At 46.3% G+C, this 72089-nt stretch overlaps 2 protein-coding genes across 3 annotated transcripts in view; both read left to right on the top strand.

Annotated features, from left to right (window-relative positions):
* Positions 1-14687: 14687 nt before the first annotated feature.
* LOC137437513 (lanC-like protein 2) lies at positions 14688-59269 on the top strand. The gene is given in 11 exon segments (XM_068131900.2): positions 14688-14995; positions 15180-15297; positions 16823-17030; positions 18782-18929; positions 34947-35093; positions 41066-41248; positions 41452-41493; positions 41495-41594; positions 41597-41628; positions 46779-46851; positions 56535-59269. Coding segments are annotated over 11 exon segments (1296 nt in total). The 5' UTR covers positions 14688-14827; the 3' UTR covers positions 56612-59269.
* Positions 59270-66574: 7305 nt separating this feature from the next.
* Positions 66575-72089, top strand: part of LOC137437514 (uncharacterized) — a 15254-nt gene continuing 9739 nt past the window's right edge. Inside the window, exons 1-3 of one of the 2 annotated variants that reach the window (XR_013620942.1) lie at positions 66575-68130; positions 70633-70720; positions 71709-71804. Coding sequence is in view for 1 of the 2 variants with exons in the window: in XM_078766006.1 (XP_078622132.1) it covers positions 68115-68130; positions 71709-71804 (112 nt within the window). In the remaining variant the exon portion in view is untranslated. The remainder of the gene's footprint in view (positions 68131-70632; positions 70721-71708; positions 71805-72089) is intronic. The other variant, XM_078766006.1, reaches the window with a different exon arrangement.

Below are 72089 nucleotides of genomic sequence, written 5' to 3'. Positions count from 1 at the left end.
CACTCCATTTATGACGACGAAACGTCTCAGGCCCGATGTAGAGATCGGTTTCTGAGGTTTGGGACATGGAATGTCGGGACAATGACAGGGAGATCAGGAGAAGTGGTGGAAGTATTGGTCAGAAGAAGAGAGGACATATGTTGTGTGCAGGAGATGAGATGGAAGTGAAGTTCTGTCTTCTACCGACTCCTCTCCGGCCTTGCTCCCTCAGCTCTCTCTCTGTGCTCTGTCCCCCCCAATATTCCTTCAGGTCGCACAAGATCTGCCTGCAACCCTCTTATGGTTAACCTGCCAAAATCTAGGATCTCTGCTCACCTTCACTCTTTCATTCCCCTTTTCTCCCGCCTCTGGAACAAACTCCCCCACTCCCTTCAATCCCACTCTTCCCTCCAGGTCTTTAAAACAGCTGTTCACCACCATCTCTTATCATCCCCCATCCAAAACCTTGATCTTTTCTACCCCTGCTAATTCACCCCAGAGTCCTTGCAGTGTTCATATGTTTTATACCTCTCCCACCTCCCCCCAAGTCCTCCCGATGTCTCTGCTCTCAAATGTTGTGTTTGTGTCCTCCCCCCTCTCTCCCCATATTGTCTGCCGCTCCCCTTGTTTTTTGTGTTTTGTGTGTCGGTTTGACTTTGTGTGTGATTAATATTAGCTCTTTCACGAGCCTCGATCTTGTATACAAAAAAAAAAAAAAGAAGTGGTGTGAGAATGGTGAAGGGGAGGCAGGGACAAAAATACAAGCTTGTGTGGCAAGGGTGCCGGGAAGGCGTGAATGGTGTTGGTGTCCTGTTTTCTGAGGAGTTTGTAGACAGTGTGGTGAGTGTGACGAGAGTGAGTGACAGGTTGATGATGGTGAAAATGATGATTGGAAAAGCTCTTGGTGAACGTCATCTCGGGATATGCTCCACAGGTTGGTCGAAGCGATGAAGAGAAGGACAAGTTCTGGTGTGCGATAGAGAAGCTGATGGAAAACGTGAAATATGAGGAAGTTGTTGTGGTAGGAGGAGACCGAAATGGACATGTGGGAAAGAGTATGGACGGTTTTGAGAGAGTTCATGGGGGTTACGGATATGGTGTGAGGCTGATTTTGGAGTTTTCTGATGTAGCTGGTTTGTTGATTTCAAATACTCAGTTCCAGAAAGAGGATAATAAGCTTGTTACAAACACGTCAGGTGGGTCGACGACAACCATTGGCTCTCTGTTGGTGCGTAGGCAAGATAGGGGGCACCTCCGGGACACAAAGGTGATCCCGGGGGAGGAGGGTGTTTCACAGCACCACTTGGTTGTCTGCGACATAAGGGTGGGAGACAAGCATGTGCGACATAAGGAGTGTGACGAGAGCTCGGTGGGTGAAGTACCAACCGAGAATGAAGGTGTGGATGTTGAAAGAGGCGACGGTGAGGGAGGCATTAAAAGAGAGGCTGAGTATGGCAGAGGATGATGTGGTTGTCAATGAAAGATAGTCTGTTGGGAACCGTTGGTGAGGAATGTGGATGAACAAAAGCACCACCGAGGCACTCGGAAACATGGTGGTGGGATGATGAAGTTGGAAAGAGGATTGACGAGAAGAGGAAGAAGTTCAAGGAGTGGCAGAAGGCGAAGGGTACGGGGGCAGAAAAGGCAGAGCATGAAAGTTATAAGGCAGCCAAGAAGGCTGCAAAGAAAGAGGTAGCAAAGGTGCAGGAGGCATGGAGGAAAATGTTCGGAGAACGCTTGGATTCGGAAGAGGGCCAGAGAGCGGTATTCAGGATTGCAAAGCAGATAGCGAAAGAGAGGTGTGATGTGATGGGGGTTTAGTTGCTTGAAGGATGAAGTGGGACAAAACATTGTGGACCCAGATGGAATTAAAGGAAGATGGAAGAGATATGTATATATGGAAATGCTATTGAATGCAGAGAATGAATGGGATGGCAACATAGAGAGTAACCCAGTTTTAGGAACGGCAGAGAAGATAACTGAGAAGGAAGTTGAGGAAGTGATAAAAGCAATGCAGAGTAGAAAAGCAGGAGGGCCGACGGGAGTTGTGGGAGATAGGTTGAAGGCAGCAGGAAGTTGGGGTGTTAAGAGAATGACAGATATCTGTAATCTGGTGGTGAAAGAAGGCCGCATTCCAGTGGATTGGGAACTGAGTACCCTCGTCCCTCTATACAAGGGGAAAGGTGACCCTCTGGAGTGTGGCTCGTATCGAGCAATAAAGTTATTGGAGCATGGAATGAAAGTATTGGAAAGGGTGTTGGAGAGGAGGATAAGGAAGAAAGTGAAGATTGACGAAATGCAGTTTGGATTTATGCAAGGAAGAGGCACGACAGACGTGCTCTTTATTGTAAGGCAGTTGCAGGAGAATTACATGGAGAAGAGCAAGAAGTTGTTTCTTGGGTTTGTTGATCTGGAGAAAGCATTCGATCGGGTTCCACGCAAAGAAGTGAAATGGGCATTGAGGAAGTTAGGAGTGGAGGAATGGATGATCAGAGTAGTGATGGCAATGTACGAGAGAGCACGCACAGTTGTAAGGACAAAGAACGGGAACAGTGGTGAGTTTGAGGTGAAGGTGGGAGTGCATCAGGGGTCGGTACTAAGTCCACTACTATTTGTAGCTGTGATGGAGGTGCTGGCTCGGAATGTAAAGGAGGGTTTACCGTGGGAGTTGTTGTATGCAGATGATCTGGTGTTGATTGCGGAAAGTATGGATGGACTGAAGGAGAAGATGAACAAGTGGAAGGAATGTATGGAGACAAACGGTTTGAAGGTGAATATCGGAAAGACGAAGGTGATGGCAAGAGTTAAAGCATGAGGTGAGTTGGAAAGAACTGGGAAGTGGCCATGTGCTGTGTGCAGGAAGGGTGTCGGAATGAAATCCATTCAATGTACAATGTGCGCTGAGTGAATTCATCAAAAATGTAGTGGTTTTAGAGGGTCATTCACCAGTGTGGTAGCTACATTCAAGTGTAAGGTGTGCACAGAGGGAGCTGCAGATGGAGGAAATGTTGAGTTGGATCTTGGAGAAGGCGTGAAGCTGGAAGGTGTGAAAACATTTTCCTACCTCGGAGACATGCTGAATGGAGAAGGTGGATCAGACTCGGCAATGGTTGCTAGAGTGAGATGTGCATGGAAGAGGTTTCAGGAACTGATTGGCGTGCTGACGAGGAGGGGAGTGTCGTTGAAGCTGAAGGGAAATGTGTATGCTGCATGTGTGAGATGTGTTATGATTTATGGGAGTGAGACATGCGTAATGAACGTAGAGCAGCAACGAAGGCTGGAAAGGGTGGAAATGCAAATGGTTCGGTGGATGTGCGGAGTATCGTTGAGAGAGAGGAAGACAAATGATGAATTGCGAAAGATGATGGGAATAGAGCCTGTGATGGATGCTGTGAAGAGAAACAGGTTGAGATGGTTTGGTCATGTGTTGAGGAAGGATGAAAGTGGATGGATGAGAAGAATGATGGAAATGAATGTAGAAGGAAGTAGAGGACGGGGAAGACCGAGAAAGACTTGGCTAAAGGTGGTGGAAGAAGAAATGCGGGCAAGGGGGTTAACAAGGGGAGATGCAGAAAATAGGACAAAATGGAGAAGATTTTCATGGGACCCGCAAGGCTAACCCCCGCTCCAGCAGGGAAAATGGCCTTAAATTGCCTGTTGTTGTTGTTGTTGTGCAGTTGACACAGCAGGGTTCCTCAGGCTCGAGTGTTTGGGGACTTTTTCGCCCCATCGTACACCTTACATTTTCCACCCATCATCATACACTTTGATAGGTTTTCTTCCTACGCTAGCTTGAGAATGGCTGAAAAGATCTAAGTCAAGCTTAGTGCAGGTATTATAATCAGGTAAAGATGAACTGATTAGATTTTTGGGGTTACAAGGTCAAAGGTCAGAGGTCATGTTAGGTAGAAATCCTGTTGCCGTGATAACTTGTGAACCAGTGATGGGATTTGACCAAAGTTGGTACAAATATGTATTTTGATGCAAAGATGAACTGATTTGATTTGGGGTGAAGAGGTCAAAGGTTAGAGTCTGTAATAGGTCTATAACTTGAAAACGGCTGTAGGGAACCAAGTCAAACTTGATATGATGATTATGTGTAAAAATAAATTGATCCGATTTTGGGGTCAAGAGTTCAAAGGTCAGAGGTCATGTTAAGTAAAAAAATTATGTAACAGACAAATTGTGATCCAGCGATTGGAATTTTAACAAACTTGGTATCTAATATATAAAGGTCTTTCTAACCACTGACTGACTTACTGACTGATTGACTGATATTAATGTTTGGTACCTTCCGGGTGTCTTAGAAAGCTGAAATTTGGCGTGCGGATGGATATAGGAGCCGGTACACTGGGAAAAATCACAGAACCGTCGGAAAGTGTCCGTAAATGAAAATTTACATTAAAAAAAACCGTAAGCGCATGTGTAAAAAAACAACAACTTCAATCAACATCTAGCAATTGAAAATTGTAATTTATATAACTGTAAACTGTAAAATATACATGATAATAATGTCCATTAAGGAAAAACAAAAGAAAAAAGCGTCTGTAAATGAAAATTTACGTATATTTACAAAAAGGTATCCACCTAAAAAAAACTCCATCGATATCTAGCATTTGAAAATTGCAATTTCTATAAATGTAAACTGTGAACTAAAAATCCCAATGAAAATGTACGTGAAAACCGTAAACGTGTCTGTAAAATAAATAAACAAACCTAAATTGATATCTAGGTCAAAGATCAGAGGTCATGTCAGGTAAAAATGCGATAATTTTAGAACAGCTGAAGGGATTTAAATCAAACTTGGTACAAGCATGCATGATGATGTAAACTTGAACGGACATTTTGGGGTCAAATCTAAGTCAAACTTGGTGCAATGATGTAATATGTAGTATGTATAATGATGTAATAATATGGGTGGAGGCATATCAGTCGACGCTGTGATATGGAAAAGTGCCATTTTAGTTTCCTTATCATCTAGAGGTGTATTATATGATGAGTAGTACACACATTCACACACCAGTCAATTCACTGCAGCAGAGGCATTCACCTCACTTTACCCCCAATCCTGACCTAATTTACACTTGGGTGAACCATTCATCCAGGTTGTAAAGTACAGAATTGGGTCACAATCCAAAAAAGCAGGTCAAGGACACAAATGAAATATCAAGTGCACAACATGAATGCAGGAACACTATTATGATGCAAGAACATCTTGGAAGGCCAAACGGTCTTTGAGAATCCGCATTGACTAGATTGAGCGATGACAAAAAAGCGTTCCCTTATTTTAGACCTCAATTTGACCATTGTGGTGCTGTGCACACACGACTCGATTGCCAGAGAGGTAGGCCACAACGCGTTGGGACAAACAAAGTCTTTATTAAGAGCTCGCACTTCAGCACTGGGCGGGCTCGAGCTTAGAGCCTGCATATATGTCCCGAGGCCACGCCTTGCCCCCGGGCGTGGCCGATCGGTCGAAAGGTGGGGCATGCGTTTTCGTTCCCCACCTGGACGCTCGCGCCACCCACTGGTGCGCGGAATTATTGTCCCTTGTGCCCGCCACACGCGCCCCCCCAGAATTCCCACGCACCTGAAGAGTGAGTTTGCAGGGAAGCCGGATGACCCGGCCGAAACGCCCCCTGGCGATGTGTGCAGGGCTGGGGAGTAGCGGGACGGTGGGGCTGGGGGGTGCCGGGGGTCCGACCGCCGGGGGGCGGCCTCGACGCGGAGGCAGAGCTGCTTGAGGGGGGTGGTCGAGATCGAGGTGGGCCGGCTTGAGGCGGTCCACGGAGATACGATCCGGGGAACCGCCGATGTCGACGGTGAAATATTTGTCCCCGGTCTCCAGCACGCGGAAGGGCTCGTCGTACGGGGGCCGCAGCAGTGCCCGGTGGGCGTCGTGCCGGACGAAGACGTACTCCGCCGTGCGAAGCTCCGGGGCGAAGTGGGAAGACGGGCAACCGTGGTGTGCCGTCGGCACCGGGGCGAACCTCCGGGCAGTCTCCTGCAGGGTGGAGCGCTGTTGCGCCGCGGACCAAGGAGCCGTGGAGTCAGGGATAAATTCGCCCGGTACCCGCAGTGGTTGCCCGAAGACCAGCTCCGCCGAGGCCGCGCGCAGGTCCTCCTTGGGCGCCGTCCTGAGGCCCAGCAGGACCCAGGGGAGCCTGTCGGCCCAGCTGCCGTCGCGGAGGCTGGCCCGGAGCGCAGCCTTCATCGAGCGATGAAAGCGCTCGCACAGGCCATTGGCCTGGGGGTTGTAGGCCGTGGTGCGGTGTAGTTTTACGCCGAGCCCTTGCGCCACCGCTCCCCAGAGCTCCGAGGTGAACTGGGGGCCGCGGTCGGACGAGATGTCCGAGGGGGAACCGAACCGGGCAACCTAAGTGGCGATGAAGGCCTGCACCACATCAGCCGCAGACGTCGCCGCCAATGGGACGGCCTCCGGCCACCGTGTGGTGCGGTCCACCATGGTGAGGAGGTGGGTGAACCCCCGCTAGGGGGGCAGAGGTCCCACCAAGTCGACGTGCACGTGGTCGAACCGACGCTCGAGCACCGCAAATGGGGCCAACGGGGCCTGGGTGTGGCGGTGGACCTTTGCACGCTGGCACGCGAGGCACGTCCTGGCCCAGTCACGGACGTCCTTCCTGAGGCCATGCCAGACGAACGTCGCCGCGACGAGCTTCTGGGAGGCCTTCGTGCCCGGGTGGGACAGGCCGTGGATGGCGTCGAACACTGGGCGCTGCCAGCCAGCGGGCACGATGGGGCGAGACCGGCCGAGGGAGACGTCGCACAGGAGGGCCGCGCCCGCGGCGTCGAACGGCACCTCGGTGACGCGGAGGCTCGTGACGGCGGTCCGCAAGGCCTGGACGCCGGGGTCGGCAGTCTGGTCCTCCACCATCCGGGCATAGTCGATCCCGAGGTGGACCGCGTGCGCGACGGACCGGGAAAGGCAATCCGCCACCGGATGTCTTTACCCGCCACATGGCGGATGTCCGTCATATACTCGGACACGGCAGAGAGGTGACGCTGCTGCCGTGCCGACCATGGCTCGGCGACCTTGGCCATCGCGAACAGAAGGGGCTTGTGGTCGACGAAAGCCATGAACGGGCGGCCCTCCAGCAGATGGCGGAAGTGTCGGACCGCCAGGTGGAGCCCGAGCAGCTCGCGGTCGAAGGTGCTGTAGCGGCGTTCGTGCGGGCGAAGCTGCCGGCTAAAAAAACTCCAGTGGCTGCCAAGCACCCCGCACCCACTGCTCATGCACCGCGCCCACCACGTAGTCCGACGTGTCGGTGGTGAGGGCGATCGGTGCATCGGGCACCGGGTGCGCCAGCATGGTGGCGTTGGCCAGGGCCAGCTTTGCGCCTGCAAACGCCGCGGCCATCGGCTCCGACCAGGCGATGTCACCTTTGCCCGGCTTGCCCCGGAGGGCCTCGTGCAGGGGGCGGAGGAGCTGGGCGACGTGGGGCACGAAGCGGTGGTAAAAATTTACCATGCCCAGGAACTCCTGGAGCCCCTTGATCGTGCGGTGTCGTGGGAAATCCTTGACCGCCTCTACCTTGGCCGGTAAAGGGACAGCCCCGTGCCTGGTGATGCCGTGCCCCAAGAAGGCGATGGTGGCGACGTCGAAATGGCACTTTGCGGGGTTGTTGATTAGGCCATGCTGGCCCAGGCGTTCGAAAAGCATGCGGAGGTGGAGCAGGTGCTCCTCCCGGGATGCGCTCGCGACTAGGATGTCTTCCAGGTAGACATAGAGGAAAGGTAAGTCGCGCAAGACGCTGCCCATAAGCCGTTGGAACGCCTGGGCCGCATTATTCAACCCGAAAGGCATTCGCAGGAACTCGAAGAGGCCGAAAGGGGTGATGACGGCCGTCTTCAGGACATCGCCCGGTTGTACGGGGACCTGGTGGTAGCCTCGGATGAGGTCCACCTTGGAAAACACAGTCGTGTTTGCCAACCGGGCGGAAAAGTCCTGGATATGCGGGACCGGGTAGCGGTCGGGGGTGGTGGCATCATTGAGCCGGCGGTAGTCACCGCACGGCCGCCATCCTCCGCCGGGCTTCAGCACAATGTGCAGCGGAGAGGCCCAAGTGCTGTTTGAGCGCCGCACGATACCCAGCCGTTCCAGCGTGGCGAACCCCGCCTTCGCCACGGCGAGCTTCGTCGGTTTGAGTCGGCATGCCCGGGCGTAGACCGGCGGCCCGACCGTGGCTATATGGTGCTCCACCCTGTGTTTAACGGCCACCGCTGAGAAGGTGGGCTGCGTGAGGGCCGGGAAACTGGCTAGGAGGCAGGTAAAGTCGTCCGCTGCCGGAAGCGTGCAAACTAAACTCGCCGGGACGGAACCTTTCAGCAAGCCGCTTGGCAAGCCGCTTGGTGAGCCGCTCAATGAGCCGCTCAGCGAACAAGCGAGCGAGCTGAAGGTTTCGGCCTGGACGAGACGTCTGCGCTTAACGTCGACCAACAAACCATGCGCACATAGGAAATCCGCACCGAGCAGGGCCATTGGCACGCTGGCGGTGACTAACGACCATTGAAACCGCTGCCCTCCGAACCGTAGTGAGAGGCAACGCTTCCCGAATGTGTGGATGGGTGTACCGTTGGCGGCAAGCAAAGCGGGGCCCCGGCCCGCGGCTTGCTTGTCGGACGCGGAGGCAGGGAGGACGCTTACCTGCGCTCCTGTGTCGCAAAAGAAACGGCGCCCGGTCAAGGTGTCCGTGATGAACAGGAGGCTGTCGGAATGGCCGACGCTCAGGGCCGCTAATGAGCGCCGGCCCAGTCGTTTCCCGACCCGTCAAAAGAGCACGGCGGGCGACACGTTTTAGCCTTGCGGCTGAACCTGGCGTGGTAGTAGCACCAGGCTTGCGGTGGTGACGGCCGCGGCGGCCATGGTGGTGGCGGCAGCGGTAGTGGGCGGGGCGCAGCAGCGGCCATGGGGGAAGCCGGGAGCGCTGTAGCCTCTGCCCCGGGATCCACTACGGCAGCACCGTAAACCGACCGCGTGTCGCAGGCCGCTTAAAACTTGTCGGCCTCTCCGGCCAGGGCGCGGGGTTCCGTGATTTTGGAACCGGCCAGCGCGAGGCGCACCTGTATCGGTAGCTGGTGGAGGAAAAGTGCGCGGAACAAGAAATCCGGGCGCTGGTCTCCAAGCAGCGGCAGCATGAAATCCATCCGGACGGATGGTCGTGTGTCGCCGAGGGCGGGAAGGTCCAGGAGGCGGTCGGCCCGTTCGATCTCTGTGAGCCCGAATGTGGCGAGGAGGAGATGTTTGAGCGCCTTGTACTTGTTGTCGCCCGGCGGGCGCCGAAGGATGGACACGACTCGGGCGGCAGTGCCGGGCCCGAGGGCGGCAACCACGTGGTAGTACCGGGTCTCGTCTGCCGTGATGCCTCGGAGCTGAAATTGAGCTTCGGCCTGCACAAACCAAACGTCGGCTTGTGCTTCCCAAAACCCCGGGAGTTTGACGGCGACGGCGTTGGTAGCCATGGCGCGTTCGGGGGTCAGCAACGGCTGAACCAATCGGGGTCACCAGTGTGGTGCTGTGCACACACGACTCGATTGCCAGAGAGGTAAGCCACAACGCGTTGGTACAAACAAAGAGTCTTTATTAAGAGCTCGCACTTCAGCACTGGGCAGGCTCGAGCTTAGAGCCTGCATATATGTCCCCAGGCCACGCCTTGCCCCCGGGCGTGGCCGATCGGTCGAAAGGCGGGGCATGCGTTTTCGTTCCCCGCCTGGACGCTCGCGCCACCCACTGGTGCGCGGAATTATTGTCCCTTGTGCCCGCCACACCATGACTTTTAACTCGGAGGGGTATGATCTAAATTAAGCGTAAATGCACAGTGCTCTAGGCTATCTAATGAGGCCAATTTATTTCTGATCAGATAAACATTAGTAGAGTTTTGGTGAAAAATGTTAGAATGTCTACAATTGGGTCATGGCCTTAAAATTAGGTCAAGGTCGAAAATTAGGTTGACGCCACATGCAGTTCTTTCTATTCACATTATTGATACAAAATTCCTTTCTGAAAGTCCCAGCCAGCTCCGACATACAGCCCAGAAATTGGTACAGTTTGGAAATGTTGTGTTGAGAGTGCAGGAAGAAATAAATAAATTATAAATGGTAGTTTAGTACTCGTAGTCGTCGGGGTCTAATAAGCTGTGGTGCAGTAGCATTAAAAATTGGGGGCACCAAATGTAAAAACAAACCCTACAATAGCTATACTTCCTTTATCCTATATTCCTATAATAGTATTCACATAACATGATGGTTTCATCATCACGCTTTGTGCAGAATGTTTATCGGAAAATCTGCCGTATTATTCCTTCTCAGCCATGGCGAAGTAGTTGGTATCAGAGACTGGCATTCCTTAAGTACTTCAAAATGTTTTCAGCGGTTATCTCATATTATCGCAGTGCATTGATTTATCATTTTGTATCTGCAAACCAATTTCCATTCGAAAATATCTTAGCCTAGTCAAAAAATCTGAAAATGTGCCTTTATAGAATGATTGAGGCATTTTTGAGTAAAAGCAAGCAAACCACTTTTTCTGGGGTAGTTTTTCATGCTGAATATGAATCTGTTGTTTGCCAAGCCCAAAAATGCGTAATTAGGTCACTAATCAAGGTCAAAGGTCAATGAGTGCAAAATTCAAAATTTTTGAAAAAATGCTTTATTTTACATCCCCTATCTGTACATTTCAATTATTTTACAATATTTTGTCTAGTAAGGTTGCTAAAGCTTTTCAAAATCTTATTTTTAAAGGAAAACGTGAGGACACATCTATGCTCATTTGCCTTTATCTCTGTAAGGGGCGACAATTAGTTTTTGCGTAATTTGCTTGCAGTTTAACCTCTAAATGCACAATGGGGCAGAGTTTTTATGCTCCTATTGATGGTTCTTAGCATCTCGCCAAGGAGAAAGCGAAAGATATTCCTGGACCACGTTCAACCAGTTGCACAGCACTAAGGAGGAACCACCCAAAACTACCATTGGCTATATGCCAATCATACTAGCCCCAGCTCATGAACATTCCACTTTGAACACCATGGTGCGCAGGGCACTACATGTCGCAAGGGCCCTGAATAACCGCTACGCTGTGATAACAGTTGATCAGGGGTTGTATCCCCAACTGATGGAGCTGAAATGGTCAGTGCCCGACTTCAGAGATACCCTAATTCCAAGACTAGGTGGGTTACATATCACTATGAATTTTTTGAAAGTGCTAGGGCAACATACAGAAGATTCTGGTATACATGAGCTGTGGGTTGAAAGTGGTTTACTTGGGCCAAATTCGGCTGACAAGGTTAAAGACGGAAAATCTTACGCAAAAGCAATGAGGGCACACAAATTAACTTGGCAAGCGCTATGGCTAATCTTGATTCCGCAATTCAAAAACAATCTGCAGAGTCAAGATCCCAAAACATGCCAAACACTGGAGAATTCACTAGCTAACAAAGAGTTTGACACTTTACTGGACATAGTGGGTTCTGAGACCTTTCGGCAATATCTCGCAGTCTTCGTTGAAAATCGACAGACAGAACCAAACTTCAAGTTCTGGTGGGAATACCTAAGGATGGTGACTATACTGCTTGCATTCGTTCGGGCACAGAGAGAAGGGTTGTGGACGCTACACTTGGAATCGTTCCGAGAAATGTTGCCATTCTTCTTCCGATACGATCACGTGAATTACGCAAGATGGGGCTGTGTTTACCTGTCACAGATGCATCAGCTCCCACCAGAAGTGGAGGAGGAGTTCCTTCTTGGCAACTTTGTTGTGAAAGGGTCGGACCAAAGATTCAACCAAGTAGATCCAGATCATAGCCTGGAATGGCTTAATGGTGTAGGGAAAAAGAGGGGTGGAATCATCGGAATAACCAAAACAAATTCAGCCCTGGCAAGATGGACTCTCTCGTACAACCACAGGACATGCATTTCAATGCAGACGTATGAAATGATGAATGTTGGAGTGGACACTGGTTACGTCCATAATGAAGCCAACTCATCCCGCACTAAACGTGACAACTGCGACGAAGAACTCATACTTCAAACTCTCCTGCGATTCAAAGTATTTGCTGAGGAATCTTCTAGTCGACCAAACCTCCTTAACTGCGCAACAAAAGATGTTGCAACTTCTGAAATAGAAGAGTCACTGCTGAACGCAAAAACATTAGGGCAGCAGCAGGTGGAAAACTTTGTCAAAGTGAGACTTGTTGAAAAATCAACTGATTTCCGAGATCGACTTCTGAAGGTGAAGGCTCCCACGTTTTCCTCACTCTATGAAATAGGAACCAAGAAAGCCAATGGAAAGATCGAAACCACAAAAGCAGACAGAAACTTTTTGCAGAGACTAATTGCAGCGTACAGAGCTGGAAGACCAGTTGAACTGGCTAGAATACTTAACCATGAACTGATGAAGGTGCCAATCAGCATTGTTGATACATCTGGCGAACTTAGAACGGGTGTTAAGGCTATTTTATTTGACATTCTTATCAGGAGTGTATCATGCCCCTCAGAAATCGCCTTTTATGGGCCTTCCTGTTTGATCATTGATGGGCAAGCTGCAGTTATGTCACTTGGAAAACCTAACACGGCGAACACCTTTGGTGATTATGCAGACGAATTTGCAAAGTTCATTTTCTGGCAAGGCCGGGCTTACAGCCGAATTGATGTTACCTTCGATCGATATAGAGACATTTCAATCAAAGTTGGAACTAGGGTCAAACGTACGAAGAAGTCAAGGCCAGTTCGTCGCCTGATTGAAGATAGAGATGTGCCACTCCCCAACAAATGGCCTGACTTTCTCGCATCAACTGAAAACAAGACAGAGCTTGCTCAGTTCCTGTCGAATGCACTCCTGGCAGCGGCACCCCCTGAAAAAGTGGTTGTTGTTGGTGGAGGTTTCGCTTCTGAAACAGAAGTCCAGAGTTCAGATCCTGCAATGAACACTACTTTGCTACAAAGCAATCACGAGGAAGCAGATACCAGAATGATTGTACACTGCCTTCATGCCGATGCACCAAACATTGTGGTCGCAGCGCGTGACACAGATGTGTTGGTGCTGTTGCTTGCCAACTTCAGTAAAATGTCTTGCGTAAAACTTTGGATGAGAGCAGGAACAATTAAGAAACGGAAGTATGTTCCTGTGCATGACATAAAGTCGGAACTTGGACTTGCTGATCATGTCTATGAGACTTTACCAGCATTTCATGCGTTGACAGGATGCGATACGGTTTCATTTTTCTCAGGACACTCAAAGAAAACAGAATGGGATATCTTCCTTGAACACAACAGTCTGCTTCAAGATCTTGGCAAGTTTCCGACACCATCAAAGAAGGTCACAGAAGATGCTGAAAAGTTCATTTGCCATATCTACAAGGAACCATCTGAGAACTGTAATCAAGCCCGCATTAAACTGTTCAACAAATGCCATGCAACGGAGACCCTACCTCCATCTAGTGATGCAGCAAAGTTCCACATAGAGCGTGCAAACTACCAAAGTTTCATTTGGAGAGAGGCCAGTAATCCAATGACAGATCTGCCACCGCCGACTGATTGTGGATGGAAACTCGTTGATGACAAGTTGTCACCGGTTCTTACAACTTTACCGTCAATTCCAAAGGGATGCCGAGAACTTACTCAGTGTGGTTGCAAGAAAGGTTGCAGTTCTGATAGTTGCTCTTGTCGGAAGTGGGGGAAACAGTTCTGCACTGAGGCCTGCAAGTGCAATGCCAGTGAAACACCATGTCGAAACAGGCCAAAGTAGGGGGGGGGGGGGGGGGGGGGTCAGAGCTTACACAGTTAAGCTAATTGGCATTCCCCTGGATGGCTCCTCCTTCCAGCCAATCAGTCTGACAGACTGCAATTGATTCAGGATTAATTAAGAATACATGTGATAATGATCAACTGCCTGCACTCCAAACATGTTTGCCATGAAGTGCATTTTGCGCCTTGTGCCATGTAAGTGCACTTTGCGCCTTGTGACCGTTAGCCTTAATTAAGTGGCTAATTAGTCAAATATTGACATTTAGTGTAGAAAACAATCTTGCTATTATATAGGACTCAGGTAAACCACTTCACTGATGGTATTTAAGGCAACAATTCAAGTGAATTAAAACAGTATGTCAAAAAACGAAAAGTTGCTTCATTACGGATATATTCACAAAAATCTGATTTTTTCCCTTCACAATTCCCTTTACTTTCATAATTGTGAAAAGCTGTAGTAACCTTACCAGACAAAATACTGTAAAATAATTGAAATGTACAGATAGGTGATGTAAAATAAAACATTTTTTCAAAAATTTTGAATTTTGCACTCATTGACCTTTGACCTTGATTAGTGACCTAATTACGCATTTTTGGGCTTGGCAAACAACAGATTCGTATTCAGCACGAAAAACTACCCCAGAAAAAGTGGTTTGCTTGCTTTTACTCAAAAATGCCTCATGAATTCACGTTTCCCAGAAATTTGACTAGTCTATCTCGTATTTGGTTAAAATAAGTCTTTTCCGAGCGTCTAACGGAAGTGGTTGAAGGCGTTCCCTCAGACGGTGGGTCGTAAATGAATAGACAAGGCCCAGCCGAATAACAACAACAACAAAAATATATCAATACCAGCAAAAATGGTTTGCAGTGGGGTTGGTGAGAACGTAGCTGTAGGAAATATCGCGAGATTTGGAAATAATCGCGAGATTTGGAAATAATCGCGAGATTTGGAAATATCGCGAGCATGAGATATCGCGAGATTTGGCTGCCTCGGTACATATACATACATTGATTGGTGGCTTCCTGTGGTGGCTGCAGCTTCACACTTGTAGTCATACCATTGAGAGTGGTATGGAGGCTTAGTGGGTGCATGGCGAGTTCGAAGCGTGGCGTGGATTGCCGGGAGCCCGCCATGGGTGAGGCAGTATCCCGGCGACTGCGGACGGAAGCACAGAACGAGGAGCGGTGTTTCGTGAACCGGTACTCTGACTACGAACCTTCGACGTCGTACAGTGACCTGTTCGACTCTTCCGGAACGGTGTGTCCTTAAGATGTTGGTTCCTGCAATCTGAGACATGTTCTATTGCAATATTGTCCTCGTCATGATATATTAACCGTGTAAGCATCGCCATTGTCATTGTGATCAACTGGAGTTTAAAGGGTCTTGTGGACTCGGTCGATATAAACTGTGTCACGTGATAATGATCAATTGTTCTGTCCAGATCGACGAGAGCTTCGCAAAAAGGCTGAAAATCAAGATCAAGGATCTACAGCAACAGATGGAGGAGGGTTTGACCACAGCAGACCCGCACGACTCCTCCGTTTACACGGGCTGGGCAGGTAGGTCTCTGAAAGCCGGTTGTGCTCATGACCCGCCATGTGCTTGTTACCTGCGCCACTGAAGGTGGACGTAGGTTGTTTTCACTCTTGTCTACATGATTGTCTGTCTGTTTGGCTGTGAGCAGGATATCAAAAAGTTATGGGTTGATTCGGCCTAAACGTGGTGGGTAGGTTGAGTGGTGGTGGTGGTGGTGCTTCGTGTGCAGCCTGTGGCTGCTTGGCTGCATCATTTTCTGGAGACATGGCTATGTCGCTGATGCAGTTCCCTCCATTACTAGTACGTTGGTATAGTCATTTTGCCAACCTCGGAAGGATGACGGGCTGAGTCAACCCACCTGGTGTTAATTCAAAACCATGACAGGGGCTTGAACTCAGGACCCTAAGAATAAGATCTCAAGACGGCCACCTTAACCGTTAATCCAACACCAGGCCTAGGTTGGGTATGTGACCAGGACGAATCTATTCAAATTTGGTGAAGATCTGGATATGAGAATTTATTTTTAATTTACAAGTGATTCGTCACCATTGAGTGACAGGGCCGAAACTGATATATGCCACGATATCTCAAAAAGTTGTGGCCGCGTTATTACAAAACCAGGCGGATGGGTTGGTTAAGCGACAAGAACAAGCAGATTGGATTTTGGTTCAGGTCCGAATCCAGATCCGGCCTATCAGTGGGATACAAAAAGTAAACTGTTCAGCCTTGGCGGAGGTATGCTCTCTGCCGAGTGCCATTCTAGTTTTTCTTCTGAAAGTCTATTCTGCTTCATCTCATTAATCTATCTATTATCATCAAGCGATGAGGCTGACAGGATGGCCGAGAGGTCTGTGCAGCAAAGTGAATGTGGGTCTGCATGGAGATTTACTTTAACATTGATTGTTCGTTCTCAGATCTAATGAAATTTTTGAACGCAATAAATCTTACATGAGAAGTCGATCAAATGGAAATGCTTTACATGTCTATTGTTCTGTTTTGTCAGTTTTTATTTATGATTTTCTTCATCCTCTTGTTTGGCATGTCTTGCTCGGCTTCGTGCCATATCTTTTATCTTTCTCTTTTATTATGATTTCTATCTTTCCTCAAAACAGTGCAAAAGTATTTCTTTTCTGCATTCCAAGAGCATCTCGTGCCCTCATGACACAGCAAGCATATATCGAGAGACTTCAAATGAGTATTTGTCCAAACATGTTAAAAAAAATAAAAATAAATAAATATAGGATTGAGGCTCATGCAAGAGTTAGGTGACAAATTATAAAAGGCAACCAGGAGGTGGTTACCGGAAGAGCGTGTTCATCCGAGAGAGCAGGGGAAGCGAGACCGAAGGAGAGGCAAAACCGAAGTCATTGACCTGCCATACCATGGCGAAGAATTTGTCTGCCTATGTAAAGCCAGTGCTAGCGATTCATTCTCAGGTTATTTGAAAGAGGCCTGCATTGCACATGGCATCTGTCTTTCTTTCTTCAATCAAAAGCAACTTGTTTTCCCTATTTTTTTTCCCCACCCACTTGAACTAACATACAATAGGTATAGGGCTGCTGTACCTCCGTCTGCACACTATGCACAAAGATGCTGCAGACTTGCGCCATGCCGTGGAGATATCGCAGCGCTCTTTGCGCTCACTCCGTGCGCGCCGCTTCTCATTCCTTTGTGGAGATGCTGGCCCTCTGGCACTGGGGGCCGTCACATTTCTTGCTGTTGGCGAGTTGGAGGAGAGCCAGAGCTGCGTGAATAAGTGAGTTAACATGTTTACCTTCGCCACAAAAGGTGGATGGAGGTTATGTTTTCACCCCTGTCTGTTTGTCCGTTTGTTTGTTTGTGAACAAAATATCTCAAAAAGTTGTAGACGGATTCAGACGAAATTTGGCAGAGATCAAGCGTATGTGACGAGGACGAAATGATTAGATTTTGGTGAAGATCCGGATTCGGATCCAGCTAGTGAGTTGTGATTCTTCACCATTGAGTGTTAGGGCCAAAAACTATACATAGCAGGATATCTCAAAAAGTTGTGGATGGATTTGGACGAAACTTGGTGGACCGTTTGGGTGTCTGACAAGGACAATTCGGTTCGATTTTGGTGAAGATATGAATGTGTTTCTGAATATGAATGAATGAATGAATGATCGTTTTGAGGCCATTTTCCCCGCGAGAGCGGGGGTTAGCCTTGCGGGCTCCATGACAATCATGGTTCCCTGTTTTGAGGCAATGTTTTTATGGCCGGATGCCCTTCCTGACGCCAACCCTTGGTCACGCTCTTCGATGCGCAGGGATACGGTGTACCTATTCTAAATTGGGGTAAACACCGTGATCATTCATCCCAGCAAGCTGGTACTCAATTTGCCGACCTCGGAAGGATGACAGGCTGAGTCAACCCCCCTGGCGTTAATTCAGCGATCGATCGGGATTCGAACCCAGGATCCTAGGATCCCAAGCCGGCACCCTAACCGCTAAGCCAACACCATTTCTGAATATGAATCCGTGTGTATCTGCATGTGTATATGTATGAGTATGTGTGTATGAATATGATCTGAATATGTGTGTATGAATATGATCTGAATATGTGTGTATGAATATGATCTGAATATGTGTGTATGAATATGATTTGAATATGTGTTTGTGAATATGTGTAAATTATGTTTATGTATGTGCTTGAAGATATTTTATGTGTTGTCTGTGTTTTTTACCTCTCCCACCCCCTTTCCCCCCCTTCGCCCCCCCCCCCACCCATTCCTTCCCATGCCTCCTCCCCTCAAGCCCTCTACCTCCCACAGATCTCCCGATGCCCCTGCTCTCAAATGTTGTACTTGTGTGCTTCTCTCTCTCTCCCCATCTTGTCTCCCGCTCCCTTTATTATGTTTTATGTGTCCGTTTTTTTTTGTGATTAATGTTAGCTCTTACACGAGCCTTGATGTTGTGTACAAAAAAAAGAAGAAAAAAAAAAGGATTCGGATATGAGTTATTTAATTTTTAAAGTGCTTTTTCACCACTGGGAGATCTGGCCAAAAACGATACATAGCAGGATATCTAAAAAAGTTATGGATTGATTTGGACGAAACTTGTTGGACAGGTTGTGTGTGTGACAAGGAAGAATCGATTCAATTTTGGTGAAGATCCAGATCTGGATCCAGCTAGAAGAAGTTTTTAAGTAATTCTTCCCCATTGAGTGATATGGCCAAAAACGAGGGGTAGATCAGGGTATGAAAGACGACCTATGGTGATTCGTGTGATTGATTTTGATTCAATGTGATTCTGTATTGTGATTTTCTGGTCTACTCTGTGATACAAAACGTAAACTGTTCACCAGGCGGAGGTATGCTCTCTATTGAGTGCCGTTCTAGTTATCCTCATGTGGTTTTCCACCTTCTAACTGTTGTATTTTGGAATATTGTGCTTGCTTGATCCACCCGTTTTTTGGGGGTTAATTTTTTTTCTTTTTCAGGGATTGTTTTTAGATCCATCTGTGTTGATTCTGTGCTTGGTTGCTAGACTGCTGCAGCTTCAGCCTGCCGTGATGCGTCTCGATTCCGATCTACCGGACGAGCTTCTCTATGGCCGTGCCGGGTACCTTTATGCCCTGCTATTTGTTCAAGCAAAGCTTGGACCAGATGCCGTACCAAAGGACAAGATCATTGAGGTGATCCGTTTGTCGGGTTCTTTACCGAGTAAGAGATACCTACCATTATGTTCAATTCATTGTAGCTCCTAAAATGGACCGCATGGAGCAACTGATATGAAGATTATCCTATGGATTTTGTAATGTACACGTATCCCCCACTTAACGAAGGGGTTACGCATCTTTATACCCTTTCATTATGCAGGAGCTCGATTTCCGTTGTTTTTATGGGAAAGTTACACTTTGTTTCCTAAACCTAGTTTTTTGGGGTTTAGTGAAGCCATATGCTTGGTATAATGATGGTTTTATTTGCAAGTAACATTGTAATATTATTATTTACCTAATGCAGTAATAAAGACTTAGCTCTTACACGAGCCTCGATCTTGTATACAAAAAAAACAAACAAACAAAAAAAAAACACAGTAAAACCATAACAAAGTTAATTTAGTTGTAACACTTGCCAAAACAATCTAGAGTCCAAGTTTCAATATGAGAAGGAGCCGAAAGAACCCTCCAATTTTTAACCTTTTCCTTCTGAAAAGTAGATTATTCGCAAGCCTTCTGAAAAGTCAATCCCCACCAACCTCCCCACCATCCAGGTCTGACCCCCCCCCCCCCAAATAGGAATTTGATTTTTCCCCTGAAACTACACACTCTATTTGGTGAAACTTGACCACAACCTTCACCACCCATGCTTTACCAAAGTTTGTTTACGGCATTAAATTTTTTTTCCCTTTGGGGATTTACGGGGGGTTGCCCCCCAAAATAGGTATTTGCTTTCTTCTCAGAAACTACACACTATTTCGATGAAACTTGACCACAACCTTCACCACCCGTGATGTACCAAAGTATGCTCGTGGCATTAAAAAAAATTAGGGTCTTAGGAGGTATATTGGTTTGGGGGAGGGAAGGTTGCCCCCCAAAATGGATATTTTTTTTGTTTGTTTAAAGTCTTATGATTATGTTTATATGATTGAACATACTGCCCTGTCTTCTAGCAACCATTGAAATTGGTTTAAAATACCCTTGGTCGGTGCAGTATACTGTTTATTCTACCAGGTGAGCACCAGGGGTATTGCCCCTATGTTTAAGAAGTCCCGTTAAGGGTTGATTGGTTGATGCAACTCCTCTTTGATACAACCCCGCTTTGATACAACCCCGCTTTGATACAACCCCGCTTTGATACAACCCCGCTTTGATACAACTCCGCTTTGATACAACTCCGCTTTGATACAACTCCGCTTTGATACAACTCCGCTTTGATACAACTCCGCTTTGATACAACTCCGCTTTGATACAACTCCGCTTTGATACAACTCCGCTTTGATACAACTCCGCTTTGATACAACTCCGCTTTGATACAACTCCGCTTTGATACAACTCCGCTTTGATACAACTCCGCTTTGATACAACTCCGCTTTGATACAACTCCGCTTTGATACAACTCCGCTTTGATACAACTCCGCTTTGATACAACTCCGCTTTGATACAACTCCGCTTTGATACAACTCCGCTTTGATACAACTCCGCTTTGATACAACTCCGCTTTGATACAACTCCGCTTTGATACAACTCCGCTTTGATACAACTCCGCTTTGATACAACTCCGCTTTGATACAACTCCGCTTTGATACAACTCCGCTTTGATACAACTCCGCTTTGATACAACTCCGCTTTGATACAACTCCGCTTTGATACAACTCCGCTTTGATACAACTCCGCTTTGATACAACTCCGCTTTGATACAACTCCGCTTTGATACAACTCCGCTTTGATACAACTCCGCTTTGATACAACTCCGCTTTGATACAACTCCGCTTTGATACAACTCCGCTTTGATACAACTCCGCTTTGATACAACTCCGCTTTGATACAACTCCGCTTTGATACAACTCCGCTTTGATACAACTCCGCTTTGATACAACTCCGCTTTGATACAACTCCGCTTTGATACAACTCCGCTTTGATACAACTCCGCTTTGATACAACTCCGCTTTGATACAACTCCGCTTTGATACAACTCCGCTTTGATACAACTCCGCTTTGATACAACTCCGCTTTGATACAACCCCGCTTTGATACAACCCCGCTTTGATACAACCCCGCTTTCACCAAATGCCCCAGGCGCTATCCTACCCACAAACGCAAAATCAGCTGGTTCTATTTAAAGTTAACTGATTTTACCAGATTTTCACTGTCGAGTCTAAAGCTGATAAGTGGCTGCACAAAATACCCATGGAAATGAGATTGAAGCTGAGGTGAGGGTGTGAGGACATTTGGTACACAGCTTACCTTAGCCGACCTGTTGTAGTAATCAGCACACATGTCAGCAGGCCTGCCACAACTTCATTCCAACAACCAACTATAGCATGCAGCGATATCTATAGCATTGGTGGACAATTCCTGCACACATCGTTATTCACAGCACATAGAATGCATGGTTCGAGTACTATCGGGGTATTTAAGTGGCTGTTTGACCAATTAAAATATATCAGCAGCTGCACAACCCCCAACATTCCATGAAAAGTGAAAATAGAATTCAAATCTGAGTTAAGACAAGCCCGTACGGCCAGCCTGCATGAATCGCGCCAAGTGAAAATTAAAACAAAGACCCACTTGCGCCTGCGGTAACTCGGTCAAAATTTATCCAATTTGCACCGGGTTTGTGGTAGCCGGGTGTTAACACACTCTCGTGACTACAAAATCTGAAAACCGAATTCAAATCCGAGCTGAAACACCCGTACGGCCAGCCTGTATGAATCGCACCAAGGGAAACTTAAGGCACGGCCCTTGGCAAAGGTGCGATTTATTTATTCGACGATAGCTTAGAAACTACAAATCCCACAAACTTCCAACTTATCTCGTGTTCTATTATTCTTCTCCTTGTGTTCTTATCTCTCAATCACCAAGGGTATGCGAATAGGGCTGCAGATTATTGTCAAAATGTGCCTTAAAAATGGTGGAACTGGCAACTGGCTTCCTATCAGCTACTTTTGGTATTTTTTATAAAGTAGGGGCCTTGACAAGTTCACAAACCAAAAATACCTAGAATACCTCTGGGGGAACATGCTTAAATGACGTCATCAAAATGGCTGCCAAAATTGTAAAGTTTGGCATTGTGTTCAGGTGCTGACGTGATACCTAACCGTTTATATAGTAGTTTTACTTGAGCAAAGGTATTGTACACAAAAGTAGAAGATCACTGAAACAAATGGTAACCACCAATGTGAAATGAACACCAGGGGCGCTAACAACATGGCCGCCAGTGTATTGAAATGGCGTTTTTCTTTTCTCCATATTTGATGAATACAGTGGAAGAAATATGATGTTTGCTTTTATGATATAGTTCCAATAATATTATACATGTATAAAGAGGGACTTGGCGTATTACCAAAAGAATGAGACCTGGTTGGTTACACGATATTGATTGCAACACTAAATGTAATAGTTCCTTTGGGTTTTTTTCCAGACATACTGAGATTGACATCCACAGATTAGTGATCGACTGCTAATTAAAACATTAGGAGCAGGGGCGGATCCGGGGGGGGCGCAGGGGGTGCGCACCCCCCCTCCCTCTTCAACGGCATGGATGTGCTGGAGGCATACTCTATGACTGACGACAAGAAGGACGCGCTCAATCAACTACGGTCAGATGCTGAAACTGAATTCTCTCTGTGGTTCGATCACGCTAAGGCCATGATAGAATCTGTAGGAGGTGATGTCATAATGCCGAGAGTTGTAAAACGACAAATCCATCGTCCAAACACTGCCGCCAATACTCCCTTGCTCTTCTACCTCAGAAACCTGTGCATTCCATTTCTCGACCACCCCAGCCACGAAATGTACACCCGATTCTGTGCTGAAAATCGGGAAGGTAGTGATCTGTTTCTGCTGATGCCATCTGCAATAATCGCCGATACCTGCGACATTCCAGCCCTACATCAGAAGCTATTGCGTTGGCAAAACGACATGGAACATCCCGCAGGACTGATAAATGAGCTTGGAGACTGGCAGATGTTTTGGAGAAGGAAGCCCAACAACACGCTTCCAGGCACATTCATGGATTGTTTCTATGCAGTAGATGGAGACGAATTTCCATCCATCAAAGTCCTACTCAATATTGGATGCCATCTGCAATAATCCATCGGGAAGGCACCCTCCCTGTAGGCTCCTGTGAGGCCGAACGCTCATTTTCTTGCCTGTCGTCTGAAGACCTACCTAAGAAATTCCATGGGAGAAAGTCAGATGGCATCTCTGGCCCTCATGAACATACACCATGACTTCACCATATCCCCACATGATGTGTGTGACATTTTCATTCAGAAACACAAGCGCCGTCTATTCCAAAATAGCATAATTTACGATGAATAAAATAATTCACAATCCGCTGTCCTATCTGATCTCTTTTGTGGGGAGAACCGCCTGCCTTGAGCTTTGCAACCAGGGCGCATGGCTGTGCCGGGCTTTGACCAGCACACAGTCTGTCATCGCCATCATTTTACACTGTGGGAGTGCACAGGTCTTTATAACTACTAGTGAGCCCGTTGGTCCAAATGGACCAAATTTTTATCGACTTCCATGGCCTTGCAGCATACCTGCCTGCTGTGGTGCTTGAGTTGGAATAAATGCTTTGTAAAATATTATCATTGTTTTTGTTATTTATTAGTAATGAGAATGGCATGCCATGGAAGGACCTATTAAGCTGCTCAAAACACCTTAACATGGCGTGCGTTTAGAAACATGGGAATTCTTCTGGATTCTTTGTAGTTAATGAGCCTAATTAACTCAGGAGATCATAACAATCATTTCGCTAGAACTACATAAATCAGAAATTGCATATCAGAAAGCTCCAGGAGAACTACACAAAAAACATTCCGCATGCACACACACACACACACACACACACACACACACACACACACACACACACACACACACACACACACACACACACACACACACACACACACACACACACACACACACACACACACACACACACACACACACACACACACACACAACACACACACACAATTCATCAATGTGTAGCAGAAGGATCAGCTGGGCAAGTCGTTTCACCAGTTCCTCTATCTGACCATTAGTCATCGCGAATCTGTTGAACTGTTGGACCAGGGAAGAACACAAGGAACTGCAGAAACTTCCAAGAACGTACGAAATGCCGTTTCTGACGATCCATTTTTTTAAATTTCCTGGTGGAGGACCCCCACACACCCAACCCCTTACCCCCTCCACCCCCCAGCGCTATAGTTTCATGCACTCCCCCCACCCCCCGTCTTGAAATTCCTGGATCCTCCCCTGAGGAGGTAGGCCCAGAGTTGATAGTTAGCTTTAAAATTATTCAGTTTTGTTTCATTCTTGTTTTTCATTCTTGTTTTATTCCAGTGCTTTTATTATGAGTTGATGATATTCATTTCAATGTTATTAATTTCTATTTCATTGTTGATTATAATGTTGATTATAAGATAATTATCCCAGAGTTTAAAGTGACTAGCAGTTAACCGATAGATTTAATGATTATCATTTTTGTTTCATTCTTGGTTCAGTTCTTCTTCATTCTCGATTCATCAGAGTTTTACCATTACATTTAATTTGTCTTTGTTTATTTATTCTTGGCAAGTTTACCATAACACTTCAGGTTCACTCTTTTCTTGGATTTCTTCGTTCAACATAATATGACCGTGGATACCTTATCCTTATTTGCTGTATTTTTGTTAGTTTATATACCTTGTGTTAATTTCTGCATCTGTTACTGTGCTTTTTCTAAGAATAGATTCATTACTTTTGTTCTAGGTCCACATCTTTAGATGAGATCAATGGACGAGCAAGAGCCATCTGCAAGTAGGGACTCTGATAATGTCTTGCGGACTGATATTTGTATAATTTGCAAAGGAGAGCAAGGACCTTTATCTGAGAAAGACAAGGCATGGACAATTACATCCAAGGGATTATCCACTTTTATAAAATCATGTGAGGAGCGACAAGATGAGGCTGCTGATGAAATACTGCCATTTCGTGAGACACCTCAGGTATCCCAGATCCGATTTCATTTTGCCTGCAAATCTACCTATACAGATTCACGAAAACGTCAAGCATCACAAAAACGCAGACAAGGGAGTAATTCCAATGACCACCAGCCGAAAGTAGCCAGGCTGTCAAGAGAAAAAACATCAGCCTTTTCCTGGGATGAACACTGTTTCATTTGTGGAGAACCAGAGAATAAAAAGAAAGGAATAAAACTTACAGCAGCGAATATGAAGCCAGCAGAAGTTCGTGCGAATGTTCTTCAGGGGGCTATTGCTGCAGGAAATCAGGTTGTTGTCCAACGTCTTTCTTTTGAGAAGGATATATTTGCAAAGAATGCGAAATACCACAAGATATGCTATCAAAACATTACCTCTTCAAATACCAAAGAGGCTAATAAGCGTAAAACAGAGAAAGAAAGTGTTGACTCTACTTTCAATCAAGCAGCTAGAAATGTCTACCTGGAATTTAAGGAAAGGTTGGACAATGGAACATCAGTGCTTCTATCAGACTTGTGCAAACATTACAGAGAATGTTTGGTCAAACTGGATATGGATCCTGACACTGCCAAACAGACACTGTCATTTTACATTAAGAAAAAAATGATCGAAAATTTTGGAGACGAGATAGCATTTTACAGTCAGATAGGATTGCCAGATGTTGTATGCTCCAGCAGCATAACAGTGGGCCATTTAGTTAGAGAGATGGCTAAAGTGTCAGAATCCGATATCGAGCAAGACCTGGTTGAGAATGATGATGGTTCTGATTGCAACAATGATTCCCAAATACTTCACCGTGCAGTTAGTATTATTCGCAGAGACATAGAAAAATTACAACCAACAACTGAATACCCTAATACCCAAGAAATTGATCTTAATGCATCAGCTGCGTTTGTTCCTGACTCACTCAAAAGCACACTTCAGTGGCTTATTGACAAGCAAGCGTTTGATTCAGCAGACTAAGATTACAAGTCACCAGAGACTACCAGACGTATACATTTCTTGAGCCGAGTGTCTTATTTACTGCAGTCGCCGTGGTAAAAGTCAAGTTATACCACCATTCCATGTTGGCCTCATGACCCAATTACATCATGAATAAGGTAGCAGAAATCTGATTGACACCCTAAATTCCTATGGGATGTGTGCGAGTTATGATGAGCTTAGGATATTCTTAGGATATTGAATTTGATTCTGACCAATGGAAGTATGTACACATCTATGACATTAACATCAAGTATGAAAGAGTGTGAAAGAATATAACATAAATAGTATAGGCAAATAGCGTTAGGAATTTATCGTTATGAAGACACTGGACATTTGTGGGATACATATGTTTTATACTACAACATTTAGGCTACGCAAACCAAAGTCTTTACCCGTGAAGTGTTGGAAGTTAAACCAAAGTCTTTACCCATGAAGTGTTGGAAGTTAATCGATCAGCATTCAAAAGTCACTAGTCAAAACTTGTACCACTGGAACAGCAATTAACATGCACATCTTATTATCATGCAAGTGAATGAATGAATGATCGTTTTAAGGCCATTTTCCCCTGCTAGAGCGGGGGTTAGCCTTGCGGGCCCCATGACAATCATGGTTCCCTGTTTGAGGCAATGTTTTTATGGCCGGATGCCCTTCCTGACGCCACTTACTATCATGCAAGTAATGGTGTTAATTTCGTTTTAATAAGACAAAGAGTTTCTTGCCGATCTAAATTATTGGTGAACAAGTGATAAACGAAAAGGTATTGGAATCACGATAACGATACATGATTAATGAAATATAATTCAAAAGCCTATAAAATGGCAGCCATTTTGTTAGTGTAATTTAAGCAATGCTCCTCCGTAAGGATTGTGGAATCTTTGTGTTACAAATCAGATATAAGGCCTTCCAAAATTATTTAAATCAGACGCTAGTATAATTTTATTACAGATCAGGACACAGGGACCCTCAATGTAAAAATAAAATACAAAAACTTAATAAAAATGGAGGCCATCTTGGTGATGTCACTTGAACATGTTCCCCCCAAGGGGATTTTGGGTATTTTTGGTGTGTGAAGTAGTCAGGGCCCATACTTTATAAAAAATATCAAAATTAGCTGGTAGGAAGCTAGTTGCCACTTCACCCTCATTTTCACGCTCAATCTGCAGCCCAAGAAGCTGCGACACAGGAAACCAATCAGTTACATGGCCTGAGAAGAAAAGGTGTTGTTTCTTCTTCTTTCAACAATAACGACTTCTATCTTCCAGACCATTCATGTTGAAATTTGAAACACTTATTCCCCGTGATGAGAGCTACATTACATTAAAATTTCAAGTCGATCAATGCAACAGTTCAAGAGATAAACTTTTAAATAGATTTAGAGGGGCAAGGTTGAAGGTGTTTTCCAAGATGGCGCCCATACCACGTGACCTATGACGTCATAATTAGCAGTACAAAATGATACTGCCTAGCCGATCACATGGTGAAAATTTTGTCAATCGGACCAACAGTTGCTGAGAACGTTATTTTTAAAGTTTTTGGAGATGAAAAATAGGGTGGACTAATAATAATAACTAGAACTGCCACTTTATAACTGCGGGCAGTGATAAACGGTTTACTCCGTGCCACTTTCATGCAACCCCACTTTCATCGGACATGCTTTGATACAACCCCGACACACACACACACACACACACACACACACACACACACACACACACACACACACACACACACACACACACACACACACACACACACACACACACGCCTGCACGCATGGATATTTTACATCAGTAAGAATTCACTTTGAAAATGCGATCAATTTAAAATGTTAGATTTCGAATAACTTCGTCATTTTTCATCAGATTTCCACCAAATAAAGGTTACCATTGCTTGCAGATACCTCTCTTTCTCTCTAAAAGTGAAGACAGGATGAACTTCAGAGCTAGAATAAAGCCGAGGCGGCGGAGAGTTTTACAATGTTATTTTCCAATGTAAATGACAATGTAGCGTAGTTTTACGAAAATTCATCAGAATTTGCCCAAATTTGTTGCATTCGAATGTTAACACCCTCTAGCGACTGCCAAATCCGAAGAGGTGGTTATGTCACATGGCCTGGTGAGGAAAAGTGTTGCGGTTCTTCTTCTTCAAGCAATAACGACTTCTAGCTTCCAGACCGTACATCCAATCATCTTAAAATTTTGCACACTTATTTGGCTTGATGAGGTCTAGAACGCATTAAAAATTCAAGTCGATCAATGCAGTGGTTCAAGAGTTAGAAGCTTTTTAGGATTTCCCTTCCATTATTTATTGCGGCCAAACCATGTGACTTATCAAAACGTCTCAAGTAACAATGAAACATCCCCCCATGAGGAACATTTGTGATAAGTTTCCACTCGATATCTCTACAAATTATGGAGGAGATACCATTTCTAGTTTATACTTAAAAACGGCATAACTCTGAAACCATGTGACGGATGATGTCGTGCTCCGTGACTTTTTTGTTTGTCATGTGTATGCGATTATGCATGCCAATTTTGGGCTTGATCTGTTCAGGCGTTTTGGAGAAAATGGGGTTTTAGTGTTTTTTTCAGACTTTTCACTCAAACCAATATGGCAGCCGAACCATGTGACGTATGACTTTGAAATTTTTTGCATTCTGAGTTTTTTTAATTTAAATAACCATCTGTGAAAAAAATATCATTTTCGGGGGAGAAAAAATTGTGTTTGACGAATTCTAACCTCTTAACGTTAGCATTTTTAATATACTCAATAAACATGTTTTTTGTTCCCATTGCAGAGTTCTTTAGAATGAGCCATTACTCAAATGTTTCCATTCAGCCGTTCCGGAGATATAGAGGTGTAAAGTTGAAGGTGTTTTACAAGATGGCGCCCATACCACGTGACATATGACGTCATAATTAGCACTAAAAAATTATACGAGCCTAACGGATCATTTGATGAAAATTTCCTGTCAATCCGACCAACCGTTGCTGAGAACATTAATTTTAAAGTTTTCGGAGGTGCAAAATAGGGCGGAAGAATAATAATAAGAAAAACTTTTGGAATAATAATAGGTTACTCTCCATTTCATGGAGAGTAAACCTAATAATAAGAAAAACAAAAGGTATTCCTCTGCATGAAATGCAGAGGAAACATAATAATAGGAATAGAATAGGGAATTCATATCTTCACCAAAATCGTATCGATTCGTCTTTGTCAGACACCCAAGCAGTCCAACAAGTTTCGTCCAAATCCGTCCATAACTGTTTTAGATATCGTGCTATGTATCGGTTTTAGCCGCATCACTCAATGGTGAAGAATCACTTTAAAAAAAATAAAAATCTCGTATCCGAATCCATATTCAGATCTTCACCAAAATTGAATCGATTCTTCCTCGTCACACATACAACCTCTCCACCAAGTTTCGTCCAAATCCGTCCATAACTTTTTGAGATATCCTGCTATGTATCGTTTTTGGCCCGATCTCTCAATATTGAAGAATCGCTTAAAAAGTTCTATAAGCCGGATCCGAATTCAGATCTTCACCAAAATCGAATAATTTAGTCTTTGTCACATACCCTATATCTCTGCCAAATTTCGTCCTAATCCGTCCTTAACTTTTTGAGATATCCTGTTCACAAACAAAGAAGTACAGATACATTCAAAGCACACCGCCCCATGCCAAATATATAAATAACATCCTCCAGGAGTCTAGCGCCTTTGGCGCCCGACAATACTGCCATGCAGCACGTGGAGACTGTATTAGGAGGGAGAGGTGTCCATTTTGCATAATTAAAATCAATAAAAGATTATCATAAAATATTTTCTTAATCAATTGGCTAATAGCATAACTAAACCACAAGTGCTTCGTCCGAAGATGTAACTTTTTTTAAATTGATGAAATAAGTCATTAATCGGAATTTTTTTTATTTTTTTATTTTTTTTGTATACAAGTTCGAGGCTCGTGAAAGAGCTAACATTAATCACACGAAAAGTCAAACCGACACATAAAACACAAAATAAGGGGAGCGGTAGACAAGATGGGTAGAGAGGGGGAAGCACACAAAATAACATTTGAGAGCAGGGACATCGGGAGATCTGTGGGACGGGGAGGGTTTGGGGGGGGAGGAGGCGTGGGACGTGGGGGCGGGGGGGGGGGTGAGAGAAGTATAAAATACAAGGGCACTGCAAGGACTTCCAGGAAAGAAGTTGGAATTTCAAAAGCAGTGGATCTGGGGTGAATTAGCGAGTAGAAAAGATCAAGGATTTGGATGGAGGAAGATACGAGATGGTGGTGAACAGCTGTTTTAAAGACCTGGAGGGAGGAGTGGGATTGAAGGGAGTGGGGGAGTTTGTTCCAGAGGTGGGAGAAAAGGGGAATGAAAGAGTGAAGGTGAGCAGAGAGCCGAGATTTTGGCAGTTTAACCATAAGAGGGTTGCTGGAAGATCTTGTGCGACCTGTAGGAATATTTGGGGGACAGAGCACAGCGAGAGCTGGGGGAGGAAGGCCAGAGAGGAGTCAGTAGAAGACAGAAAGACCACCAACCTGCCTGCGGTGAGTGAGTGAAAGGCCCTCAGAGTTAGCTTCATCGCAGGAGAAGTGCCTGAAATAATGCCCAGAAGAGAAAGGAAATATATAAGTACTTAATTAATCGATAATAATTAAGTAACATCAATTAATTGATTTATCAAAAAACTTAAAATACCGTTTTTGATGAAGTACTTACTCACTATTATGCCAAAATTTCAGCTTCCTAGATCAAAGGATGGCTGATTTATTGCCCGGGCAAACAAACAACCAGAGTGAAAACTGAGTACTCCCTTTCAGCATGCTTTATTGCCGAGCCCCCTTCGGTGCCCGCCAATGACGTTGTGCAGTGCCTGGAGATTGCATAGGAAAGGAGCGGTGTACAACAAGAAACCGGAGTGAAAACCGATTACTCCCTTTCAGCGCGCGTCATTGCTGGGCCCCCTTCGGTGCCCGGCAATGACGTGATGCAGCGCCTGGAGATGGCACAGGAAAGGAGCGGTGTACAACAGACAACAAACAGACATTCGGGTGAAAACATAACCTCCATCCACCTTCGGTGGCGGAGGTAATGGACCTCTATTGGTTCGAAAAGCGAAGCGATAAGCCCACCATCCCCAAATGACTGCCTGACCTCTGCAATGTTTGTTGGTTGTTTGGCTGTGCCAATTTCAACGATTGCGAAGCGACTGTTAGGGTCCTTTCTCCTGACTGGAATCCTCCAGATGTTGAAGTGCCGTCATTCCACAAAGTATGCACTTTCTGTTCTGGACCGGACATTCGTTTGATATGCTGTTGCTCGTTGATTGATTCAGTGAAAGAATGGTGCAGATTCAGTTATTTGACAAGTGCTTTGGATCATCTGTGTAGCATAATATCAGGTCAAAGACTAGAGTCGATCATTGGAGCTCAATTTGCTCTTTTTCATTGCGTAAGCTCGGTTTAAAAAAATTGAGGAGATGACATCAACACGCTTCCTTATTCCGAGAGGGTGGCAAAGGTTTTTGCATATTTATAGTTCACCGTCAACTTTGTTTCACAACCCCACTTCACATTTGAGTGCACAAGTCTATATGTGAATGGTTTCCAATCAGTAGAATCTCAATATATTGTACTGTGGTTCCCTCAATTAACACTGAAAGAACCACGGAAGGCAAACGAGCGTTAATGGAGGCGTTTTGAATCCAACTCTATGGCGGATTATACGCGAGGAGGAAGAAGAGTACCGACTTACCTGGACGGGTCTTGCCGACGTCTTCACCGTACTAAAATAACTCGAACCAACCGGATTTTATGTACAAAAATAAATGCCGGCTTTATTGAAATGAAAGGCCGGTAACAAACAAGGCAAACGTGGTGAACTAATCCCTCTAAATCTGGGGTTCTTAACCTGGGATATCCATACCCCTTGGGGGTTTGGGACTTGTAATAAATTATAATAATAGATTGTAATAAATTCAATGAAATATCAATGAAATATGATGGAGAAGATGAAAAGGCATTGCCTGGGGAAATACTTCAAGAAGTCAAGGACCATTTCAAAGTCCTAAGTACCAATTTTGAGGGTTACTTCTCAGATATTGATGATCTTAGCACGGAATCCGTTTGGATCCAGAACCCTTTCTCGTTTGATATTTCTACGATGAGTGACAATGATTTAGTGAAGGATGATTTGATCGAGTTCCAAGAAGATCAAAGAAAGAAAGCTGATTTTGTAAAGGCTGGGTTGGATTTTAAGCATTTTTGGTGTGAGCAGATAGCAGCTTACCCTAGCTTGGCGAAGAGGGCAATGAATGTGTTGGTTCCCTTCACAACTACGTATCTCTGTGAAACAGGTTTCTCTGCATTATTGAACCTGAAATCAAAGTGGAGAAATCGACTTGATGTGTCCGATGATATGCGAGTGGCGTTGTCACAAACTGTGCCCCGATTCCATATTTTGATTGCACGAAAACAGCAGCAACAATCTCACTAGATTAGTAAAACGGCTTCCATAAAACTTGCATGTTTTAGTTTAGTTTAGTTTGTTTTGTTTCTTTGTTGACAAGCAAAGAAATAAATAGGGATAAAATCCTAATGATTTTCTTTCCTGTTCTGTTCCTAATTATCCATATGTAAAACTAAGCTATTGAGATATTTTGAAGTCACTGGAACCGAATGGGACTGGTAATCAGGTGCGAATCCCCCGAACTTGGCCCATTTTCTGGGTAATAAGTTACCGATTTTCATCCCAAAAAAATAGGTAATTAAAGTAAAAACACCCCTCAGAATGCACCACAGAGCACCGAGAAAAAAATATATATATAGGGTGTCATGCCCCCAGTACCCCCTAGCTATGTGCACCTTGGGTGTGCCTTGGTCAATCAACAGTCTGGTGAAGGGGGTATGGGGACATCATGGGCAACCCGTTGGGGGTCTTGACAGGGAAAAAGGTGAAGAACCCCTGCTCCAAATGGTGCGCTCCTATTACACACATGCTCAGGGGACAAACTAACGAAATAAATAAGGGTTAGGATTTTATGTGTGACTTAGCTGATCGGTTGGGGTCTTTCGCTTGCACTCGTCGGCCCCGAGCGCGCTGTCTGGACTCACCTCCGTTCTTGGCGGGAAAGCACGCCGACTGGCTCCGACCCGCGCCTTCAAACCCCCCGACCGCTCGCCGTGAAGTCTACTTGACCACAGAGGCACCTTGAAACCTCCCCGACCGCTCGCCGTGAAGTCTCGCTGCTTTTCGGTGTGTTCGGCACGGCTTCAGCCGTGCGAGCTTCCGCCTCTCCCACCGAATCCACAAACCGCGACCTCTTCGCTGGCGTGTCCAGAATCGATACACCCGCCCCAGAAGCAGAAGAAGTAAGGACGAAGGACAAAAGCCTGAGGATGAAGGAAGGAAACAGGGGACCAAGGACGGCAAGAGAAGAAGAAGCACCCGAGAATGTCGCCGATCGACCTTTAATCATCCCTCCTCTGACGTCATCTCTCTACCCTGCCCAACAGTCCGTCACCTCTCGACCTCCAGAATGTTATTCTCGCGTCAGTCCTTCACCATTGGCCGAGTGCTTCGCGCTCTCCTTCTCAACCAATCATTGTCTAATCGCGCTTCCCCGCGCTAACCAATCACTGTCCGCCCATCAAACCCCCCCAACCAGTCGTGGCTCTCTGTGGTGTGGCTTGACGGAGTCGCCTGTCCTGTTCGATGTTTCCTCACCAGGTTGGTACAATGGGTGACAAAGCTTCCTTTTAGGCTTCCGGTGGTTTTTATTGTTGGTAATAATTAATTAGTGTACTAATGGCGATGGATTCCTAGTGTCGGTGGTGTGGTGCCAAAAGAGATAAAGGATAAATTACTGAGGTTTGACGAACAGGGAAATTAACATAATCCCGATACTAGTTAACATGCCCCATTCCTCGTAATGGAGACTAAGATACAAGCTTAATCCGAACACACGGCTAAACAGAGCTTGTTGCAGGTGATGGTTCTTACCCGACATCCAGAGCATGATACCTCCACAAAGCTACCTGACTCTACATATTACTACCCCCACAAACATAACAATATTTAAATACCTGGTACCTGCAAACCTAAATATGACAAAGGATACACAGATTTGCAGGACAAGAGCATCGTTGTTCGTCTTTTAGAGACAATGTTGTTGTACATGTGTTGGTGTATAATACATGCATTGGTCTGTCTATGGTACTCGGACATTCAGAAACCGAATGAACTCGTACCTGTCAGATTTGGTATTCGGTCATGAATCCAACCCGCTGCTTGTATCGTTATTAGTCCCCTACCGGTGTACACCGGAGGGGACTATAGGTTTGCACTCCGTCCCTCCGTCTGTCCGTCTGTCAGTCCGTCATGCAAATAACAGCTTTCCGGACTTTTTTTCTAAACTCTTAATGCTCATGATTTCAAACTTGGTACATGGTTTCCTCACGATAAGTTACAGATAAAGTTCGAACTTCACGACGTTTTGATCATTTTTGACAAAGTTATGGCACTTTGAACTTTGGGAATTTCCCCAACAGTTTACCGGACTATAATTTTGAGTGCGGTAAGTCAAAGCTGTTAATATTCCTTGTTGTTTAACGTATTGAACTGAAACTTGGCAGGGGACATGTATTGCAAAGCAATTCTCCCTCTTGTTGATAGGGGGTTGTGCTGCTGAACTGGTGCCCCCATATAATCCTTTGATAAGTTTCACTGGCTTTAAACTTTCTTGTGCTATTTGTTCGTTGTTATCTCCCTGTGATTTTGCCCCAGCTTACTGTGCACATGCCTAAATCACTGAGGGTGATGTCTGAATAGTTAAAAAGAAAATTGGGTGTTCCTTAGTTAACGTGTGTTTTGTTCCTTTGCTCTTAAGCATTATATATATAAGCAGTTTGTGATCTCAAGCCTTGTCAAATTGATGCCTTTGTTGTTCCATCTCTATTTTGAGCGTTTATTTGGATTCATTTGCTGACCGAGATGTCCCACAGGTGAGCAACGCGATGCTCGATTCGGGCCAAGCGCTGGCACGGGCTGAGCGGCGCAGCGACCGTTCACCATTGATGTATGCGTGGCATGGAAAGCAGTACTTGGGTGCAGCACATGGCCTGGCGGGAATATACTACATGCTCATGCAGGTTTGGTTTGCATTCCACTCTGTTCATGTGAACACATGACGTACTTTGTGGACGTAGTGGCTGGAGCTGGTCCTTTTATTTGTTTTATGCTCCTTAATCCCTCTCTCTCTCTCTCTCTCTCTCCCCCCTCTCTCTCTCCCCCCTCTCTCTCCCCCCCTCTCTCTCCCCCCCTCTCTCTCCCCCCCTCTCTCTCCCCCCCTCTCCCTCCCCCCCTCTCTCTCCCCCCCTCTCTCTCCCCCCCTCTTTCTCGCCCCCTCTCTCTCCCCACCTCTCTCTCCCCACCTCTCTCTCCCCACCTCTCTCTCCCCACCTCTCTCTCCCCACCTCTCTCTCCCCACCTCTCTCTCCCCACCTCTCTCTCCCCACCTCTCTCTCCCCACCTCTCTCTCCCCACCTCTCTCTCCCCACCTCTCTCTCCCCACCTCTCTCTCCCCACCTCTCTCTCCCCACCTCTCTCTCCCCACCTCTCTCTCCCCACCTCTCTCTCCCCACCTCTCTCTCCCCACCTCTCTCTCCCCACCTCTCTCTCCCCACCTCTCTCTCCCCACCTCTCTCTCCCCACCTCTCTCTCTCCCCACCTCTCTCTCCCCACCTCTCTCCCCCTCCACCTCTCTCTCCCCCTCCACCTCTCTCTCCCCCTCTCTCTCTCCCCCTCTCTCTCCCCCTCTCTCTCCCCCTCTCTCTCCTCCCCTCTCTCTCCTCCCCTCTCTCTCCTCCCCTCTCTCTCCTCCCCTCTCTCTCCCCCCCTCTCTCTTCCTCCTCTCTCTCTCCCCCTCTCTCTCTCCCCCTCTCTCTCTCCCCCTCTCTCTCTCGCCCTCTCTCTCTCGCCCTCTATCTTGAAAAATAAATAAACTACTAACTTCTAATATGGTGTGGGTGTATCTACGCATAAGGGAGAATGCTATTGAAAATTGGGTCGCCACGTCAAAATCCAAGATGGTCGCGTTGCGTCTTCCACTTTGTCAACTTGCATCACTTCACCGACGGGGGACCTAGGCGTAACGCTTGTCACTCTGGTTTTCTTGTTTGTTTTCTTGTTTGTCCAGGCGATATCTCGGCCATCATTTGAGCTGGGGAGATGAAATTTGGGCACGATCGTGAGTAAGTACTTTGTCAAAAACGTTATTTTTGGTTTTTTGATTAATCAATTAATTGATGAGTTACTTAATTATTATCGATTAATTAAGTACTTTTATATTTCCTTTCTCTTCTGGGCATTATCTCAGGCAACTTTTGAGCTAGGAAGCTGATATTTGGGCATGAAAATTACCCGAGTGATTTAGTTGTAAAGGGTATTTTTGATTTATTGATTAATCAATTAATCGATTAATTATTTAATTATTCGATTAATGACGCCGCTAATTCTTTTACCCCCGCGAATTCACCCAAGATCCACTTCTTTTTTTTTGAAACACCAACTTCTTTCCCGGAAGTCCTTGCAGTGTCCATGTGTTTTGTACTTCTCCCACCCCCCCCCCCCCACCCACCTTCACATGCCTCCACCCCCCCAGGCCCTCCCACAGATCTCCCGATGTCCCTGCTCTCACATGCTGTGTTTGTGTGATTCCCCCTCTCTCCCCATCTTGTGTACCGCTCCTGTTGTTGTACGTTTTATGTCTGTTTGATTTTTTTTTTTTTTTTTTGTGCGATTAATGTTAGCTCTTTGTGAAAGACCAAGTGATGTGGCTCTAGTTCTAGAGGATATTTTTGATTGATTGATTAATTAAGTACCTAATTTTTTTATTAATGCCTTATTAAATTTCTAAAAGTTACATCTTCGGATGAAGCACTCGTGGTTTAGTTATGCTATTAGCCAATTGATTAAGAAATTTTTTTATGATTTTATTGATTTTAATTATGCAATTAATCAATCAATTATTGTACACCTCTCCCTCCCAATACAGTCTCTTTGTGCTGCATGTGCCCCGGCAATGCCGCGTGAGAGGATGTTATTTATTTATTTGGCATGTGAGCGGTGTACGTTGAATGTATCTGTACTTGTTTTATTTTATTACTGTATTTTAGAGTCGAGGCTCATGTAAGAGTTAACACGTAAAACACATTAAAAAAAGTTTGTTACAGAGGTGGGGAAGAAAGAAATGAAAGAGTGAAGGTGAGCAGAGTTGATTTTGGCAGTTTCACTAGAAGAGGGTTGCTCGCAGATTTTCTGCATCCTACAGGAATATTTGGGGGACATTTAGAGCTCACCTGGACAGAGCAGGGGAACCTAGGCCAGAGAGGAGTCAGTAGAAGACAGAAAAACCACCAACCTGCCTGCGGTGAGAGTGAAATGCCCTCAGAATGAGCTTCATCATGGGAGATACCAATGATTCTGAAAGCTTTGGTTTCTACAGCGTAAAGCCAAGCTAGGTGTGAGGCAGGTGCACCAGCCCCGAGGGGAGACCAGTACTCCATTGAGCTGTGGATGAAAGTTTTGTATGTGGTGAGGAGCTCAGTCGTGCCAAATTGATTTAAGAATGAACAATTTGTGCAAACTTTAGATTTAAAAAAAATGCGAGAAGATGAAAAGTTCAAGTTGCCAAATTGTAATTAAACATAGGCATGCTTTCCTTGAAGTAAACTGTTGAAACTGGGAGGATAAACTTAGTTTAAAGGATGAAAGGAATATAAATAAACTTTACACTTTCAAGTATCTCATGTGTCTCTTTCGAAATGACGTATTCCACCCCAAAATGTGTGGTGCACATGGCCAAAAATCCCAGGAAACTGCCTAGGTTGGGGTGAAATAATATGTGTTATGTGTCCGGGATAAGGATTGTTCCTGGGCATGACTAGCAAAGCTTCTGAAAGAAGCCGAGAATACATGGACAAGTACCTGTGAAAAAGGGCTGTACATCTGTTCAATAAAAGACTTGGACAACGTTCTCATCTTGCCAAACGGGCACCCACTTGTACTACAAACTCCCGACCAGGTGGGATAATGCAAGGCCTGAGTAGACGGGCGCGTACTCGACAAACCCCCGATGGATTGCTACCAGTTAATGGACTGTGTATCTGGATAAGGTTCTTCTAAACACTTGTATGAAGGTCATATCTGGGGCTTGTGCATGTACAGGGTAAGTTTTCTATCATGTCGTGTCCCCGAGATTATGACCCCTGGTTGATGGATGGCCAACCGAGCTTTAACTCGGAGGCGTATACTCAACTATGGCAGTAGTGACACATGAGGCGGGGGTGGGTGTAGTGGAGGGCAGCGAGGTCCTTACCTGTACGGCCAGACTCGACGATGGTTTTCCGAACCACAAACATATAAACGGACAAGACAAGGAATTTAAAATGCAACAAATAATGATTTAATGAAAGTAATGCAAGGATAACAAAGAATGTGTGGTAAAATATATCCTATATTGAGACATCTGGCCTGGCGTTGGCTGCGGCTGTTGCGGCTGCGGCTGCGGTTGGCTGCGGTTGGCGGACATATTAGCCTGGCGTTGGCTTAGCGGCTAGGGTGACAGCTTAGGATCCTAGGATCCTGGGTTCGAATCCCGGTTGATCACTGAATTAATGCCAGGGGGGTTGACTCAGCCTGTCATCCTTCCGAGGTCGGCTAATTGAGTACCAGTTCACTGGTAATTCCCTGCTTGTCGTAAAAGGCGACAAACAGGGTTGGCGGCAGGAAGGGCATCCGGCCGTAAAACATTGCTCCAAAAAGGGGACCGAAAAACAACAACAACCACGGTGCCCGAAAAAGGCCAATCCCCGCTTGCGGGGAAAAATGGCCTCTAAAGGTGGTTTTTTTATTGAGACATCTCCTCACGGACTCGAATGCAGGCACAGGGAGAAAGAAATGAAAGTAAAAATGTGTGTGATGTTAGCTGGTACTCTGCTCTGGTCTCCCCAAGCAGCCCTCGAACCCTGTCAGTTGTCAAACGGGTCCCCGAGTCTCTGCACGGGAAAGCACGCCTGGGGAACGGTCACAGGGAAGTCATGTTCCCTGTCAGCCGCCGACGCGACGCGAATAGGCCCACGCTCCTTCCTCGACCTTCCTGCTCGGCTGCACCAAGACCCGATGTTCATCTCAGGCACACACGGCACCAAGCGCAACTGCCACGAGCCAACACCGAGAGAGAGAGAGTTGCGTCCGCCTTTTCCCCAGCCCGGAACAGGGAGAGCGAAAATGCGACCAGGACAAGAGAGAGCAAACAACTGGGACCGCCCGCAAGGAAGGCAAGACCAAGAGAGGGGGAGAGAGAGAGAGTGCAAATAATAAATGCGACTGCTCGTAATCAGTCAGAACCAAAAGAGAGCGTATAACTGCGACCATGACAGGATGAAAGCCAGGACCAAGAGGGAGCAGGAAGTGCGACTGCTCGCAATGAAACACAGGGCAAGAGAGAGCGAAAATGGTGGGACGTGTCCTTTTTGTCCCTGGCGCTAGAATGTTCTCTGACGTCACCCGCGCTCCAATCAAAGAGCGCCATCGCATCAGTCTATGACTATCAATAATTCCTTTTGGGGTGAAGCCTCACGGCCCTTCTTGACGCCTCTTGAGATGGCTCGGCTGGTTAGCGTCAGTGGTAGTGTTCAGATCCGGTCGGCGATTGTGTGGTTTAATTTAGGTGCTGAATGCATGGCTGGTGTTGTAAGTGTGTGTGTCATAAGGAACGAAGGGAAAACCACAGAGGCAATTTACACACTGGGAAAGTTACCTTTATATCCTAACTAATTAGCTCCACCCCTCGCATGGAGACAAATATACACTTACACGGACATCCGGCTCTACTTGGTTACAGGAAAGTTTCTACACGGCATACGGAGCACACTAACCTATACCATCTACCTGGACTAAGGTATTTCATTGCCTACCCCCATCAAAATAACAATATTTACTATTAATCATGCGGAGGGGAAGTAGGAAGAGGATAAGAAGTGGGGTGGAGTAGAAGTTGTGAAGACTGTTATAAATATATTGTTATGTTAAAATACGAACTCAACACCTCATCCGTGGATATTTCTCGTAGTTCCGCGAGTCCAATTTTCATTCAGGAACAGAACAATTATGGTTAACCATTTTTAGCTCACCTGGAACATAGTTGAATGTTCCAGGTAACATCACGCTATATGCCGTTCAGGCAAAACATATCGTTGAACCTGTCATATATCACAATCGCCATGCTCTACCTTTACGCTTTTCATTCAGTGTGAAACACAAACAAACCGTTCCAGGGAGATTATGTGGTGGCGTGTCATCAGTCCGTTGGTCCGTAAACACTTGCAACTTCTCTGAAACCGCTGATGTGATTGTGACCAGACATGGCACAAATGGTATTTGGTATGTTACAACTCAAGTTTGTTCACGGCATTAAAAAAAAAATCAAGGTTTAAGGGGGCCTACCGGAGGTCAAAGTGGGTCCAGGTTTGACCCCCTAACATAGGTATTTGCTTTCTCCTCTGAAACTACACACATGATTTTGATGAAACTTGACCACAAAAGGCCTCATTTAGCATTCATACGTCATTTTGAAAGTTGCGTATTTTTCGCAAACATTTCCTGCGTAGGACATCGTATTGCAATGTGAGCAGTGCTGTGGCCAGCAGTCGCTGTCAATGCAGCTTAGATTGAGGCCATTTGTCCCCCATGCGATCGATTTACATCCTTTTATGCACAGCTAATGTATCAGATCTGATCTGAGACAGAGCAAATATTTTTAGAAAAAATTGGCAAAAAAGGCAAATAAAAGCTGAATCCAAACTGAGTTTTTCTTACCGAGTCACTGCCCTAAGTCATTGTCGTGTGTATATCCAGGGATGTTTCATTGAGCTGCGTATATTTAAGATTGTTTGCAATCCCGATTATCTATTGGATGCCAACTTAAAGTACACTGTTGATCACCACAGGTGTTTTGTGTGTGCCTCCTGTATTGGTACCTTTGTTGAATTTTTGTTGAATCGTTGTTGATATTTTTTTCCGTAGTATTCAGATTGCATCGTTTTTTTTTGTTTGCTTACAGCCTGGTGCGGGAGTAAGCGAGGAGTCTCTCACAGAACTCGTGAGACCCAGCCTGGACTATCTGAGGCATCGGCGTATGCGCTCCGGAAACTTCCCTTCGTCGCTAGGAAACGACACCGACCGTTTGGTGCATTGGTGTCACGGTGCGCCCGGGGTCATCCACGCCTTGTTACTGGCATGCACTGTGAGCGGATCTCTGTGCGCACCTGCGCATTGCTACCTGTACCAACATCGGATCGTCAAAATAATTGCAGATTCTGCAAAGTCTGAGCTTTATGAAAGCTTTTCCTGGCCTTTTGATGATTGTTTCTGGTTGTCTGGCTTGGTGTATTCTTTCCCGTCACGATCCAAGCCTCGAAACCGTCCCATTACGTCTGTTTCATGCAGGTATTTAAGGAGGAGAAATACCTTCGTGAGGCAGTGGAATGTGGGAGACCTGATATGGCAGCGAGGTTTGCTGCATAAGGGCTATGGCCTGTGCCATGGTACTGCTGGCAATGGTTACGTCTTCTTGGCACTGTACCGTGCCACGGTGATCATCGCCATCTATACCGTGCCTGCAAGGTGCATACTCTTATATACTCTGCAGGAGTTTTTACGGCGCAGCCCATCGGGGAAAGCCATCTAGAACTGTGTTTGTCCGTCCGTCCATATATATGTATGTATGTCCCCTCAAACATATACCAATCAGAGCTGAGGATCTGGTCACATGACAGGGTGATGTGATTACATCTGTCATTACGGCGGGTGCGGCGGCTGACTCCCGCATACCGCCATTTTGATTTATATGCTGTTCAGGCAAAACATATCATTGAACCTGTCATATATCACAATCGCCATGCTCGACCTTTACGTTTTCATACAGTGTGAAACACAAACAAACCGATTGTGTTAAAATGACCATCAAATATCGAAAGCATAGACGTTACGGCTCTTCCATCAATACGGTACGTATCTCGGGCGTAGAACCAGGTTCCACAACTTGAGTTCAGGGAATAACAAGCATTTATTGAAAGACCAATTACACAGCGCTGTGGAGGGCGTATGGGGCATACAATTCACAATTGAACAGCATGGACCCATACACTCCTGGGTTCCTGACAGAAAGTTCTTCCTTATATACTTGCAGAGTGTGATAAGGATCTCTGCGAACTTTGGCAAGCTTCATCATGGTGGAACAAGGAGACAGAATGGGCCTCAAAGCCCCTACCTTTGTCCTATCTTATTTGGCATGAGCCAAGGGAAAGATGTGGGAGAAGGAGCATAGAGACATTCCAAAGACTTATCTTCTCATGCCGGCTTTCGGTCAAGGACAGAAAGACGTGTTTCACGAGGGAGTTTAACAGAGCAAGCAGTTTCACAATCTTGCTACATTCCTTGCCACAATTGGACAATAAAGCATATTTCGAAGTGAGAGAGATCATAGAAACTTAATCCTATTTCTTTTATAAAGCAAACACTAATTAAATGCAAACAATAATTTAGAAAAGGAACAACTAAATGCATGATCTCGTATGTTCATGTATTACGATGTGATTACGTCTGTCATTACGGCGGTGCGGCGGCTGACTCCGCATACCGCCATTTTGATTTATATGCCGTTCAGGCAAAACCCATCATTGAACCTGTCATATATCACAATCGCCATGCTCGACCTTTACGTTCTTCATACAGTGTGAAACACAAACAAACCGATTGTGTTAAAATGACCATCAAATATCGAAAGATAGACGTTACGGCTCTTCCATCAATACGGTACGTATAGGCCTTAGGCATTATGCCTCATCGTCGGACCGCTTCGGACAAATTAAGCCCTTCTTAATACAGTCGTGTATAGTTTCAGTAGTATCGTTTTCGTAATAATAATAATTTAGTAAATATAACCGTAACACTTTAATCCCAATGTCATGAATATACAGTTAATGGATATAAGCGGTGTATATATATATATATATTTTTGGATACACGAGGTTCGTGAAAGAGCTAACATTTATCACACAAACAAATCAAACAGACAAACAAAGTATATAAAAAGGGGAGCGGTAGACAAGATGGGGAGAGAAGGGGAAGCACACAAACACAACATTTGAGAGCAGGGAAATCGGGAGATGTGTGGGAGGGAGATGGGTTGGGGGGACGAGGTGTGGGAAGGAGGGGGGGGGGGGTGGGAGAAGTATAAAACACAAGGACACCAAGGACTTCCAGGAATTAGCAGGGGTAGAAAAGATCAAAGTTTTGGACCTGGAGGGAGGAGTGGGATTGAAGAGTGTCCACTTTCTAAACTCCCCCCTTGCCCCTCCCCTCCCAAACTCCCCCCCAACCCCTCCCCTTCAAATTCCTCCCCCTCCCACCTCCTCAAAGCTGCCTCCTCCCCACTTCGTCTCCCTTCTAGCTCTTACCTCCACCTTCCCCAACCTTCTACTTTCCTCTCCCCCCCCCCCCCCCCCCTCAAACAACCCCTCACTGTGCCTCATCCCATCACCATCAAACCTTTCGTCCTTCTCATCCTTCCCTTTCTTGTAACTCTTCTGTAATCACTGACACACTATCAACTGCTCTCCCTGCCTCCCCCTCTCATCCTCCATCTGACCCTACCCCTCCACTCCCCTGTCCTGCATCCGATGCTCCTCCTCTCTCCTCATTAACGGTATGGACCTCAAACACCCAGGGCCTTCGCTCAAACCTGATTGATCTCTCCATTCAGGTTGCTTCTGACAATCCAGACTTGATCTGCCTAACAGAAACTTTCCTCCTTCAAGATGTCTCTGATTCCCTAATATCTCTTCCTGGTTACTGCCTCCTCCGGTATGATAGACCTGAGCCTCGTCGTGGTGGTGGGGTGGCTATCTTTATCAAAAACTCTCTTCCTCACTCTCCTTGCACTGCCCTCTCTCCACCCCACCCCCAGGAGTACCTCTGACTACGGCTTCCTCTCCGCTCCCACCTTTTGTTCATATGTGTTCTGTACCGTCCTCCAAACAGTGATGACTCCATTTACATTTCTCTGTCGGACAACATGGACCAACTTCTATCAACTCATCCAAACTCTCTCTTCCTCATATGTGGCGACTTCAACTGTCATCATGCCAGCTGGCTGGGTGTGGGTTCCTCTCTCACCAGCCATGGCACCTCAGCAAAGGACTTCTGCGACTTTGTGACTGACACAATCTGTCTTTCCCGACGTGACAAAGCAAAATCACGTGACAAAGCCGAATGCCTCAACTCTGTGTTTGCCTCAAAATCTTGTGCCCCAAACCCAATCTCTCTCTGTTCCCACCTTTCCCAGTCGAACCCAACTGCTCCTGGACTCTGTGTCCTTCTCTCCTGACAAGGTGGAGAAGTTTTTGTCAAACCTCGACTCTGATTCTGCAACTGGACCAGACAGCATCAGCCCACGGGTCCTAAAATCCTGCTCTGCCGCTCTATCTAACCCTTTCTCTGTTCTTTTCACCCTCTCTTTTGCTCAAGATCATCTGCCAGCATCTTGGAAATCAGCAAACATTACCGCTTTACACAAAAAAGGTGCAAAAACAGATCCTTGCAACTACAGACCAATCAGCCTGCTCCCAATTATCAGCGGATATCAAATCCTTCCTCTTCTCCAATGGCTTGATCTCTGATCATCAATTTGGATCTCTGATCACCATTGAGCTAGGAGTTGGCTTCATCGCGGGAGATTCCAATGATTCTGAAAGCTTTGGTTTCAACAGCGTGAAGACGAGCTCGGTGTGAGGCAGGAGCACCAGCCCAGAGGGGAGAGCAGTATTCCATTGAGCTGCGGATGAAAGCCTTGTATGTGGTGAGGAGCTCAGGTGTGCCAAGGAAGGACTTCGCACGACGGAGGATGCCCATTCGGCGACTGGCTTTGGAGGCCAGATTTGAAATGTGGTTTTCCCAGGAAAGATCATGGCAGATAGTGAGACCCAAAAGCTTGAGTGACAGAACTTCTTGGAGAGGATTATTCAGAAAGTGGATGGGAGGGTTGTCCAGTCGGTCTTTTCGGAGAGACATCGTAAGAGTGTGAGATTTGTCAGGATTGAAAGACATGTTCCACTTGTTTGCTGAGTCTGTGATTTTGTCCAGGTCTGCAGAGAGTGAGGAGGCTGCAGACTGCCAATCTGAGGGATGAGGAATGGAGCAGCAGAGAGTGGAGTCATCAGCAAAGAGATAGAGAGGATTTTCAAGTGAGTCAGAGAGATCATTGATGAAGACCAGAAAAAGCACAGGGCCCAGAACACTTCTTTGGGGAACTCCAGCCTGAACAGGAAGGGGAGATGAGAGAAACCCATTCAGGGCCACACGTTGACGACTGGAGAGGAAGTCCACCAGCCATGCGTGGATATTTCCATGGATACCATAGGAGGAGAGTTTGGTGAGCAGAGCGGGGTGTCAGACCGTGTCGAAGGCACGTGATAATTATGTCAAGGGAGACGGCTCTAATTTCCTGTTTGGCATTGAGGACCTCCATCCATTGTTGAGACGGCAGAAGCAGCATGTCCAGAGTAGAGTGACCTGGTCTGAAACCAAATTGATGATCAGAGATCAAGCAGATGACCCTGTGGAGGGGGGGGGGGGGGGGGGGTGAGAGATAGATTTTAGCAAGCATAGTGCTCTGCATGACGCTTCTTGTTTGTTTGTCACCGACCTACAGGTCATAATTCTAAACTGATCATCATGAAATATCAACAAGTTGTCGAGGTCGTCACAATTGAGAAGCATATTGATTTTGAGGTCAAAGGTCATCTGTAGGTCAAATTTCTAAAATCGCTATTTTTAATCCAATTGACTTGAAAATTGAACAGCATTTGCACATTGATTCACTAAATGTGTGAAAGCAACCATTTTTGAGGTCAAAAGGTCAAAGGTCAACTCAAGGTCAAACTTCCAAAATCAAACTTTATTTTTTGCCATTGCGAAAAATTTAAAACTGCCCAGGTTAAGCGTTACTATGATAAAAATGGGAACTGCAGGTCTACTATTAGATTGGGTAAAAATGTCACGAACAAAAATTGGGCAGGTGGGTATGATTTTGTAAGCTGGGGCTGTGGTGAAAAGGTGGCGTTAGGTGGCGTTAGTGTCTTAGTATAATAAGTGATCATGAGATAAGAATTGATGTGAAAGTAATTTCCATGAATTGCCCCCGCTGACTGCAGAGAGAAAAGCGACATCGCGAGATTTCTCAGTCACACCCAGAATGCTTTGTTCGGTTGCATCACCTCCCCCAATGTCACCGACTGATTGTAGACAGTCGAGTCCAGTGTTGTCAAATGCATAATTTGCGTAAAAACTCCTCCACAAGCCTTGGACCCTGTAATAACAGAGCTGATTTATTCCATCACCAAACACAGGAATTGACAACCTACCAAACTAAAACGAATTTTACGTAGATTTTACCAAATAGTCTGACTGTAAAGTAATAAGATTATTTCCTCTTAAATAATAAACCTCTTATTTAACCAAAAAAAAAATTGTGCTTTAAGTTTCGAACTTTTTTTTTTCAATCCGAAGCTCAAACTTTTACCCAATCGTTTTTACTTGTTCTTTATGGCTTATTGCTCCATCATAACTCTTGTTCCTCATTTTATTTGTTTACTTGAGAGCAGAGATGTGAATGTTAGGTGTGCACCTGCCTCGTTATCAAGGTAAAAAAAAAAAAAAATTGTATTATTTTTTTAACTTTGCTAAGCGATAGCTGATATATTTTCCCCTCACAGTTTGCCGAGTGGTGTTTGGACTACGGTACCCACGGTTGCAGGATTGCTGACCGCCCGTTCTCCTTGTTTGAAGGTGTGTGTGTGTGTGTGTGTGTGTGTGTGTGTGTGTGTGTGTGTGTGTGTGTGTGTGTGTGTGTGTGTGTGTGTGTGTGTGTGTGTGTGTGTGTGTGTGTGTGTGTGTGTGTGTGTGTGTACACGTCCGTATGTGCTGTTTGGTGTTTATCTGATATGATCTCTCCCAGCCATTAGTGATTTGCATCAGCAGGCATGGGATTTTTTTTTTAACATCGAGTGAATGCTAGCATTTGGTACAGCCGGCTTAACTCGATGCGAAACACTGTATACTCGCTGATCCAACCCTCTCCTGGCAAAGCACCAAGATAACGGTTTTATGATCCAGTCGGGAATCGAACCTAGACTAGACTAGACTAGACGAGATGGCTCCAAAGGCATGTGTCCTGCACAGCGATCCTGGCCGCATATTGCTCTTTCAACCCTCTTATAAATCGGAATATTTTTGGACGGTCTTGCAAAAACAGCCTCGTGTTCAAATGTGCTGGAATATTTGGGGTGCAAATCCAGTCCAAAGCTTTATCAAGAGATTTTCACAGTTCCTTATGCTTGTCCTGCACTACATGGATGCTGTGCTTGGTAGCATTGTCATGGTGAAACATCATGATGAAGACCATCTGGATGTTTTATCAGCTCCAAGTTTTGATCCTGATTTACATTCTGGATCGCAATCCATTTATCAAAATTGTTTTGGAAGTCCAAAACTGCATCGGTATCCCATTCTCCCGACCAGTACTTCACCGCTATCAGCCGGAATAGTTTTTACATATGCAGTCGTGGAGCCCATTTTGTTTGGCTTCCATGAATGTGAGCCCTTCCACCTCTTGGTTGTGAAATGAAATTTGTCAGGTGGAATATTTTCTCGTACCAGTTCAAAATATTCAAACAGCTCTCACTTGACAGCACATGCAATTCATGTGTGGAATTAACTTGCGAAGGCCTGCATAATAACCAGCCAATTTTATAGCACAGCGGGCATTTGATAGCATGACCTTTAACCTTCCTTCTCTTTGGGTTATTGTGTGATCTCATCCGATGTTGAACATTTCCATTATTCGATAAACTGGGTTCTATGTTTCTTTCTCATGATGTGTCAAATGCTTTCGTGAGCCCAAATGGAATTTATTTGCATCAAGTTTCTAAATGGGCTGACAAGATGGTCCACACACTCACCTCTCAGCTGTCTAGCCTGGGTTCAAATCCCGACTCAGCTATAAAGTGTCATCCCAGTGTTTCACAGGCAGGGCAATTCATCAATGTGTTCTGTCCCTCAGGTGGACGTTAAACTAGGCGTTCCATCTTTCGGCATTCGGTGGTGAACGTTAAAGATCCAACAGTGTCCTTCGTTGATTGCAAAATTGCAAAATTGAATTGCAAAAGATGATGGGAATATTGCCTGTGATTGATGCTGTGAAGAGGAACAGGTTGAGATGGTTTGGTCATGTATTGAGGAAGGATGAAAGTGACTGGTTGAGAAGAGTGATGGAAGTTAATGTAGAAGGAAGTAGAGGACGGGGAAGACCGAGAAAGACTTGGCTAAAGATGGTGGAAGAAGAAATGCGGGCAAGGGGGTTAACAAGGAGAGATGCAGAAAATAGGGCAAAATGGAGAAGATTGTCATGGGGACCGCAAGGCTAACCCCCGCTCTAGCAGGGAACATGGCCTTAAAATGCATGTTGTGTTGTTGTTGTAGTGTCCTTCGTGAAAAGTAAGCGAGCTATCACCGGAGCCATGAAAAAATTACAAATTCTTGCCCTGGCTTCTTGTGTTCGTCTGTGTTGGAGTGGCGACCCATTCATGATTGTAGCCCCAGCCAAGGAACTGCTTCAGCTGGCACATGAGTGAAGAATCTTTAAATGGTTGATTTATGTGAGACCATAAAGTTGTATCAAAAATCTATTGTACAAAAAAAAAATTACTTTGATTTACTTTTTTGGCCCCCACATCTCTTGCTCTAGCTGTGAGCATAATTGAGACATCTTGAGGACATTAAATATATACACTTGTATATTCTTCATAAAAAAAAAAGCAGCATAATATTAGGGTTGATTTCTTGAGCTGTGTGATTAATTGTTGACACGTGCATTGTCAAGAGTCGTTCATACAGGCAAATAATTACATTTAAAGCTATGTAGGGACCCATCTATATACAGTCGTGGCCAAAAATATTGGCACCCTTGCACTATTTTTCAAAGAATGCACCATTTCTTCCAGCAAATTGTTGAAATTAAAAAATATTTTGGGATCCACATATGTATTTCTTTCGTTTGCAGTGGAACAAAACAAAAAAAGGTGAAAAATTACTAAATCTTAACTTATTAGCTGGGATAATTTAGCCGGGATAATTTAGCCTTAACTTATTTAGCCGGGATAATATTAACACCTTTTAGAAGTTGTTAGAAATAGACCAAGCAGGTGATTCTCATTTACTTTGGAATTGAACTCACCTGGGGTGAGTTGGAGGTTATGGTTAAACCGGGATAATTTAGACCACCAACCGGGATAATTTAGCCTTAACTTATTTAGCCGGGATAATATTAGCACCTTTTAGAAGTTGTTAGAAATAGACCAAGCAGGTGATTCTCATTTACTTTGGAATTGAAGTCACCTGGGGTGAGTTGGAGGTGCCTGCAATATAAAAATCACTCATTCAACCAGTTCGAAAAGAGAAAAAGAGTCATTCTGCTGTTTTGTGTCACTGTTTGTACTGCAATGAGCATGGAGAAAAGAAAGAAAACCAGAGAATTGTCTGAGGAGGTCAGACGCAAGATTGTAGCCAAGCATAGACAATCTCAAGTCTACAAGTCCATCTCCAGAGACCTTGATGTTCCTGTGTCCAGTGTACGCAATGTTATCAGGAAGTTTAAGGCCCATGGCACTGTAGCCAACCTCCCTGGACGTGGCCGCAAGGGAAAACGTAATCAAAGATTGCAGCAAGTATTGTTTGAATGGTGAAGAACGCACCTCGATCAACTGCCAAACAGATTCAAGCTGACCTTTCAAACACAAGGAATGACAGTTTCAACTCGCACCATCTGTCGGCAACTCAATGAAAGGGGGTTCTATGGTATGATACCCAGGAGGACCCCACTGCTGAGAGAGTGACGAAAAACACACCTGAACAAGCCAAAATCCTTCTGGAGAATGTCCTGTGGACAGATGAGACCAAATTAGAGTTTTGTAGTAAAGCACATCATCTCTATGTCTACAGAAAACAGAATGAAGCCTTCAAAGAAAAGAATTCCTTCCCTGCAGTAAAACATGGAGGAGGTTCAGTGATGTTTTGGGGATGCTGTGCTGCCTCTGGCACTGGGTGCCTTGAATGTGTGCATGGCATCATTAAATCAGGAGATTAACTAGAACGGAACTCAGTAGAGAGCATACATACCTCCGCCTGGTTGGCCATATCACTCAATGGTGAAGAATCACTTAAAAAATTCTACTAGCTGGATCCGGATGCAAATCTTCAACAAAATCAAATCGCTTCTTCCTTGTCACTCACACAACCTGTCCACCAAGTTACGTCCAAATACGTCCATAACCTTTTGAGATATCCTGCTATGTATCGTTTTGGCCCTATCTCTCAATGGTGAAGAATCACTTAAAAAAGTAAATAATTCCCATATCTGAATACATATTCAGATCTTCACCAAAATCAAATCTATTCTTCCTTGTCACACGCAACCTGTCCACAAAGTTTCGTTCAAATCCGCCCATTACTTTTTGAGATATGCTGCTATGCATATTTTTTGGCCTGATCACCCAATGGTGAAGAATCATTAAAAAAAAAAATTCTAGCCGGACCCAAATCCAGATCTTCACCATAATGTAATCATTTTGCCCTTGTCACATACGCTACCCCTCTGCCAAATTTCGTCCGAATCCATCCACAACTTTGTTCACAAACAAACGGACAGACAAACCGACAGACAGGCGTGAAAACATAACCTCCATCCACCTTTGGTGTTTTTTTTTGTTTGTTTTTTTGTTTGTTTTTTTGGGGGGATTTTTGTATACAGAATCGAGGCTCGTGAAAGAGCTAACATTTATCACACAAACAAATCAAACAGACAAGCAAAATATATAAAAAGAGGGAGCGGTAGACAAGATGGGGAGAGAAGGGGAAGCACACAAACACAACATTTGAGAGCAGGAACATCGGGAGATGTGTGGGAGGGATAGGGCTTGGGGGGAGGAGGCGTGGGAAGGGGGGGGGGGGGGGAAGTATAAAACACAAGGACACCAAGGACTTCCAGGAGAGAAGTTGGTATTTCAAAAAAGTGGATTTGGGGTGAAATTAGCGGGGGTAGAAAAGATCAAGGTTTTGGATGGGGGAAGATAAGAGATGGTGGTGAACAGCTGTTTTAAAGACCTGGAGGGAGGAGTCGGATTGAAGAGAGTGAGGGAGTTTGTTCCAGAGGTGGGAGAAAAGAGGAATGAAGGAGTGAAGGTGAGCAGAGAGTCTTGATTTTGGCAGTTTAACCATAAGAGGGTTGCAGGCAGATCTTGTGTGACCTGTCGGAATATTTGGGGGACAGAGCCCAGAGAGCTGGGGGGACAAGGCCTGAGAGGATTCGGTAGAAGACGGAAAGACCACCAACCTGCCTGCGGTGAGTAAGTGAAATGCCCTCGGAGTTAGCTTCATCGCGGGAGATTCCAATGATTCTGAACGCTTTGGTTTCAACAGCGTGAAGACGAGCTTGGTGTGAGGCAGGAGCACCAGCTCAGAGGGGAGAGCAGTATTCTATTGAGCTGCGGATGAAAGCCTTGTATGTGGTGAGGAGCTCAGGTGTGCCAAGGAAGGACTTCGCACGACCGTGGATGCCCAGTCGGCGACTGGCTTTGGAGGCCAGATTTGAAATGTGGTTTTCCCAGGAAAGATCATGGCAGATAGTGAGACCCAAAAGCTTGAGTGACAGAACTTCTTGGAGAGGATTATTCAGAAAGTGGATGGGAGGGTTGTCCAGTCGGTCTTTTCGGAGAGACATCATAAGAGTGTGAGATTTGTCAGGATTGAAAGACATGTTCCACTTGTTTGCCCAGTCTGTGATTTTGTCCAGGTCTGCAGAGTGAGGAGGCTGCAGACTGCCGATCTGAGGGATGAGGAATGGAGCGACAGAGTAGAGTCATCAGCAAAGAGATAGAGAGGATTTTCAAGAGAGTCAGAGAGATCATTGATGAAGACCAGAAAAAGCACAGGGCCTAGAACACTGTCTTGGGGAACTCCAGCCTGAACAGGAAGAGGAGATGAGGGAAACCCATACAGGGCCACACGTTGACTACGACTAGAGAGGAAGTCCGCCAGCCATGCGTGGAGATTTCCATGGATACCAAAGGAGGAGAGTTTGGGGAGCAGAGCGGGGTGCCAGACCGTATCGAAGGCACGTGATATGTCAAGGGAGACAGCTCTAATTTCCTGTTTGGCATTGAGGACCTCCATCCATTGTTGAGAAAGCAGAAGCAGCATGTCCAGAGTAGAGTGACCTGGTCTGAAACCAAATTGATGATCAGAGATCAAGCCATTGGAGAAGAGGAAAGATTTCATATCCGAAGCAATGATGGATTCCATGACTTTGCTGATAATTGGGAGAAGGCTGATTGGTCTGTAGTTGCTAGTATCTGTTTTTGTGCAAAGCGGTGATGTTGGCTGATTTCCAAGCAGATGGCAGATGACCTTGAGCAAAAGAGAGGGTGAAGAGAACAGATAGAGGGAGTGAAAGAGCGGAAGAACAGGATTTTAGGACCTGTGGGCTGATGCCGTCAGGTCCAGTTGCAGAATCAGAGTCGAGGGTTGACAGAAACTTTTCCACCTTGTCAGGAGGAAAGGACACGGAGTCCAGGAGCAGCTGGGTACGACTGGGTACGGTGGGTACAGAGAGGGATGGGTTTGGGACACAATATTTAGAGGCAAACACAGAGTTGAGGCATTCAGCTTTTTCACGTGCGGAGTCAGCTGTGTTGCCGTTTGAGGTGAGGGAGGGGATGGAGGGGGAACAAACACCAGAAACAGATTTGTCCAGACGCTACCAGGATTTGGAAGAGGGAGACAGATAAGAGAGTTCGGTCTTGAGAACGGAGAGATATTGTTTCCTGGCTCTCCTGAGGGTGGACACACTTGTTTCCGGCTTTGTGAAAGGAAATGAGATTTCCTTCCATTGGATTTGCTTTCCAGGAGACGAAGGCAAGTTGTTTCTGGACAACAGCCTCACCACAAGATTCCGTGTACCATGGACGGGAGGAAGGGTATGACAACTGAAGAAGAGATGGGATAAATCTGTGCATGAGAGAGAGCAATTTACTTTGGAAGAATTCCCAGGATGAGTTGATGTCAGAGGCGGTAGAGATGGGAGACCAGTCCAGATGATTGATGGCTGCTTGAAGACCATGCCAGTTGGCTTGAGTGAAATGCCAGACTCGTCGACGCTGAGGCTCTCTGAGAATGGTCAGAGAGATGTCCACTTTAACAAGCACATGATCAGATGAGCCGATTGGACCAGACCGACATTTTCAGGGAAGTTAGTCATAACCAAGTCCAGAAGAGAATATGCTCCATTGACTGAGATCCGGGTCGGGAAATTGACAGATTGTGTCAGTCCCAGTGAGTCGCAGAAGTCCTTTGCTGAGGAGGCATGGCTGGTGAGAGAGGTACCCACACCCAGCCAACTGGCATGGTGACAATTGAAATCACCACATATGAGGAAGAGAGAGTTGGGATGGGTAGATAGAAGTTGGTCCATATTATCAGACAGCGAGATGTAGATGGAGTCATCACTGTTTGGTGGACGGTACAACACACATATGAACAAAAGGTGGGAGCGAAGGGGAAGCCGTAGCCAGAGGTATTCCTGGGGGTGAGGTGGAGAGAGGGCAGTGCAGGGCAAGTGAAGAAGAGTTTTTGATAAAGATAGCAACCCCACCTCCAGGACGAGGCTCAGGTCTATCATACCGGAGGAGGGAGTAACCTGGGAGAGATACCAAGGAATCGGAGACATCATGAAGGAGGAAAGTTTCTGTTAAGCAGATCACGTCTGGTTTGTCAGAAGCAACCTGTATGGAGAGATCAATCAAGTTTGAGCGAAGGCCCCGGATGTTTGAGGTCCATACCGTTAATGAAGAGGAAGGGGGAGCATCGGATACAGAACAGGGGGGTGGGGGTGAGGGGTAGGGTAAGATGTGGAAGATGTGGAAGAGGAGGAAGAGGTAGGGAGAGCTGTTGAAGGTGTGTCAGATTTCAGAATAGCTTGGAGAAAGGGAAGGATGGGGCAGACAAAAGGTTTGATGGTGATTGGGTGAGGCACAGTGAGGTGTTATTTGAGGAGGGGGAAGAGCGAGGCAGAAGGTTGGGGGAGATTAAGGTGAGAGTTGGAAGGGTGAAGAAGCGGGGAGGACGCTTTGAGGAGGAGGGGTGAGGGGAGTCTAGGAGGGGAGGGGTGAGGGAGAGTCTAGGAGGGGAGGGGTGTGTGGGGAGTTTAGGAGGGAAGGGGCAAGGGGGGAGATTTGAAAGGGATGGGTGATGGGGAAGATTTGGAGGGGAGGGGCAAGGTGGAAGATTTGAAAGAGATGGGTAATAGGGAAGATTTGGAGGGGAGGGGAAAGGGGGTAGATTTGGAGGGGAGGGGTGATGGTGAAGTTTTGGAGGGGAGGGGTGATGGTGAAGTTTTGGAGGGGAGGGGTGATGGTGAAGTTTTGGAGGGGAGGGGTGATGGTGAAGTTTTGGAGGGGAGGGGTGATGGTGAAGTTTTGGAGGGGAGGGGTGATGGTGAAGTTTTGGAGGGGAGGGGTGATGGGGAAGTTTTGGAGGGGTGGGGTGATGGGGAAGTTTTGGAGGGGAGGGGTGAGATTGGATTTTAGAAAGTGTACGATTAATGGAAAACGATCATTTATTGCAAAATGAGTTTCTTGTGACCTTCGAGTCAAAAATACGTTTGAGGATGCTGGAGGAGGGGTGGAGTGCAGGAGAGTTTCAGGAATGTAGAAAAGAGGAACTGTAAGAGATGGAATTTTTTTTTGGAATGAATAGATTTTGTAATTTGGAATGATTGGTGGAGGTAACAAAACATTTTGGAGCGCAATGTTCAACCTAGTGTCAGAAAGTTGGGTCTCCGTCGAACGTCATGGGTCTTGCAGCAGGATAATTAGCCCAGACACACTTCAAAAAGCACCCAGGAATGGTTCAAGACAAAACGCTGAACTGTTCTGAAGTGGCCAGCAATGAGCCCAGATCTAAATTCAATTGCACACGTGTGGGGAGATCTGAAAACAGCAGTTGGGAGAAAGCACCCTTCAAATCTTGGATAACTGGAACAGTTTTCACAAGAAGAGTGGGCCAAACTGCCAGTAGAGAGGTGAAGGAAGCTCGTTCATGGCTATGGGAAGCGCTTGACTGCCGTTATTTTGTCCAAAGTCTGTGCTACCAAATATTAAGTCTCGGGTGTCAATAATTTTGTCAATGCCATTTCTTTTTATTTTCTGATTTAAAAGTATATATTAAGTTCTGAATCCAAAACAAAGGCTCTGTAATATCAACAGCGAAATAAATAATTGTGGAGACCAAATACTTTTGTCAATGTCAACTTGTTTTTAGAAAAAATTGAAAATTGTGAGTTATTTGAAAAAAAGTGCAAGGCTGCCAATATTTTTGACAACGACTGTAAGTGCTGTGGCTTGGAAATATGAAATACAAGGTGTGGTATAAGAGCAGAGAAGAGGTAGAGGAGGAGGGGTGAAGGGAACAGGTAGTAGTGGTGAAAGGTGGCTGTGGGTGTCAAAATAGCCATTGTTTATGGCACTTGAAGGATGAGCAGAATTTAAACAAACTTGCTAATGTATCTCAAAAAAATAGCCCCGGGTGAGCCCCTGGTAGGCTCACACAAAGTGAGCCCCTAGTCCGCCCCATCTGAAGTCGAAAAATCCAAGACCGAGCAATCCAGCATATCATCGAGTAGAATGGCTGTATCTGGTTTCAGAGCATTCATTGGGTAAATATGGGACAATTATTTTATTATTCCCATTAATATTCCCCCCCGCCCCCCCACTCACTCCCCACCCGGGAGCCCCCATGATACAAAATCGAAGAATTGAAGCCCGAGTGACTGTGTGGGCTACTGTCCTGTATTAATGTGCCAAGTTTCAGAACAATCAGCCAGGTGATAAGGGAGGAGTCGCAAAAACTTTAACAAATGGACAGACAGACTTCCAGCATCACGACTCATTTTATAAGGATCATCTCTTTGAGATCGAGATGAGATGAACCAACCAGTTGTTTGATCATCAGTCTGTGGAGGTGTACACGGGTGTGTATGTATGTACGAAGACGAAGGGTGTGTAAACTGATAAAGGGTTTTGATGGAGAGAAAGGGAGAAAGTGCGGAAGTATGAAAAAGAGAGGTGTGTCGTCAGTGTCAACATCGTCCATCCCAATTCGAAAACGATGCGAGTTACCCTCCTCAATTCAAGCAATCTTATTTTATCATTGATTCAGTCCTTGGCCTGGGAATCTGGCTGCTTTCTGCTGCTCTACCTGCCACACCACTTGGTTCTGGTGTATAGTTTTGAAAAACAAACACAAGTAACGGTTGTTTAAACTTTGTGTGGTTTTAAAAGCCCACTGTGCTTATTAGCATTGCTCTTGGGACTGTTTGCCAGCAGATTGTATTCTTTATGCACGGCGATGTCATTCCACAGGCATGGCAGGAACCATCCACTTCCTGCTGGACGTGCTCGATCCAAACACAGCAAAGTTCCCAGCCTTTGAACTCTGAGTCTTTTCCCGTTTCATCTGCAACATTGTTTCATAGTCTCTGACTTGTCAAATGTGTTCAAGAAAATTATTTTTTCTTTTTTTATGGGATTGGGAGATTGTGAAGGTTTTGATTTATTTTGGATGTCTCGCATGATGTGTAATCTGCAAGAAGCAGTATTTTCAGGACCGCACTGTGCACTGGATTTGGAAAAAGATACTTCCTTGCCGGTGGTAGCATGTTTGCTTGGAATGTCATTTTAACCTTCCTGGTGATTGGTTAAAGCATGGGTTCCCAATCAGTGGGCCATGGCCCACTGGTGGGCCACAGCACGTTTTCCAGGGGGGCCACAGAGACTGCCCAATATTTGCCCAAATAATATAATCTTTTCACGCACAAGGCCTAAAACAAGAGTTCAATTCTGTGTGTGTTGGTGGTGGCCAGTGGTAGCCACCCACTATTCCTTGCATATTTTTTTTAGTCTTGTTTTTTTATATATTTTTCCTTTTTTTTTTTTTTCTTTTTTTTTTTTCCAGAAACCCTTCTGAAATGACAAAACGAGGATATGATGAGCAATTCATAAAGTTTGGACTCACATCCTTACATGATCGTGGAGAATTAAAGGGACAATGTGTCCTGTGCCAGAAAGTTCTCGGAAATGAATCTTTGCGGCTATCGAAGTTGAAGGTCCACTTGGAGAAGATTCGTCCACATCATCAACATAAGGATGTGGACTTCTTCAAGCGAATGGAAGAGAACGTGAAGCGCCAGCGCTTGGATCAAAGTGGAACATTATGTCAGCAAAACAAGCGTCTTACTGAAGCTTCTTATGCCGTCAGCCTCCTCATTGCGCAACAGAAGAAACCTTACACAGTCGGAGAGACTGATCAAGCCATGTGCTCTGAAGATGGCGAGGATTCTGCTTGGAGAAGAAGCTGAAAAAAAGTTCAACAAAATGTCTGTCAAATAATACGCTTCAAAGGAGGATTGCTGACTTGTCCAGTGACATAAAAGAACAGGTGATTGCTGAAGACGCTGCATTTGGACTGTTCTCAATTCAGTTGGATGAATCCACAGATGTTTCATCCTGTTCCCAGCTTCTTGCCTTCATTCGGTATGTGAAGGGTGATTCCATCAAGGAAGAATTTTTATTCTGCCGTTCTCTCGAAAGAAATACCAGAGCTGTGGATGTGATGGAAAAAGTAACAAAGTTCTTTGACCATGAGGAACTGAACTATCACAATCTCTGTGGAGTGTGCACCGATGGCACCCCAGCTATGCGAGGTGCAAAAAGGCTTCCAAGTGCTTGTTCGAAGTCTATCTCCAGGCATCATTTCTGTTCATTGTCTGATTCATCGGCAAGCTCTTGCTTCAAAAACCCTTCCATCTCATCTTCAGGATGTTCTTAAACAAGTCATCAAAATTGTGAACTATGTGAAAAGCAGTGCTTTGAATTCCCGATTGTTCAAGCAATTGTGCACAGAAATGGATTCAGAGCATAAGAACCTGCTTTAATACACCAAGGTGTGTTGGCTATCAAAAGGAAATGTTGTGGCACGAGTGTTTGAACTCCGAGAAGAGATGCAGAGTTTCCTACAGATGCAAGAAAAGCACAAACTTGAAGCTTCCTTCCATGAAAAGCTGTGGGTCTTTTGCCTCGCATATCTTGTGGATATTTTTGATCAACTGAACAGACTGAATCTAAAGCTGCAAGGAAAGGGAACAACTATCATTCAGTTCATTGACACTCTCAGTGCATTTATACATAAGCTTGAAAACTGGAAACGAAAGGCTGAGGAAGGGAACGTTACCATGTTCGAATCTCTTTCAGAAGTCACTATTAATGAGCCGTTGGATCCTGGCGTTGCAAAGGATGTTGTGACACCTCAGCTGTTTCCGAGAAGAATTTCTGCAGTACTTTCCAGAAATTGGGAGAGGAGGACTGGTGCTCATGAGGAATCCTTTTCTTGTTAACGTCAGTGACGTCCAGGATGACCTGCAAGATGAACTGATTGAATTTCAAAATGATTCTGGATGCAGAGATGTCTTTGAAGCTTCCTCTATCTCTGAGTTTTGGCCAAAAATGATGGGAAGCTCCCCCAACATTGCAAAGGAATGCCTTCGGAAACTCCTGCCCTTTGCAACAACTTATCTTGGTGAATCGGGCTTCTCAACGTTGGTGCATCTGAAGACAAAGGCTCAGAACTGCCTTGAATGTGAGTCAGATCTTAGATGTGCACTTTCTACAACAGAACCGAGGATTTGGAAGCTGGTGCAGAAAATTCAGGAGAACATGTCTCATTAAAGTAGCTTTAGGTTAAACTGGTTTGAGTTTTTTTTCAATTGGCAGGTACTGCAATGTTTTGTGTTACAGCCCACAAGCAAAGCATGCTGGAGATGAGTTTTCAAATTTTTTTGTTTTCCTGGTTATTATTGCAATGTGTTAGTAGAGTTTCATTTCTTAATTTAAAATAAATATTTGTTTTTTGTGGAAAAGCCTTGAAGTCTGAAGTGTTCATTTGTCTTTTCAATTCATTTTCTTGATGTTCTGTTCTAAAAATTTCTCGCAAGATCCTTTGTCACAAATAAATTTGCTTTACTTGCCTCACATTAATTCATTTCACAAAAAAATTGTTCAAATGAGAAATATTGTTACATTAAATACTCTGAAAGTCTAAATTGAATTAAGTTGTGGTTCTTATTGACATTTCTTTGGTTTCAAAAAATGGGTCATATCAGGTGATGTGAGCCAGCTCTTTAGGACACTAAGATCAGCATGAGATTACAAAGTGCCACATCTTGGAGGTTTTTACATGAGTGCACATGCTTTGCTTGCTACATGTATGCATAGTTATAAAAACCATTGAGAACCTCTTGGCTAAATTTTATACCATCAATCCAATGTGGGCATGAGCAGCCTGATTGCTATAAATGTATTGTTGTGGTTTTCCGAAGCCCGTTCCCTTACAAAGGGGAGATTAAGCCCCTTTTTCTCCTTGGGTCTTCGAACCGCGAGACTGAGTCGCCACTTCCAGGCAGACGTGGAAAAGGGTCTCGGGACAATTTCGCACGTACCTTAAGTACCCACGCCGCAGCAGAAGCGGAGATCGAGTCTCGTCTCGCACGAACCACGCGTAATTGAGTACACCCGAGCGGATGGCGTACCACGTGACCCGTGCTGTTACCTTGTTGTTGAACCCGATTAGAATGATCTAATTCGTACCACGCGAGGTCAATGATGGAAAACACAAGACCGTCGAATCAAAGAAATAACACGATTTAATTATTATTTACACAATGTACAATGATTCGGTAGAAGAAGAGACACAGGGCAGTCTTAAGCAGTCTTACTTGTATCCCCAGACAATGGGCCCACTTACACACACAGGGAGCTGGAGGAAGAGTGTTCGCGCGCCGAACGCGCCTGCTTTGGTCGCTCCAGGAACAGCTCACCCGGCGTGGCCCTCTGGTGGTCACCGCACGTATCCCGGCAAAGGCAGGCAGGCGGGAAAATCCTCGCGGCGCATATATTGGCAAAGGCAGGCAGAAGGAAATATGCGCGTCTGTGGCCCGGCGCAGGTCTCTATTTACAGCCGCGATTAATACTGCGCGGAGCGTGGGGAGCAGGGCAAAGTTCGAAAACGCAGAGTTATTCAGTTCCTCTGATCTGACTCGACAACACAATCTCACACGCGTCTTCTCATAACTCCGATTCAAAACTCTTCTCATGGGCTGCGCAACTCATCTGCTGATTTACCAACTGAGCACTCCGAACTCGTAACTCGTAACTCAGCACATCCCCTCTCATAACTGAGGCGGGGGGCTCTGGGCACAGGGTTATATGGCCCTGCCCGAGCCCCAATCGAATGTTCCAAACCCCGCCTTTTGCCGCAGTTGTAAGTCACTCCCCTCGAGCCCTGATTGGCATCTCGCGCTTACCGTCGGCTCTTCCTCCGCCTTCCTTTGGCCTTGGTCGACTTGTTCAGGCCTGCCTCATGGTATTTGCGCCAAAACCAAAAGCATCGAGGCATCGTAAAGGGACCTAATTCTCATCCTACTCAACGCAAAACTAAACACAGGAAAGGTCTACGCTTACATTTATTAAGAAAAAACTGAGCTTTAAACGAGGCTGCATGTTGTAGTGTAACTAAACTAGGAGGGGAAATTAACCTTTATTATAAAAACACAAACCCGCAAAACTACACCCCTCCCTCGTCAGACTCGTCCCCGAGTCGGAACCACCAATGGAACGACCGGTTAGAGATGACATGCAAAATTAATTTTACTTTTACATGTGACACATCGGCGTGGTTCCCCCTAACATTTCTTCTGACCCGTGTATGCGACAGTTTTAAAACACTAGATATGTCCCTCCTATTGCGTTGAGTAGCTACACATCACATTCACACGCACAAATAACCGAGTATTTCCGGAATTTTTCAAACTAAACACATAGCCGGTGGGCAGCATTCTTATATTTACAAGCACAGAACTTAACCTTATTTACAATTCTATGACCCAGGACCTGTCCTTTTTGGAAGAGAAGATTGGAGGGGAGAGAAAGCATAGCAAAAACACACTCATCAATCATGACACTTGCTGCTTGCTTCTTGCATCTTGCTTCTTGCTTCTTCTGTGTGCATCTATCAAACCGGCTAGACCCCGGACCGGCATACAGGCCATTTTAATCTTCAGGGCTATCTAACTTTACACATCTTCTCATACCTAGCACACCATAATAAAAAAATGCACAAAAAAAATGCTTTCATTTCATTTCTTTTCTTCTTTGCCAGGCAGGGCCACTCCCATGTGGTCCAACTGCATGACATTAATGCGACTCAAACAAGTGGTCCGAAAGGTGCAAGATGATGTTGCAGCAAAATGCTGCACAGCAGAAGTGCAAGGCCACAAGGCTTGTGGTCCATAAGTTTGATTAGGTGCAGCAAAGGGTTGTGGCAGCAAAGTGCTGCACAGGTGCAGCAAGGCTTCAGCAAAAGGATGTGGCAGCATAGTGCTCCGCAGTTCGGCTGCACAGATGCAAAAGTTGCAGAAGGGATGCTGCACCGGTCAATGGTGCTGCACAGTTCCACCTCCAAAATGGTCCTGGGGTGGAGGGAGAGACGAGGCACAACAAGCAAAGCGGAAAGGACGCAGCGGCACATAGAACAACAAGGTAATGCAGCGTGAGGGGCGCGGAAGAGTGAGCAGAGCAGGCTCGTCCCTAGCCGTCCGTACCCCCCACCGTCGGCTTACAATACCCTAGCCCCCCTTGTATTTACAATCTGTCTCTACGTCTTGTCTCCCATATCCCCCTATATTCCAAATTAGCCTCCCAATCCCAGGAAGGAAGGGATGGAACAAACACAATGTCACACTACGTCGTGATGCGTTTTTACTACTCAAACGGCTTACAGAGCCTCGGTGTGGAGCTTCGTCCTCCTTGGTGATTGGCTGTGGATGGTGCGAAGGGATTTCTCATCCTAAATACACTACTGACATTTACTTTTAAACTACCTGGGGTCGTACCCTGCCAATCACCGCTTTGCACAAAAAAGGTGCAAAAACAGATCCTAGCAACTACAGACCAATCAGCCTTCTCCCAATTATCAGCAAAGTCATGGAATCCATCATTGCTTCGGATATGAAATCTTTCCTCTTCTCCAATGGCTTGATCTCTGATCATCAATTTGGTTTCAGACCAGGTCACTCTACTCTGGACATGCTGCTTCTGCTTTCTCAACAATGGATGGAGGTCCTCAATGCCAAACAGGAAATTAGAGCTGTCTCCCTTGACATATCACGTGCCTTCGATACGGTCTGGCACCCCACTCTGCTCACCAAACTCTCCTCCTTTGGTATCCATGGAAATCTCCACGCATGGCTGGTGGACTTCCTCTCGAGTCGTAGTCAACGTGTGGCCCTGTATGGGTTTCTCTCATCTCCTCTTCCTGTTCAGGCTGGAGTTCCCCAAGACAGTGTTCTGGGCCCTGTGCTTTTTCTGGTCTTCATCAATGATCTCTCTGACTCTCTTGAAAATCCTCTCGATCTCTTTGCTGATGACTCTACTCTCTGTCGCTCCATTCCCTATCCCTCAGATCGGCAGTCTGCAGCCTCCTCAGTCTCTGCAGACCTGGACAAAATCACAGACTGGGCAAACAAGTGGAACATGTCTTTCAATCCTGACAAATCTCACACTCTTACGATGTCTCTCCGAAAAGACCGACTGGACAACCCTCCCATCCACTTTCTGAATAATCCTCTCCAAGAAGTTCTGTCACTCAAGCTTTTGGGTCTCACTATCTGCCATGATCTTTCCTGGGAAAACCACATTTCAAATCTGGCCTCCAAAGGCAGTCGCCAACTGGGTATCCTCCGCCGTGCAAAGTCCTTCCTTGGCACACCTGAGCTCCTCACCACATACAAGGCTTTCATCCGCAGCTCAATGGAATACTGCTCTGTGCTCTCCCCTCTGGGCTGGTGCTCCTGCCTCACACCTAGGTCGTCTTCACGCTGTTGAAACCAAAGCGTTCAGAATAATTGGAATCTCCCGTGATGAAGCTTACTCCAAGGGCCTTTCACTCACTCACCGCAGGCAGGTTGGTGGTCTTTCCGTCTTCTACCGACTCCTTTCTGGCCTTGTCCCCCCAGCTCTCTCTGGGCTCTGTCCCCCAAATATTCCTACAGGTCGCACAAGATCTGCCTGCAACCCTCTTATGGTTAAACTGCCAAAATCAAGACTCTCTGCTCACCTTCACTCCTTCATTCCTCTTTTCTCCCACCTCTGGAACAAACTCCTTCACTCTCTTCAATCCCACTCCACCCTCCAGGTCTTTAAAACAGCTGTTCACCACCATCTCTTATCTTCCCCCACCCAACACCTCGATCTTTTCTACCCCTGCTAATTTCACCCCAAATCCACTTTTTTGAAATACCAACTTCTGGCCTGGAAGTCCTTGGTGTCCTTGTGTTTTATACTTCTCCCACCCCCCCCCCCCCCATTCCCATGCCTCCTCGCCCCAAGCCCTCTCCCTCCCACACACTTCCCTGCTCTCAAATGTTGTGTTTGTGTGCTTCCCCTTCTCTCCCCATCTTGTCTTCCGCTCCGTCTTTTTATATATTTTGTTTGTCTGTTTGATTTTTTTTGTGAAATAAATGTTTGCTCTTTCACGAGCCTCGATTCTGTATACAAAAAAAATAAAATAGGCCTCTTTAAATGATGTGGTTCTCAGAACTCGAATTCCCATTTCCCACACTGCGGTGCCCTTGAAATTTGGGTCTCACTCCCAACGAATTTTCTCACTGTGGCCTTGCACAATTTCAGTGCTGGGTCGTGTGGCCCTACCAGCAGGTCTACCTACCTGCGCACCTCCGCCACTGAAGTCGCCACCCGAGCTCACCTGCTCCTGCGACTACCTAAACTGGGGAAGGCCCCTCCTGGCACTTTACCCCCTGATGCCCACCTTGGCATTGGGCAACCCAGGTCCTTCCCTTGGATCCTCGGGCCCCATTCACAACTACTATTAACCGGCTCCCAGAGCCTACCTGTGGCCTCACCTGGCTGCCAAACTACCAGTGGCGGAGTGCCCCAATAACCATACGCACCAATTAAGCCACACGCCCAGCCATTCCACATACTCATGCACCCAACAAAACACTTCGTTCTTCTAACTGCACCACAGGTGTCAATATCCATACAAATTTTGTCTATACCCTCTACCTGGCTTTACACTACCCACCCTGGGCGTCCGTGAATGGGTTCCACCTCCCCCCATTCACTCCTTTGCACCATGCATTCCACACCTTTTATTCCACACCTTTTATTCCGCACCAAGCATTTTCACACCAAATATTCGCACACCAAATATCTTGCACACTATTTTTCTAGCACACCATTTTTCTCGCACACCTTTTGTGCTCACATACCTCCAACACAATTCCACTTTTTCTCACACAATTCTCAACCACACAGCATCATCTATCTATCTCGTTCTCCCCTAAACATGTGCTTCCCCGTCGTCCCTTTAAACGATGCACACCCTCTTTCATTTATCAACCATCGAAGCTACCTACGTCCCCTGTACAGTACAGGTGTCACTACTTAAATCTTGTCCCGACAGTCTGCTAAATCCCTACCATTATCCTAGCCCTCCCTCGGCTAGCTTCGGTGCCCCATGGATGTAACCATTGCTGGCACCCCCATGTGCCTATCACTGCCATCCCCCTAAACTAATGCTCATGGGCCCTGTGTGAGGAATGGTGGCACTACCATTCCTCCACATAGGGTACACTACTCTCATCAGTCCACTACACTTGAACCTCTCCATGTGGATGTACTTTGTCATGGCTCGGCCTCGAAGGGCCGAGCGGTCCATGCGTGTGGTTTGGCACCTGTATGTTGGGTCCGTCTGGCATTTTCGATCCAGGGGAGGAGGTATTGATGGGCCGAGGTGCAGGGCTCCATCCCCGCGCAGGGCCTCGCGGTCCTCGCGGTCCTGTGTGCATGGTGACCCAACCCGCCACGGCCGGAGCACCGCACCCGCTAGGGTGCGCGACTCCGAAATCTACCTCCCCTTGAACCTCGCCGATTGCCTTTGCCGCCACGGCACGGCACCAACCATACAGTGCGGGGGCCGGCACGAATCGTGCACGCCGGTCCTTGGGAGACCGACGCGGCCCCGATCCCCGCCGGTCCCTGCTGCACACAACTCACCGGGGGCTCGCGTCTGCTACCCGTCCTGCTAAACGCTACCCCGGTCGGTGTCGATGCTTGAGCCGCGTCCTCACACCTCACGACCCACTCCGCACTCGCACACCCAGGTGTCCCCGCGCCTCCCATACACTCCGTTACTGCACACTCTCCTTCCACATTCTCTGGTGTGCATTCTCCCTCACACTCTACTCGTACCTGCACACCTCGGCGCACTCACGCCTTTCACACACTTCAGTACGCACTCGGCCCTCGCACACTTTTTCCACCTCCCCAGGTGCATGCTCCCTCGTTACACACTCCGTAACACACCCTTCTCTCACACATTCGCACTCCACGCAACCCTCATACTTCATGCCAGTCGCCCTCGTACACCGCACAGTGGACCTTCCGTGAACGCCCAGGTCTCGCCTCTGCCCCAAGCGCGCCAAAAACCCGTTCGCGCCAAACATATTCGCGCCATTTTTTCCACTCACCTTGGGGTCCTCCTTCCCCGGCTGCACCTGCAAACTTTTAATTGGGTTAGCAAGCCCGGCATCACTGTGCAAATACAGACTTTGTTCGGGTTCCATTACCTTCTCCCGTGATTTATTCTTTGGCTCTTCCGTCTCTTCAGCCCCAATTATTTCTTTTTCCTCGGCGACCGCCGGCGCGCATGAAATTTTCTTTTCCAATTTGACGATCGTCGGTTTTTCTACACCCCACGTCGCGACCTCCATAGCCCCGGTCAACTTGGCCGTCCTTTGCTCAAGCTCACTCCCCACGCGTTCCTCACACTGCTTCACCTTGTCGCGTACCACTGTGACCTCCTCGCTCAACCCGCACCTAATGTCCTCCCCCACCTTTTTCATGTCCCTTTTTGATTCTGCCCTCAATTTTTCCATATCGCACCTTGCTTCGCCTCTGGGTGTCCATCTTGCTTTCCAATCTCTCCATGTTACACCTTGCTTCGTCCCTCATTTCTTTCATTTCTTCACTCCTTTTATTATTGTCGCATTTTGACTCTGCCATGTATTCGCTGAATCGTGCCATGAACTGCTGCAGGTCAAAGACCGTTGGTACAGCAGGCTCGGCTTCTGCTGCCACGTGTGAGGCGCCGCCATTTTCTGCGCCAGCTACCGCCCCCTCTTCGGCTTCCTCCACTACCAACTGTCTCTCCTGGTCTTGGGTCATCAATTCTACCTCTTCTTCTACCCCCACCGGCATTCGACCGCCTTGGCCAGCCATGGTACGAATACAATTTGGATTTTACTACTAAATTTAGTTCGCTCATAATTTCGCAGCACGTGAAATGTACTGCAGGTCCAATCCCACTCCCGGACACCAAATTGTTGCTGCCAATATGTACAATTTGGTGTCCAAAATGTTTTTCAGGGTTCCAAATCCCACTCCTGACTACCAAATTGTCATGGTTTTCCGAAGCCCGTTCCGTTACAAAGGGGAAATTAAGCCCTTTTTTTCTCCTTGGGTCTTCAAACCGCGAGACTGAGTCGCCACTTCCGGGCAGACGTGGAAAAGGGTCTCGGGACAATTTCGCACGTACCTTAAGTACCCACGCCGCAGCGGAAGCGGGGATCGAGTCTCACACAAACCACGCGTAATTGAGGACACCCGAGCGGATGGCGTACCACGTGACCCGTGCTGTTACCTTGCTATTGAACCCGCTTAGAGCGATCTAATTCGTACCACGCGAGGTCGATGATGGAAAACACAAGACGGTCGAATCAAAGAAATAACACGATTTAATTATTATTTACACAATGTACAATGATTCGGTAGAAGAAGAGACACGGGGCAGTCTTAAGCAGTCTTACTTGTATCCCCAGACAATGGGCCCACTTACACACACAGGGAGATGGAGGAAGAGTGTTCGCGCGCCGAACGCACCTGCTTTGGTCGCTCCAGGAACAGCTCACCCGGCGTGGCCCTCTGGCGGTCACCACACGTATCCTGGCGAAGGCAGGCAGGCGGGAAAATCCTCGCGGCGCGTATATTGGCAAAGGCAGGCAGAAGGAAATATGCGCGTCTGTGGCCCGGCGCGGGTCTCTCTTTTCAGCCGCGATTAATACTGTGCGGAGCGTGGGGAACAGGGCAAAGTTCATATACGCGGAGTTATTCAGTTCCTCCGATCTGACTCGACACAACGCAATCTCACGCGCGTCTTCTCACAACTCCGATTCGTACCTCTTCTCATGGGCTGCGCAACTCATCTGCTGACTCACCAACTGAGCGCTCCAAACTCATAACTCGTAACTCAGCGCATCCCCTCTCATAACTGAGGCGGGGGGCTCTGGGCACAGGGTTATATGGCCCCGCCCCAGCCCGAATCGAATGTTCCAAACCCCGCCTTTTGCCGCAGTGGTAAGTCACTCCCCTCGAGCCCTGATTGGTGGCTCGCACTTACCGTTGGCTCCTCCTCCGCCTTCCTTCCGCCTTGGTCGACTTGTTCAGGCCTGCCTCGTGGTATTTCGCGCCAAAACCAAAAGCATCGAGGCATCGTAAAGGGACCTAATTATCATTATCCTACTCAACGCAAAACGAAACACAGGAAAGGTCTACGTTTACATTTATTAAGAAATAACTGAGCTTTAAACGAGGCTACATGTTGTAGTGTAACTAAACTAGGAGGAGAAATTAACCTTTATTATAAAAACACAAAACCGCAACAGTATTCACAGGTAGGAGGCCGGTTTGCCATAGTAAGATCACAGTTGTTACGTCATCATAAGACAAACTATTTACAGGTGGTTGGTTCTGGATGATGAAACTCAGGACGTCATTACAGCTCACACTGATGGACCAGAGCAACTTTCAGTTATGAGATATTCCCCAGGTATGGTTGGACTCCTATTCATTCCTACTTGCATAGTAAATGTGAAATTCGAATGTACTATTGTTGCTATCTCGGGGTTCTGGGGTTCATCATGAGGGGAGCTCTCGGGTTCGTCCCGACCTCCAGCACCTGTAGGCTGCCGACTCCTCTGTTGTCTGTCGGATCATGAATGTAATGATGCAACCGTAAACTGCTTGACTTAGAATTACCGGCCTGGCAGGGTTACATTCTTCTGTTACACGATACCTTTCCATTGGCAAGGCAACCTAACTGGAGGCCACACCCTCAATAACCACTTGTCTATTTAGTAAGGCCGTGCGGACTGTGAAATAGTTATTGGCTAAGTCCGGAGCCAATCACAGGGGGGCCCAACTTCCCATCTAACTGTGCTTATACCTGTATCGGACCAATGAAGGAAAATATGTAAATGAGTTGGTCTGAAATGCTTCCATCATTTAACAAGCACATTTATTGCCAATTAACACTTTTTCTCAATTCAAGTCAGTCACAAACACATGTGTTTACAATAATTACTTGCACAATCACATTTGTTTACAATCAAAGCAAAGAAAGCACATTTCATAGATACATTAGAAAGTGTTTATCTTGATGCTTATGCCGCCCTCTTGAGCAGTTTTATCTATCGCTATACACTTGATATGACGCATCATCAATCAACCGGGTAACAAGTGGGAGGAGGGTGGATTATGAGAAGGTCGAGGGAGAGTGGGGTTTGGTTCGGCCCCTGGCTCACCCAATGCAGACAATGTGGGCCTGCATTGGTCCCAATGTGGATGGGGGTTGGGGGAAGGAACGTGGTATTGAGACAAAGATGCATCAGTTTGATAAACCCAGATGGTTGAGAGCCGCCATGTTCAGTGGCTGGTACCAAGGAGGGACATGTGCTGGGAGTTCGCGATCCGAAGAGACCATTAGCCCATGTTGCCGATATACATGAAGGCAATTTACCCTGCTGGTCCGACCGATTTGAGCGGCATAAATCTTCCGCCCAGACAAGGTCGCCCAAGCAGCCAACACGAAGAACTTGGACCAGGGTCCAAGGTTTGAACAGGGGCTTCCCTCCAGAACCTTCGGTGATGGTGTTCCTCGAGGATGTCTTCTTCTCTCCGGCTCTCTCCTCTCCCCCCAGCGGCTCTCCTCTCGCCCCCCCCCCCCGCCAGTGGCTCTCCTCTCCCACCAGCAACTTTCCTCTCCTCTCAGCGGCTCTCCTCTCCCCTCAGCGGCTCTCCTCTCCCCTCAGCGGCTCTCCTCTCCCCTCAGCGGCTCTCCTCTCCTCTCCCCCATCGGCTCTCCTCTCCCCCCCAGTGGCTCTCCTCTCCCCCCAATGGCTCTCCTCTCCCCCACAGCGGCTCTCCTCTCCCCCCAGCTCCTCTCCTCTCTCCCCCCAGCTCCTCTCCTCTCTCCCCCCAGCTCCTCTCCTCTCTCCCCCCAGCGCCTCCCCTCTCTCCCCCCAGCGCCTCTCCTTTCCCCCCCCTCAGCTCCTCTCTCCCCCCCCCCCCCAGCGGCTCTCCTCTCCCTCCCAGCGGCTCTCCTCTCCCCTCCCCCAGCGGCTCTCCTCTCCTCCCCCCATCCAGCTCCTCTCCTCCCCCCATCCAGCTCCTCTCCTCTCCCCCCCCCCCAGCGCCTCTCCTCTCCCCCCCCCCCCAGCTCCTCTCCCCCCCGCCCCAGCGGCTCTCCTCTCCCCACCCCAGCGCCTCTCCTCTCCCCCCAGCGGCTCTCCTCTGCCCACCCCCCCCCCCCCCCGGCGGCTCTGGCTTTGCTGGCCCACGCCTGCCTTGCATCTCGTCCAGCGCAGGCGTGGGTTGGAGTCTTTCCCGTTCACGCACGGCATCTCTTCATTGCTCCCTGGTGCGTCAAAAGTTCCAGTATCGTCCAGACGAATCTACAGATGACGTGAGTGCCAGAAGTGACTGACTGCCTGCAGTGCCATTTGACCCTTTCGGCAAAGATCGATGCCCATCATCTGGCAGTGCCACCAACGCACCATGTGATGTTCTGTGAAATAAACGGTCTTTATAGTCGGGAGGTTTTAGCGTTAATGACTTGATGACGATGAATAAAGGTTAATAAAGGGAAGTGGAAGATGAAACGACAAAGGAGATGAAAGGACAAAGAGGTGGTGTTAAATTACGGGAGTTGAAGGGTTGAAACGTTATTCAGCAATGGAAGCACGAAATGTGGAGATGAAGTCCGGCTGGGTACTGGACACAGGATAATTTACTGGCTGGAATGATAAAGAAGGGAAAGTCATAGGTAAACCCTCAACTCATGTGTCCCTTAACCCTCTAGATGTGGTAAGGACCAACAGACGCATCAACACCACATGCTCTATTCTATATTCTTCTCTTTTCATTTCTCTTCCTTTACCATTTATCCTTCTCAATTATCCTTTTTAAAACTTATCTCGCTCAAACTTAGATGCTCGTGACGTTGTTTTATTTAAACAGTTCTATATAATTTATCTCTATGATGTGCTTTTAGGGTCACTCCAGTTTCATCACCCACCTGGACTGGTCAGCTGATGGTAAACACCTCATATCCAACACAGGAGACTATGAAATCCTCTACTGTAAGTTCCCTCATGTTACTGTATTTACTTGCAAGGAAACATGGATTGGTAAAGACCATTTAAGCCTGTGTTGCAAATGCCATATACAGTATCTAATCCAAATAATATTGTAACGGACTCGGGGGAGTGGAAGGGGGGTAATGGGTGACGTGAGACCACTGGAAATGAGACATGTTGGATAAAAGGAAGGATTTGCAATGATGCGATGGCTGATGGATTCCATGACCTTGCTGATTGGAAGAAGCTAATTGGTCTGTAGTTAAGGGGATCCGTTTTTGCTCCTTTTTATGTAATGATATGATGTTGGCTGATTTCCAAGCAGATGGAAGATGACCTAGGGTGAATTATAGGGTAAAAGGGGCAAATAGAGGATGTGCAAGAGCAGCCAAGCAGGTTTTTAGGACCTGTGAGCTGATGCCATCCAGTCCAGTAGCAGAGACAGAGCCAAGCACCTACCAAAGCGATGCATACAGCGATTCGTTGGTACGAACATCAGACATTCATTGATGTGAGTGAGGAAAGTGACAAAATAAATTTTGAGCACTCAATCGTGCAGAAACCATTGCAGCCTGTTCCAAGACGAGGCATTTTTGGGCAGGCCGAAACAAAGATTAAGACCTCTAAAGAATAGCAGGCTGACCAAGGATGAAGCCTGTTTTTGTTTTTGTTTAATAAGCTGGTTAATTACCTTTAAAAGGTGTATAGATTTACCCAAACACCAAACACCCAGTTTTTATTCATGCACTCCCTTATTGGAGCTCCTTTAGTTTGCATGCAAGGTTTTGGGCCATGAGGTTTCATGGTTTTGGAGTTATGGAGGAGACACACACACACACACACACACTAACTAACTGAGTGATGCACATTGTCTTTTATGATTATGATTATGATGTTAATTGGCGTTTGCATCTTTGACATCTTTGGCTGCCAAAATGTATTTATTGCATCTTTGGATCATGTTCCTCATTTCCTGCTTCTGTATGTCTAGGGTTGGCAACTTCTTGTAAGCAGGTGACATCGGCAGCGAGTGTGAGGTCTGTGGAGTGGGCTACTTACACCTGTGTTCTGGGTTTCCATGTCTATGGTAAGTACCATACATAAAAATTTGCAGGTAATTTGTGTGATATGCAAAACATATTATTTTACAAAGAAATTGAAATTCTTTATTCGGCTTTCATACCGACAAATGGTTTGTGGGGTTGAGAGCAGGATGAGGAACTAGTGCAATATTAACAACAATTGTCAGTAATAAAAAAGAATAACGTAATACCTCCTGACCGCTCCCAAAGATATATTTCAAAATTATTTTATGTTTATTGTATGGAATAATTATAAGCATTGAACACGTTTTTGTCATAATGTCATAATG

This window comes from Myxine glutinosa, chromosome 12, assembly GCF_964187855.1.
Source record: "Myxine glutinosa chromosome 12, kmMyxGlut1.1, whole genome shotgun sequence".
NCBI classification, from domain to species: Eukaryota; Metazoa; Chordata; class Myxini; order Myxiniformes; family Myxinidae; genus Myxine; species Myxine glutinosa.
The sequence above is the reverse complement of the archived record's forward strand: the minus strand, read 5'-3'. Positions and strand labels throughout refer to the sequence as shown.